Here is a 72,089-nt window from a genome sequence, read left to right on the forward strand (position 1 = left end):
TTGCATGCCATGTTCTGAGGTAAATGTGTCCTACAGTATGAAATCAAGTAACAGTTATTTGGCATTTGACCAACGTTATTATTTTGTTAAGTCCACAGATTTCGGCGACAGCCAAGAAGACTGCACGTGCGCCATTTCACGTTGAGGGAGGCCTTGAACGTGAGCCAGCCTAGCCCTTCGTGAGTTTTTTCAAATGTGTCTTGCTAGCTAATGTTAATGCGGGGAAATACCCTTGAATGATATAAGTAATCTGTACTATGAAATGGTGTGTTATGAGAGTGAGTGCATTAGAATGCATACAATATGGTTGATTGAGTTTAATGGAAGAAACACAGGGAAAATGCAAGGAAGGCCCTGTTACCAAGCTGCTAACATTGGCTTAGTAACAAACATTTGCATGCCATGTTCTGAGGTAAATGTGTCCTACAGTATGAAATCAAGTAACAGTTATTTGGCATTTGACCAACGTTATTATTTTGTTAAGTCCACAGATTTCGGCGACAGCCAAGAAGACTGCACGTGCGCCATTTCACGTTGAGGGAGGCCTTGAACGTGAGCCAGCCTTGCCCTTCGTGAGTTTTTTCAAATGTGTCTTGCTAGCTAATGTTAATGCGGGGAAATACCCTTGAATGATATAAGTAATCTGTACTATGAAATGGTGTGTTATGAGAGTGAGTGCATTAGAATGCATACAATATGGTTGATTGAGTTTAATGGAAGAAACACAGGGAAAATGCAAGGAAAAGCCCTGGGTTATATAGCTCTCCTTTTTTTGTCTGTTTGCATCTGTGGGAAATTAGTGTCAGGCTTGAATATTCAGTGACTTTGTACTTATTATTTACCTTATTGGGGACATTGATCTAAGTAAAACATTTAATAATAACTTAACTTAGATCAATGTCCCCAATAAGGTAAATAATAAGTACAAAGTCACTGAATATTCCAGCCTGACACTAATTTCCCACACTTCCCTGTGTTCAAGTTGCCCACTCGTTGGTAACTCTCTTGCAGGCTTGCTGCAAGCATGCTGTTGAAAGTACAACTGGGAGATGTCCAAAAGTTTGTTCGGATTACAGAAATAAATCTGATCGAGTTTCTGAGTGCAGGTAAGAAATTGGGATCATTGGGAAATTGTCCTCAATGTGATACTCAATGGTTATCCACTGGGTGGATCTGTGGCTTCATCTATTGTATTGCAGACAGCAATTATTCAAGATTAAGTGAATATTTAGTGAGTAGATTTAGAAATCACTGGATACATCCAATGACATTTCTGTTTACAAAAGCTTTTGTGCCCGTTTCTAGCATTTGCAAAGTTTGGTGTCCCAGCTGTAACGGAAGGTGTGAACGTTTTTGACAGTTCGGGGACCGAATTGGATGACGATGTTTTTGAGGAGGTAGCAAGAGATGCATCCACTGGGGTGCTAATCATCAAATATGACACAGGTTTGATTACATTTGTAATATATATTTAATGAATAAGTTATTTGTCATGTGAAGCTTACATTCGATTAGATAAGGGACATCTTTATGAGGAAACTGTGTATAATCTTTTTATTTATTTATCCTGTCTCCACGCTAGCCTAATCTGAGCAGTCTGTCTCCACGCTAGCCTCATCTGAGTGGTCCCAACCATCATCCCTGGATTCGTCAGGGTCCCAGCCATCATCCCTGGATTCGTCAGGATCACAGGATACTGTCATCATTTCAGAGGACCCTTCACGAAAACGCCATAGGCTGGATACAGAGGCCAAGCAAGTAAGAGTTGACACACATGTAATATGTATGCATCACCCTGTGATTCACAACTCAGAAATGCATGTTTTTTACTGTCAATGTTATGCCCCCATCTTTTCCATTGTACTGGTCGCGTGCCTGTAAGAATATTGTAGCTCACTTGAGATTGGATGGATCTCTCAAATTATCATCTCCACGAGTCAGAAGCATGCTAGACAGACCTCAGATAGGGTTAAAACTGATATTAAGGATACTTATCCTTTACCTTAACTTTGAATTGCAGTCTACAGTATATTCCTAACACTGAATTGTTTTTTGTGCATGTGCTTTTGTGCTTCAAGTTGGTGGAATCCATTCTTCGTGAGAAATCTGGTGGAGAACGCATAATAAATTAATACAATCGAACCAAGTCCTTGCACGATGACAACAGAAGGAAAATAGTGAACCTATTGGCAGCTGACTTGACAGAGAAGAATGGGTAATTAGCTCCTTGTTTTTAATTTGTTCTCAATCTAGCTTTCCGATTAATTTGAAATCTAAATGAAATCCAGGGAATATGACTGAGAAATACATTCTTCTTTAATCTTAATCTTCCAGTACTTCACCACCCAGACATCTGAAAGAAAAGTATGCCAGAGGAATCGTGACCTTATTCCCCTACCTCAGTGACCCACACTCTAAGAATGGCTATGTGAGTTGCACACAGTAATGGTTGTGGCAATATTGATAAATTTTTAATCCTACCAGAGCATGCTGTTTTTCACTTTTAAATGTGAAGTGTCTGTTTTTATTCCACCCTCCAAGGAGCATTATTATGATGGCCAGAGTGGCAGTGGATACTTGGCCTGGAGGATTAAAACTATTCAGAGAACCGCTGCTAAAGACAAACGATCATCATTTGGAGGTAACACTAATAATGCATATCTTGAGTACAACGAGTTGATTAACAAAACAAGCGGCATTATTGATTACTGTATACAGGGCCGTAGCCAGGGTTTAGAAATTAGGGACGTCCATTTATTTTTTTGGCCCAGACCGGCCCACTATAATCGGTCGGACACCAGACCGGCCCACTATAATCGGTCGGACACCACCCAGCCAGGGTTTAGAAATTAGTGAGGTCCATTTATTTTTTTGGCCCAGACCGGCCCACTATAATCGGTTGGACACCACCCAGCCAGGGTTTAGAAATTAGGGAGGTACATTTTTTTTTTATACAAACTTTATTATCTAGAGATCAACTTAAGGTCAGTCACTCACAAAGTAATTTACAGGACTTGGGGGCACTTACAGGTGAGTGGCCTAAAGAGTGCACCAAAGCCCTGTGGTCTCTTATGCATTTATAATTTGGTGAATGGGCTAAATGCATACCAAAATGAGTTATACAACCCAACCTATTCATTCAAAATGCATTATCTATAATAAAGTCACCTGTTGTTGGTAAAAAAAAATTTTTTACTGAAGTATTAATATATTTCTCCACTTCTTGGCTCACTGAAAGTACACAAAATAAGGACAGACAAAGACAGAGACACAAAAAGCTGTACAATTTAAACAATACCATACTGGTAATGAGCAAATATGAGCAATTAATGCATGGAGCTGTTCCATCTTATTTCATTTGATACTAACTACTCAGTTCATACAGATTTCAAGTATCCAAATATCCATGATGAATATTGCATAAGGTTTACACAGTAAATAGATCACCTGTTTTATATTCATGCTCAGAGAGGAGTAATAGTTAGATCTTTATGTGTGATTTATATGTCAATTAAATCAATGGTGTGCTTGTTTGGTTGGGGAGTTTGACCTCGGTGGCCTCATAGCTGGCTACGGCCATGACTGTGTACCTGCAGAACTCCATCAATCAGGCCTTTGGTAGATTCTTTTTTTTTGTGTTTTTCCCCATATTCTGTAGAATCCTGTGGAGAACCATCTCGTGGAGGAGGACCAACTGCCAGACGAGATTCCCATGTTGTTGCAGAGACTGCCCTGAGCGAAGAGGAGTGCAAGGAAGCGATCTCACTAATGAAACATTCAGCTGATGAGGACACAGTGAAGAACAAGATGAAACTGACATTTGACTATAGGCACAACAAGGTCCTCGACCCCCAGCAGTCAAGCAACATACTGTCTGACTTTCCACGTTTCCAAGAAGTCAAGGGCTTGGTAATTATCTATAGTTAGTAGAAAAGACTCACGCACATCCCAAGTGTATAGTCACGGGTGCTAGACTCAAAATAGATCTGTAATGTTGTGGAAAAAAAGTCTGCACACCGTCTGTAGTGTTCCCAAGTTTTAATATACTTGAACACAACGTTTCGGCCTGTGGTAATTATCTGCCATTATTTTGACCATTTTGTGACACTTGAATGATAGACGGTAGATGTATTGTACCTCAACTAGCACCCACTAACTTTGGTTGGCTGTGAAATCCTGAAATTGTCCCCCAATCACCCCTCTCCAGGTTGAACAGGATTTCGTTCTGATGTTTGGAGAAGGTGTATCGGGCAAGGTTCTGGAAAAGTGGCCGACCACATACAAGAAAAAGATCATCCAACAATGCAGACGGCTTCCATCCACCAGTGAGCTTCAAGAGCTCCTGCTGATAGCTGATCCTCCTGAGGATGACACTGAAGTGGATGCTGACGTTGGTAAGCTGCTTTTGAGCATACCATTCTTGTTGTTTTTCACTGAACTTCTGTGAAAAATGTACGAGGCATTTTGTATTATCAACCAGTCAAAAGTGTCTTCCCATTCACTTGAATGAGTGCATCCAAGCTTTTTACTGGTACTGTATATTCATATTTTGAGTGGCAGAGCTTCTTGTGATGAACTGCTGTCTTTTATCTTATTTTGTAAAAATACTGCTAACATTGCAGATGGACTGAATTTTGTTTATGGTCTACATAATTCAAGTGTCTTAACATCCAACTTGTATCATTACAGGTTGGGACAGTGACCTCTCATCGATTCTACTGCTGTTGCACTTGATCCCACCCTCTGCTCAGGGGCGGAAAAGACCAGGGAAGGTGTCGGCGTCCAACGCGGAGCAGCATCTTGTGATCTTCAAGAAGGTTGGTATTTTCTCCTAATGTACAAATTTATAATTATAATGCTACAATCATGTAATTATTATTATTATTATTATTTTTTATATCCCCCCCCTCCTTTTTCTCTGTTTTTCTCCCATTCCAATGTTAGTCGTTATGCCAATTCTTAGCCCCTTTCGTGACTGCGATGCAAGCCAGGGGCTCGAATACGCAGTCACTGGCTCCCACGTTACTAGCCATGTTAATGTGCACATCAAGCACTGCTTAAAAGCGAGCGGTGGGTCAAATATATCACGTAGACATTTCAAAGGTACCCAGCGTTCCATTAGGGTTTCACACACAGGGTTTGAAAGCTCGGCGTTGCTAATAAACATTTTAAATATTTTTTATAAACTGGTCAACACTGCTCAAAACGGCTGTATTTCCGTATTTGGCTGCCTGGTGCGCCTGTGCTGTGATCACAGCGCATGCGCATCATGCACCCAACGCCGGAAATAATGCACTGCCAATTGTGTTAGTATGACGGCCGGCCAAGTCGGAAGCAACGCAGAGAGCTGGGCTCGATACCAGTATCTCCTGTGTTGGTGACGAGCGCCTTGCCCGCTGCGCCACCCAGCCGCCATAATCATGTAATTCTAATTGTTTCTCCATGTGTGTTTGTCTTCTCAGACTGGAACAAGCATCCAAGAGCATCTTGATGCCATCACTACCAGCAATCAACCCTATCTCCTGGCTGTTGGAGTGAAGAAGAATGCGATCCACCGGTTCTACATCATTCTTGACAAGAAGGCCATACCTTGCAAGTCAATCTCTTCTCTTGGTGCTTTAGATGAACTCTTTAAGGCACATTATGTGTTTGGCACAGCATACAACACCATGCTGCGCAACATGTACACGTTCCTCCAGACCACTGTGTACAGTATTGATGTTGGGAAAGTCAAGGAGAGTCCTCGTGTTGCTGAAGTTAGGGCGAGGTTGCTTCATTAGTGCATGAGGCTTCTCCTCCGCCATGAAGTGTTTTGATTGTCGGAAGGAGTTAGGTTGTACAAATAGGCTTGTTAGGCATTTGCGAATAGTTCACGGTTACGTTCAAGGAAAAAAGCTTCGCCTTAAATGTGCTCAGACTGGATGTGGCTATAGGTTTGGTACGTTTTCAGGTTTTAGGAAACATTTAGACAACAAACACACTGAGTATATTGACCAAGAGGTTGACACTGATGTTAATGTAAACAGTGTAGGAGAGGCGGTGATCGCTAATGTAGATGAGACCGCCACAACATCTGATGTCGATGCGACGGCCACGTGTGGACTGTTCAGAAACTCTAATAGGAGCACTCTCGATATGTGTGCAACTGCTGTTGCACAACTCAAGGCTGCTGGAACCAGTCAGTCTACTGTAAAAAGTTTTGTCTCAACCATGGAAGAAGTGATTTCTGAGATTCATAGTCACGCTAAAGATGCAGCTCTACAGTGCTTATCTCCACAGGACACAGAAAATAAGAACAGCATAGAACAGTCATTCCAAAAGTTGGAAAACCCATTCACACACTTAAATTCTGAGGCAAAAATAAACAAACACTTCAAAGAGAAATGGGGAAAAGTTGAACCCGTTGAAAAGGTGCTTGGCACAAGATTTGACAGCAGAAGAAACAAAACTACTGGGACATATGACCAGGTCATTGTAACTGATAAGTTTGCATATGTTCCCATTTTGGAAACGCTGAAGAGCATTTTTCAAAACCCAGAACTTGCAGACATGTTAAAGCCCAGGCACATGACTAAGGAAGGTGTGTATGCAGACTTGAGAGATGCCACCTATTTGAAAGAAAGTCCCCTGTTTTCAGTAGAAAAAGATTCCTTTCAAATTCAACTTTTTTATGATGACTTTGAAACTGCAAATCCATTGGGCTCTAAAAAGGGTATACATAAATTAGGTGGTGTATACTTTACATTAAGAAATTTCCCCCCAATCTATAATTCCTCTTTGATTAATATTCATTTGTGTGCTCTTTTCCATGCACAGGACATTAAGCGTTATGATTTCAATTTGATACTTGAGCCACTTGTCAATGATCTGAAAGTACTGGAGACAGAGGGACTTAAAATTCCCATGTTTAGACACGTAATTCGTGGTACCATAGTTCAGGTCACTGGGGATAACCTTGGCTTGCATGGTCTGTTTGGGTTTGTGGAGTCATTTGGGGCTCGGTATTGCTGTCGTTTCTGTCTCCTTGAGAAAGCTCGTTTTCAGACTGTATTCTGTGAAGATGATCCGGCTGTTGTACTAAGAACTGTTGAGATGCACGCACAACACTGTCAAACTATACAGACAGATCCAACGCTACCTCATATATATGGCGTGAAACGCAGTTGTCTGTTGAATTCACTTGAGTATTTCAACACAGCCACAAACTTCTCTGTAGATATCATGCATGATATTTTAGAGGGGGTTGCTCAGTTTGAGGTGAAACTTATTCTCAAGTACATTCTTCAGGAGAAACTTCTAAATGCTGAACAACTGGCTGGCAGAATACATGCTTTTGACTATGGTTACAATCAGCAGCGAAACCGTCCGCCAAGAGTCAAGTTGTTGGATGAAAGTAAGGATTTGGGGTTGAATGCCACACAGTCTTGGTGCTTGTTGCGCAATATGCCTCTGATATTTGGTGATTTAATACAGACTGATGATAAGTACTGGCATCTTCTGCTTTTGCTTCTACAGATTGTTAACATTGTATTTTCACCAATCCTGTCATATGGCATGACCATTTATCTCAAACATGTAATCACTGATCATCATCGGCTCTTCAAGCAGTTATTTCCTAGAAGCAACCTATTGCCAAAGCATCACTTCATGATACATTACCCTCGTAATATAAGGAACATTGGCCCAATTCTGCACATGTGGTGCATGCGTTATGAAGCTAAACATAACTTCTTTAAGAGACAATTAAAAAGCTTTAAAAACATTACAAAGACATTAGCCCAAAAGCACCAAAGTTGTATGGCAATGTATCGGGAGTCCTTTACCAAAGAAAGATTAACCATAGGTCCAGGAAAGATGGTGGCACTTGTTGAGCTCAAAGAAGGTCCAGAGATTGCTTCCTTATTTGGAGATGTAACCAGTGTTTTTTCTGCCAAGTGGATAAAACATCATGGTACAGAGTACCGCTGTGACTTGATTATCTGTACTGAGGTAGCATTTGAGATGCCTGTGTTTTGTAAGATCAAGACTATTGCTGTGAAAGATGACAGTGTATTGCTCTGTGGAAAACTGATGGAAACCATGTGTTTTGATGACCATTACCATGCCTTTAAGGTCAGACTGCATCCAGACGGAGTTGTAAAGGTCTTGGATATAAATCAGCTGTGTTACTTCAAACCATTTGATATTCAAATGAATTATCGAACGACAGATTGCTCAAAGTATATTGTTCCATATTGCCACTTTATGCAGACCTGCTAATGTGATTGTTTTATTACTGCATCCAGACGGAGTTGTAAATAGGGTTGGGTACCGAAAACCGGTTCTAATAGCAACCGGTTCCTAACTTCCGGTTCTGGAACCGGAAGTAACATATTTGCATTTCGATTCTTAATTTTTTTTTTTTTTTTACTTTGTTAATTAATACCATAGTTACAGTACAGCAACCAAATTAAACTGTATCAAGTCAACTGAAAATGTGAATAGTATGAAAAAATGTACACATTTTCAAAAAAAATCTGAACCGGAATCGTTCAAATCCAAACGATGCCCAACCCTATATAGTTGTAAAGGTGTTGTATAAATCAGCTGTGAAGTATTGTTCCATATTGCACTTTATGCAGACCTGCGGGGGGTCAATGTATATTTATGTTTTATTTTTTTTATAAGCCTGCTCTGACCAACAATAAAATTGTTGAAATCATTATTTTGTGGTAACTTGTGATTTTTTTATGTATATTGTATGTAAATGCAATTTCACACTATACAAGAGTAAATTAAGTGTAAAATTAACACCAGTGAGGTTTATTTTCACCAATATAGTGTCCGGTTTCATTGACACTGTGCAGTGTTAATGGGTGTTATTTGCAGAGCTGTTTTTTTCACTACAAGTGAGTAAATTATCAACACAGTACTGTGTAATGTCAACACTTCAGCAGAGTTATTTGACTCCTCAGTGTTAACTTTTAATAACTCAATGCAGTGTTAATGAGCATTGGAATTCAACTCAATCAGAGTTAATTTGTTATCACATAAGAGTAAATTATCAACACTTCTGAGAATAATAATTTACACTCTCAAGTGTTATTAAACCTATAGTGTTAAGTTTAAATAACACCATACAGTGTAAGCGAGTGTTAAATTTGTACTCTATTTAGAGTTAATTTAACTCAAAAAATTTAACACAGGAGCAAGAGTCGATTTAACACTATTCGTAGTTGGAGTCATATACACTCTGGAATAGTGTTAAATTCGACTCTTTAAGTGTTAATTTGACACTGCGAATTTTACTGTGCAGCCATAATACCGGTATGTCTTAAATGGGCCGAAATCTGGCTAAGACGAAATTTTTTGTCGTAAATTCGTTCGGGAATGAGACCCAATGACTTGGAACCCACATGTCAAAAATAACTTTGTTGATATCCAGGGGGATAGAGAGCAAAGGGATTTAGTCATAATGTTCTCAACAACAACAACAACAAGTTCTAACATTTTGGGTAATTCTATGTCAACATACATTCTGTTAATAAAAGATTAAAAAAGTAAAGTGTGTCACAGTAATTGATCAACGTTTCACACATACCATACTTGTATTGATAAATGAGGCTCTCTGATAAATGAGGCTCTCAGATTTGATGTCTCTCTTATCAATAAATTATCATTAAATAAAATCCAGACCCATGTTTATTTTGTTGTAAGTATGTTGTTTATTTAAACCCATGATCATTACAGTATTAAATATAGTATACCATAAATAGATGGTATATTGCATTATATTTACCTTGATCTCGATCCTATATATTAGTTATATTTGGGGTTTTAATGTGACATGTATATAGAATGAATAAATGTTTAATGTGCAGATGTTTCTGTCTTCAGGTGTGATACAAATAAAGCTTATTATTATTATTATTATTATTATTATTATTATTATTATTATTATTATTATTATTATTATTATTATTATTATTATTATTATTATTATTATTATTATTATTATTATTATTATTATTATATATTATTATTATTATTATTATTATTATTATTATAATGCTGGGTCGGTGGCCCCGGGATGCTTGAGGAGGTTCCAGGGGGTCCACAAAAAATGGGGAATATTTTAACTTCACTATTTCATTCACTAGAAGTTAGTCTAATAATAATAATAACTTTATTTATATAGCACTTTTCATACAAGATGCAGCACAAAGTGCTTCACATTACATGATAAAAGAAAGATAAAACAATGAATAATAACAGATTTAAAAAGAAGAAAAAAAGAACATGGAGTAAACCACACAGTCAAAATCACAAGTAAAGAAAATGGATAAAATCGAGTATATAAAGAAAATTAATAAAAATAGTTGCTAATTAAAAGAAATATTAAAAAGGTATGTTTTCAACTGTCGTTTAAAAATGTCCACTGAGCCAGCCTCTCTAATATTTTTTGGGATTGTGTTCCACAGCTGTGGTGCATAGAATTTAAAAGCAGATGCCCCAATTTTCCTATGGGGCACCCCAGGAACAATTAAAAGACCAGCTGTGGAGGACCTTAGGGCTCGTGAGGGGACATAAAAGGACAGGAGATCGGACATGTACGAAGGTGCTAAATTGTTAAGAGCTTTAAAAACAAGTAGAAGGACTTTAAAATCAATTCTAAAAGATACAGGGAGCCAATGCAATGCTGCTAAAACTGGAGTAATATGCTCTCTCTTCCTTGTTTCGTTAGAAGTCTAGCAGCAGAGTTCTGAATTAGCTGTAGCTTGTCTATTGGTTTTTTTGGAAGACCAGAAAAAAGAGCATTGCAATAGTCCAGTCTGCTTGAAATAAAAGCATGAATCAATGAATCAATGAGAGAATATATTGTATAAGAGTGACTAAAGCTAAGAAAGGGATTAAAAGGAGATGTATTTCTATGGTTGGGGTTAACTTGTGGAACAATGATGATATACATTTAAGAATAAGTCATTTGCTTTTGGTTTTCAAGAAAATGGTTTGTGTAGGTTTTTTTGAGGGTTACAAATGTGAATAATCCTTATTTTGTTGTATTTAGTTAATTTCATAAGAATATAGGACAGGCATATCTAAGCATTATGCTTCAGCCTGTACCTTTTTAGTCACTGCCCAAATCAGACTGTTGACATTCTGGAATGATTGTGCATACTATTATTGTTTTGTGTGTGATGGCCGAATAAAAAAATCGACTACTACTATTCTGATAGATTTCAATCTCTCCACTGTTATCTCCCCACTTACAGTGTGTTGTTTAGATGCTATATTACACTCTAGATTTACCTTGATTTATGAGTAACGGTAAAAGATTATGAAAAAAGAAGGGCACTTTGATTGTTGTATTAACACTTTGGTTGCCTAAGGTTAAATTAATGATATACCATAGATTGCCAGCGCTATTTGTCTATGGAGAAAGTCCCCTTCTTTGCAGGCTATAACTTTTTAAATTCTATTGCTACATTGCCATTATTAGGGCCATTCAAAGTCCTATATGTATTGTTCATTGTGTAGCAACGTTAAACTTTTTCATTCACATATTCATAGTAAAGTATGGTCTAATGTAATGTTTTCATCTCTTTCTGCAGCTTTCTCCAGAACGTGATATATAGCCCCAAATGCATTATATTGATGATGAAATACAGTTTGATGGCAATCAGCGCGATATAAAAAATTCCAACTAGACGTACTTCTAGAAGTTACTACACGTCATCTGATGTTGACCGGATGGGCGAGGGGGCGTTTATAATTCCGTGGGCAGCGTTATACCAATCATCTAATGTGGGTCAAATGTTGATAATATCAGTTATTATCGAAGACGGTAACGTTACACGCTGAAACTCACCCCAGTCTCCGCGCGCCGTTGGGCGATCATCGTTGAGTAGAAATTTTATCATTATGGGATTATTATTACCCGGTCCATCTCCAGCTTGTATAATGGTATATACGTCCAAATCATGTTGTTTATCGAGTTATTGGCAATCGATCGCTATGTAGAGTGACGAGCTAGAGTCACGGGACATGTACCGAGTGGCCGGAAGCAATACGGACGTCTAGCAAAACCTCTAGTGCGCTTCCTGTTAAGCGCTTGCGCCGATCGGCCACCAGATGGCGCTCCTGAACCGCCAGAGAGCTCAGTGGGTCCTGCTGGTGGATCTCAGGCCAGCGGAGGGACATTATGAATCCGATCGCAGATTTTTGAAATATTGATATAAAGACGACGTACAGCGTCCCCCGGCAACTTTAGCATGGCCAGCAAAGACGTCTAAAGACGGCTCCCGGCACCCAAAGTGTTAAGAGAGAAGACGAAAGATGTGTTTACATGTATTTTTGAATTGAAGATAGATTGGAGACTCCATACATGGGTCATTGTGATCATCATTTAGGATGTGTCTACTTTCATTTTGAAATCATACTTTATTTACAATGTCTGGTGAATAGGATAAATTGTCAATCAAACCGCTCCTACCCAATTTCCATCAACAAATGCTGCTCACTTGGTCCCTCATTTATAAACATGATTTCTCGCCTCACAAATGTTTTATTGGAATAATATAAACATATATTGGTGGTTTACAAATGGTTCACAAATATTATTATCTTGGTGAGACAGTTACTTAATGATGATGGACATTTGCTTAGCTACTCAGAATCCCTAACTAAGTTCGGTTTACCTGTAACACCAAAGGAAAATGCTGTAGTAGATGAAATCCCTTCTGGGGTTATAATGCTCTTAAAAGATGCAACAAAACAAGGACCTGTGTTACTGGTTCTGAATCCAGTTGATACTCCTGTGGGTCAGATGTGCTTTTTGTCTACCAGAAATAACAACAAAGGTAAAAACATTTAAAGAGATTTCTATTTAAATATCTGCTGCTGTTTATTTCCAAAGGGGCGTGGCGTGGGGTGACGCGTGACACGTGACGTAGCTGATTGGTCCGGCCCTCCCTGACGTCACAGGAATACGGAAATGCCATGCAGTATCTCGTCCTGGCCACCAGGGGCGCCACCCTCCATGGCTTCACCTCGTTGTCTGTGGCTATAACGGGCTGATGCTGCTAATCTATAACTGTGTTAACTCTCTGAACAGATCTAGATGCAGCTGCGGTCGTGTAAAGAAGCTGATCTCTAACTGTGTTAACTCTCTGAACAGATCTAGATGCAGCTGCGGTCGTGTAAAGAAGCTGATCTCTAACTGTGTTAACTCTCTGAACAGATCTAGATGCAGAGGTCGTGTAAAGAAGCTGATCTCTAACTGTGTTAACTCTCTGAACAGATCTAGATGCAGAGGTCGTGTAAAGAAGCTGATCTCTAACTGTGTTAACTCTCTGAACAGATCTAGATGCAGAGGTTGTGTAAAGAAGCTGATCTCTAACTGTGTTAACTCTCTGAACAGATCTAGATGCAGAGGTCGTGTAAAGAAGCTGATCTCTAACTGTGTTAACTCTCTGAACAGATCTAGATGCAGAGTCGTGTAAAGAAGCTGATCTCTAACTGTGTTAACTCTCTGAACAGATCTAGATGCAGAGGTCGTGTAAAGAAGCTGATCTCTAACTGTGTTAACTCTCTGAACAGATCTAGATGCAGAGGTCGTGTAAAGAAGCTGATCTCTAACTGTGTTAACTCTCTGAACAGATCTAGATGCAGAGGTCGTGTAAAGAAGCTGATCTCTTACTGTGTTAACTCTCTGAACAGATCTAGATGCAGAGGTCGTGTAAAGAACGGACTAACTGCAGCTGCTGGAGACACATCTGAACTAAGGAGGAGTCGAGACTGGCCGTAAACTTCAGTGTGTTGTGAAAGTGAGATGAAGAAACACAAAGCAGGGTTGTTTCATCAGAAGGTCCTTTGGACTTTGTTCTTTGATCAATAGGTATATGTTCCCGTTTGTGATTACGGTATTTCACAATTGCCTAACCTTAAATAATGTACCCAACAGTTAGACCAGCGGTGCTGCCATATATAAAACATTAGATGCGACATTATCCATAAATCATGGGATAACCGTCCGTCCATCTTCCCTGGTTATTGTTTAGGCAGCAACTATGTTTGTCGGCTGTGCAGCCTAGTTACTAAGGAGGCTGGCATCACTTTATACTAGGGGTGGAACGGCTCACAAAATCGACGGTTCGGTTCGTATCACGGTTTTGGGCTAACGGTTTTCGGTTCGGTTCGATATACGTAATTTTTTTTTTTTTTTTTTTTATGGAACACTCACAAATCTAAACATGCTTCTCATTTATTATAATTTTTTTCTTTTTCTTTTTTAAAGGTTTACAGTGGTTTGCCTTAAATAATGTTTGGCACACAAACACAGAACTGACTGAAAAATATAGGCTACACTTTTTCAAAGTATTAACTTGCAAGTGCAAACAAACAATATGCTCAGCCAGCACTAGACTTTCCTTTCTTTAATATAAACACAAAAAAACAATCTCAACAATGTTTAAATTCTCTGATTGTCAGAAAGATTCGTTTTCCGCTTGAAATTAAAGTGCAGTATTTGAAATACAATGAAAGGAATATGGCTGGATTTCTTATCAAAGGGAAAAGTGTCTGTTATTTAAAATAAATAAATAAACGAATTAGAAGGCCATCAATATAAATTGCAGCATACATCAAACTAACACACACACACACATTGTGTGTACATGTGCAGTATTGGAGGTGTACATGTAGTTGTGTGTTAGGGCTGTCCCTGACTAAGGATTTGGATTGTCGACTAGGATTGGCAAAAATTTGCCGTTAATCGACTATTGGTTGACTTAAAAATAAAAAATAAATAATTTTTTTAAATATTTTTAAACTTTTTTTAAAATGTTTTTTTTTATTTTTATTTTTTTATCATTCCATTTGGGCTGTGGGGGATGCTTAATGTCTGAAGGAGTCGACTGAAGGCTTCTTGTCCTCTGCAAAAGCATGCAATTGGTCCACTGATGGATACATCTTGATATTTGTCTATTCTAGTGTGTTCATTAGATGGGTGAAATCCTCTTTCAGTGCCTCTGTGCCTGTTTTCATAGGCAGTTAGCATCTGGTATGCGTGCCATTAGCGTTAGCCATGCTTCTAGGCCTCTTTTCTTTTGGAAAGAATGATAAAAAAAATTAAAAAAAATTAAAAAAAATTATTATATTCGACTAAGAGGTTGGCCAGTCGACTACGGCTCCTTTCGACCGATTAGTCGACTAATCGATTAATAGGGGTCAGCCCTATTGTGTGTACATGTACAGTATTGGAGGTGTACATGTAGTTGTATGTACAGTATTGGAGGTGTACATGTAGTTGTGTGTACATGTACAGTATTGGAGGTGTACATGTAGTTGTGTGTACATGTGCAGTATTGGAGGTGTACATGTAGTTGTGTGTACATGTGCAGTATTGGAGGTGTACATGTAGTTGTGTGTACATGTACAGTATTGGAGGTGTACATGTAGTTGTGTGTACATGTGCAGTATTGGAGGTGTACATGTAGTTGTGTGTACATGTACAGTATTGGAGGTGTACATGTAGTTGTGTGTACATGTACAGTATTGGAGGTGTACATGTAGTTGTGTGTACATGTACAGTATTGGAGGTGTACATGTACACTTGTTATTTTATAGCCTTATATAATAAAAAGTCCAAACCTTTGTCCAACATCTCATCAAGCAGAATCAGCAGGAACATTGTCCTTCTTCCTCTCCACCATGCACTGCTGCTGGGATGTTAGTGGAGGAGGATACTTTATGACAACGTGGTAATGGATCAGACCACCTGTAGTCGATACTGATCACATGTAGCTAGTATCAGCCTGATAGTGGTATTGGGTATAGGATCTGTGCATCCCTATATATTGGTTCAGTGTGTTGTTACTTTCCTGTTAAGAGTGTAGTGTGAAATAGTGGCCTGACCCTTTGTTACTTTCAAAAGCAATGGTTACAACAAATTACATTTAAATGATTATTTGCCCTTCTTTCTAGACTCCATGGCCTTACAGCTGTTTATCTGTGAAGAGGAGGTCCCCCCTGAGCAGCAGGAGAGGAGCCCCAGTCTGGTCCAGGAGGAGTCAGAGCCCCTACAGATGAAAGAGGAACAGGAGGAACTCTGGATCAGTCAGGAGGGAGAGCAGCTTCCTGTCTCTGTGAAGAGTGAACATGATGAAGAGAAACCTCAGTCCTCACAGCTCAGCCAAACCCAGGACACAGAGCCCCTCCAGATTAAAGAGGAACAGGAGGAACTCTGGATCAGTCAGGAGGGAGAGCAGCTTCCTGTCTCTGTGAAGAGTGAACATGATGAAGAGAAACCTCAGTCCTCACAGCTCAGCCAAACCCAGGACACAGAGCCCCTCCAGATTAAAGAGGAACAGGAGGAACTCTGGATCAGTCAGGAGGGAGAGCAGCTTCCTGTCTCTGTGAAGAGTGAACATGATGAAGAGAAACCTCAGTCCTCACAGCTCAGTCAAACCCAGGACACAGAGCCCCTCCAGATTAAAGAGGAACAGGAGGAACTGTGTCAAGATCTAGAGGAGGCTGATGGCTCCAAGATGACCTTACAACCTATGAAATGTGAAAATGAAGGTGAGAACACTCTGTCCTCACAACTCAGCCAAAACCGGGACCCAGAGCAGATTAAAGATGAACTAGATCAAGGGCTGGAAGAAGCTGATCTCTCCAAGATCACAGTAGACCCAGTGAAATGTGAAGATGGTCAAGAGAACGCTCTGTCCTTCCAGCCTCTTCAAACCCAAAGGGAGAAAAACAGAGAAGCATACTCTTTACCCAGCACCTCAACTGAACACATGAAAACAGAACCTGATGGAGAGGACTGTGGAGTAGCAGAACTAGCCAGTAACTTAGATCCAGCTGGTGATTTAGAACCAACTAGAGATAGCCAGCCTCTCTCTTCAGACTGTTCTCTAACTGAGACTGATGACAGTGATGATGACCGTTCTGGAGCTGAGACTGATGACAGTGATGATGACTGTTCTGGAACTGAGACTGATGACGGTGATGATGACAGTTCTGGAGCTGAGACTGATGTTAGCGATGAAGGGAAGGAGAGTGGAGGTCCAGGTTTGATGGCAGTAAAACAAAAGAAGACACAGAAAATACAAACGTTGTCTAACAGGCCTGGGTTCAGCAGGAAGAGAGATCTGAAGATACACATAAAAAATCATACCGGAGTGAAACCATTTAGTTGTTCAGTTTGTGGGCAAGTGTTCAGTAGGAAGGAAAATCTGAAGAGACACATGATGACTCATACTGGAGAGAAACTATCTAGTTGTTCAGTTTGTGGGAAAGTGTTCAGTAGGAAGGGAAATCTGAAGACACACATGAGAACTCATACTGAAGAGAAACCATTTCTTTGTTCAGTTTGTGGGAAAGGGTTCAGTACAAAGGGGGTTCTGGAGAGACACATGATAACTCATACTGGAGAGAACCCATTTAGTTGTTCAGTTTGTCAGAAAGGGTTCAGGGATAAAGAAACTATGATGATACACACAAGAGGTCATACTGGAGAGAAACCATTTAGTTGTTCAGTTTGTGGGAAAGGATTCAGTATGAAGGGATATCTGAAGTCACACATGAGAACTCACACTGGAGAGAAACCATTTAGTTGTTCAGTTTGTGGGAAGGGGTTCAGTCGGCAAACACATCTGAAGATACACATGAGAACTCACACTGGAGAGAAACCAGTTAGTTGTTCCGTTTGTGGGAAAGGGTTCAGTACGAAGGGAGATCTGAAGTCACACATGAGAATTCATACTGGAGAGAAACAATTTAGCTGTTCAGTTTGTGGGAAAGGGTTCAATGACCAAAGAAATCTGAAGAGACACATGAGAACACATACTGGAGAGAAACCATTTAGTTGTTCAGTTTGTGGGAAAGGGTTCAATGATAAAGGAAATATGAAGAAACACACTAGAACTCATACAGGAAAGAAACCATTTAGTTGTTCCGTTTAAGCTGAAAGTAGACTTGAATAGAATAAAGAGAACAGTTTGCAGTATATTAAATAGAAACTAGGGATGCTCGATTTTGGCTTTTTTACCGATATACCGATATTGTCCAACTCTTAATTTCCGATACCGATATCAACCGATACCGATATATGCAGGATTCCCCCCCCCCCCCCCCCCCCCCCCCTCCCCAAAACGGAATAATTTCCGGTAATTAACATTACATATCTCTTGTTGTGGAATTAACACAACATTATGCATACTTTTGACAATAAATAAAATCAGAATTTGTTCTTACTTACTTGCCTGGGTAAATAAAGGTTATAGAAATGAAAGAAAAAAATAAAATAAAAATCCTTTTTTTGTTTTTGAAAACCGATACCGATATTTTCCGATGTCACATTTTAATGACAATATCGGCTGATAATATCAGACATCCCTAATAGAAACCCCATGTACTTTTTTAGAAGAAGAACACACACATGCGAGATGAGCGACACACACGAACACTCACACACACATGCACTGATGAAATGTCTCTCTGCACTTTTCCCATCCCGTCATCCTTCCCCCCCAAGGGCAGCCGGGAGCAGACATGGGCTGTGGTGTGGGCCGCGCCCGGGGACCAATCCAAGTGCTCCTGTCCATCTTCGTCAGGGATGCGACAGCGTTGGCCATCTGTTCTGCATGTTTTTCCTTTGGGTTTATCTTATCTGGAGGGGAAGCCCTTGCGAGCACGGGGAGAACATGCAAACTCCACACAGAAAGGCCCGGGAGATACCCCACCTGGGTACCTGGCAACGCGGCAACCTGGTCCCCAAGCGGGAATCGAACCCAGGACCTTCTAGCTGTGAGGCGACAGTGTTAACCACTACACCACCGTGCTGCCCAAAAATTCTGTTCCCATACTAAGTAGTATACTCAACAGGAACCCCATGTAATTATACTAAGTAGTATACTCAATATGAACCCCATGTACTTATACTAAGCAGTATACCCAATAGGAATCCTTTGGACTCATTTTTGTTTTGTGATTGGTTTCTGTTTATCTTCATTCATATCAAACACAAATATTCTGCACCTCCTTTTTTGATTTAATCAATTAAATATATCTCATGCTTGTTTTGACTCTTTCATTATGAGTGTTATAATTTCAAATGCTGTGTAGCTATTAGGACATGATATTTCACTTAAGTTAAAAGTAGAATACTCTACAGAAAATAGTTGCTAAATGAAATAAAAAGCTCTATAGACATTAATGTTGAGTTTTTCAAATGTATTATTTTGGCACAAACCCGGTGCGATTTAGCTCCATTGTATTGGAGTGACAGCGGACATCTCTACTGCAGATATGTCGTGCTCTAGTGGGCTTCGCTCATAAGTAGTTCAAGGTAGCAGTCAGAACAACACGGCCCTGCTCCCAAGTAGCCCACCCCTTTTCCCCCTGACTCTTTTCTTTTAAGCCACAGATCCCGTTGTTTTTGTTAATTTTGCACCTTGCTTCCTTTTTTCTTTTTTTAACTACATACATATGTTTTACCCTTTTTTTATATAGCTTCTCTCTCTTTGTAAAGTGTCCTTGAGTCTGAGAAAGGTGCTTCTCTCTTTAAATCCAATTTATTATTATTATTATTATTATTATTATTATTATTATGAAGTATAACATTTGCATTTGAATATAGCATTGATCAATTGTTTTATTCAATTTCATTCGGAAATAAAACTCCAAATGGCTGTTTTTATCTTTGTCATTGAGAACAACATTGAAAAATAGATTGGATGTTTTTTGTTTTTTTCTATTTATTTTTGGGGTTTCTGTATTATTCACCCATCCCAATTTAGAGTCGCCAGTCGCTTCTTTTCTCCTGATAGCAAGGAGTTTCACTGGGAAGAGGTTCACGCTATTTCACCCAGATCCCCTCCCTGCTGAACAGGCGCCCCGACCGACCAGTAGGTGTCGCAGTTTACAACGACCGTCCAGGACACATACCCCACCGGCTTCCCACCCGCTAACGCTGCCAATTGTGTTAGTAGGGACGACTGACCAAGGCGGAGGTACCGCTGACAGCTGGATTCGATCCCAGAGTCTCTGCGGTGGTAGGTGAGTGTTTAGTCCACTGTGCTACCCAGTCGCTCCCTAGATTTGATGTTTAATACAGTTCTGTTTTTCAATTTGAACTTGGCTAAAGGAAAAAACTGCATTTGGATATTCTGTGTGGTTTTGTTACGAGAGAAGACGAAAGATTTATTTAAATGTGTTTTTGAATTGGAGACTCCATACATGGGTCATTGTGATCATTTAGGATGTGTCTACTTTCATTTTGAAATCATACTTTATTTACATGTCTGGTGAATAGGATACATTGTCAATCAAACCGCTCCTACCCAATTTCCATCAACAAATGCTGCTCACTTGGTCCCTCATTTATAAACATGATTTCTCGCCTCACAAATGTTTTATTGGGAATAATATAAACATATATTGGTTTAGTTTAGTTTATTTGACAATTATTCAAATACATTACATGTTACAACAAGTCATGCATCCTAAAATTATCAAGGATAGCACAAAAAAGTCATACATAAACATGTATTACACATTATCGTCAGCCTACAGTATATTGCTAAAAATATAATTAAAAAGTTAAATACAACATTATTAATAAAATATGTACAAAATGTACAGACACACTAAAACTACACTACATTAAAAACTAGAACCTTCCTTAGTTACTCTGGGACATTTTCTAGGAGCCATTTCCTAACGTTCACCTTGAAAACTATACAGGTTCAAGATCTGTTTGGTGGTCAAAGGCAACTCATCCCACTCCTGTGGTCGTTTGTGAGCAAATGAGCTCTGTCCCATCTGTGTTCTCCACCTTGGAGGATGAGCTCAGTCCCATCTGTGTTCTACACCTTGGAGGATGAGCTCTGTCCCATATTTGTTCTACACCTTGGAGGATGAGCTCTGTCCCATCTGTGTTCTACACCTTGGAGGATGAGCACTGTCCCATCTTTGTTCTCCACCTTGGAGGATGAGCTCTGTCCCATCTTTGTTCTCCACCTTGGAGGATGAGCACTGTCCCATCTTTGTTCTACACCTTGGAGGATGAGCACTGTCCCATCTTTGTTCTACACCTTGGAGGATGAGCTCTGTCCCATCTGTGTTCTACACCTTGGAGGATGAGCTCTGTCCCATCTTTGTTCTACACCTTGGAGGATGAGCACTGTCCCATCTTTGTTCTACACCTTGGAGGATGAGCTCTGTCCCATCTGTGTTCTACACCTTGGAGGATGAGCACTGTCCCATCTTTGTTCTACACCTTGGAGGATGAGCTCTGTCCCATCTTTGTTCTACACCTTGGAGGATGAGCACTGTCCCATCTTTGTTCTCCACCTTGGAGGATGAGCACTGTCCCATCTTTGTTCTCCACCTTGGAGGATGAGCTCTGTCCCATCTTTGTTCTCCACCTTGGAGGATGAGCACTGTCCCATCTTTGTTCTCCACCTTGGAGGATGAGCTCTGTCCCATCTTTGTTCTACACCTTGGAGGATGAGCACTGTCCCATCTTTGTTCTACACCTTGGAGGATGAGCTCTGTCCCATCTTTGTTCTACACCTTGGAGGATGAGCTCTGTCCCATCTGTGTTCTACACCTTGGAGGATGAGCACTGTCCCATCTTTGTTCTACACCTTGGAGGATGAGCTCTGTCCCATCTTTGTTCTCCACCTTGGAGGATGAGCTCTGTCCCATCTGTGTTCTCCACCTTGGAGGATGAGCTCTGTCCCATCTTTGTTCTCCACCTTGGAGGATGAGCACTGTCCCATCTTTGTTTGATTGATTGAAAAGTGTATTAACAGATTGCAGAATGGGTACAGTACAGTACAGCTCAATACATACAATTGTTAAGAGGATGCAGACCTGAGAAAGACTTTCGTCTTGTTTCCATCAGGGTCCCCCATTTTCAATTCATCATATGACACACATGACATACAGATAGACAGTACTGCTACATCTATACATTTATGACATACCAGATTTTCAAATACAGTACTGTTTGTGATACTAAAAAAATCCAGAAGAAGAGTATATACATTTGACATAGAAACTGTGCATTGGGGGAGGTTGGGTAGGTGGGGTGGGGCTGTACATTGGAGGTGGGGGGGGGGGGGGGGGGGTTGGGTAGGGGGGGGGACACTGTACATTGGAATACTGACATACATTTGACATATAAACTGTACATTGGAGGAGGTTGGGTAGGTGGGGTGGGGTGGGGTGGGGTTGGGTGGGGCTGTACATTGGAATACTGACAAAGCCATGCTTGGTCTTTATTGTACAACTGGAGGATGAGCTCTGTCCCATCTTTGTTCTACACCTTGGAGGATGAGCTCTGTCCCATCTTTGTTCTACACCTTGGAGGATGAGCACTGTCCCATCTTTGTTCTACACCTTGGAGGATGAGCTCTGTCCCATCTGTGTTCTACACCTTGGAGGATGCAGGTTTGCTATGCTAGATCTCGTTCTGTGGCTGTGTGATTCACCAACACTAGGAAAATAGTTGGAAAAATATTTGGGGGCCCTGTTATTTATCATTTTGTGTAGCATATTGAGCCTAAGCTGGGCTACTCTGGCCTCAACTGGTAGCCAGTTGAGCTCCTGAAGATGTCTCCTCCCAACATGATCACGAGGTCCTAGGCCCATCACAACCCTGATCAGCTTATTCTGTGACACCTGTAGTTTCTTCTTTAATGAAGCTGACAGTCCCTCAAACCAGGCTACACTAGCATAATCAAAATGACACTGCACCAGGCTGTTGGATTAAGGCTTTCCCTGTCAAGTCGATTGACCTTTCTAGCAAAAAACCTGGTGCGGACATTTACCTTACCCAGCACCCGTAAGGTCATTCCCCCCCCCCCCCAGACTGTCATTCAGCATACAGCCCAGGTACTTCACTGCTGTTCTTGCTGCTATAACCTCTGACCCTAATTCTACCTTGAGTTCAGGAGCCTTTTTTAATCTGGGCTTAGATCCGAACAAAATAGACTCTGTTTTGCCTAAGTGAAGTGAGAGCCTATTGTCAGACAGCCAATTCCTACCTTAGAGAGTTCCTCTCCTAGCATTTTTTGGAGTGTACTCAGATCCTTATGGGAGATGAGCAAAGCTGAATCATCTGCAAATATCATTTATGTACAATAAAAATAGCAATGGTCCTAAAACACTTCCTTGTGGCACCCCACAAACTATTGGCTTGCCTTGATAGAACACTCACTGTGCCGTTCTGTTTTCATAATCCTTAACCATTACTGAAAATGTGGTGCTAATTGGCTTCCAATGTATCTTAAAATGTGTCTTAACATAAACCCATAAAAGTCACCACATTTCACTAACATGGAAAAATAAATGCACCTCAGTAGTGGTGACTTTCATCAGTTTATGTGGAGTTTATTTATGTATGGAAAAATATGTTGTTGATGTGTTGTTGTTTTGGTTTACTGTATGTGTGTGTTGTTTGTTCCCTTGCATTTGCCGCTCCTCTTAATTCTCCCCAACGTTGTACTAATCAGAGACAATGCCCTTCGGCTGGGCGATGAGGTCACCCCCCCTTGATTGGTGCACACGTCTGGTCAGCCCTGAGTAAAACACGGACTGGGAGGTCATGCAGGAGAGAGCCTGAGACATGAGAACACGATGGACGAGTGCAAACCCAGAAAGGAGCTCTTCTTCTTCTTGTCCTGTCCATATACAAAGCTATTCAGCTTATATAACGTCCAGCCAGTGCTTGGTACATGGCTGTCCCTTGGTGTTGTAGAGTGCTAGGTCCTTTGCTGTGCAGGGTCCACCTAACAGATGACATGGAAGGAGGTGCTCCATGGTCTGGGGTTCTGTGCCACAGTTGCATGTGGTTGGGCCACTAAGATAGCCCCATCTGCTTGGGGCTTCCCTGGAACGGCCAACACCTGGAAAGGAGCTAAGCAGCTATGACCCACATGGCGTGTGGCCGGGACTACACACAATATCGGACCTTAACAGGAAACCCAACAGCACCGCTAACATTGCTGCCTCCCTACCGGATCAGCTGAACAGCTTTTACTGACGTTTTGAACGGTACCACCAACCTTCCAGGGGAAGCCCCCACCACTCATTAACCCCTCCCACAAGTCTGTACAATGAACGGTTCATGAGATATGAAAGGGACGGGGCTTATTGCAATGGACAATAATTCATTCATAAATATTTGTAATGCATGTATATCAATGACAATAGGTTCACTATGGCATGTCTATTTAACAGGTGCCAGAGAGCTGATTACCAGCGAACCTGTATAATATCACCCTCTTGTGGTGAAAAGCTGTAACTTCATACTGAATATGCATTTCATTGATGAAAATGAATTAATTAAATTATTTTTCTACCTAGGTTACGTCTCTAAACTATTACTGACATAAATAAATCACTTCCTGTTCCTTATATTACGGGGAGAGGGGGATGGGCTAATAGGTTAAACCCACAACATTAAGAGATTTCTCACAAATTAATAATATAGCCATACCATCGGTCATATGAACTCAAACTAAATCTTTATATCAAATTAGTGTAAATATTTCAATTCAATAATGTAAATGAATATAAATTAATATAAAAACTTCATGAACAGAAAATCACTATTCTGGCTGCTACATTTCCAAGTCTAATTGTTACCGTGGAACAATTATCAATGAATGATAATATTGCAGCCACATTCTACAACAGTGATACATACAACATAATATATACAGTAATAACATTATGGAAGTCCATTTCTGTTTTTAAATGAAAGTCCAGGTCCAATGTGATGTGTCCGTCTTTCAACATTGAACACTGAAGTCTTCCTAGGGATCAGAGCTTCAAGCACGTGACCCACCAGTTCTGTGGTGAAACAGGCTGAGGTTCTGTCAGATGCTCTCTGGCGCCACCAGTTATTGAAGGAATACACTGTTGCTGTCACACCTCAGTCTTCTGACTGCTACCTTGAACTACTTATGAGCGAAGCCCACTAGGGCACGACATATCTGCAGTAGAGATGTCCGCTGTCACTCCAATACAATGGAGCTAAATGGCACCGGGTTTGTGCCAAAATAATACAAACTCAACATTAATGTCTATAGAGCTTTTTATTTCATTTAGCAACTATTTTCTGTCGAGTATTCTACTTTTACCTTAAGTAAAATATCATGTCCTAATGGCTACAGAGCTTTTGAAATTCTAACACTCATAATGAAAGAGTCAAAACAAGCATATGAGATATATTTTATTGACTAAATCAAAAAAGGAGGTGCAGAATCTTTGTGTTTGATATGAATGAAGATAAACAGAAATCAATCACAAAACAAAAATAAGTCCTAAGGATTCCTATTGTGTATACTACTTAGTATAAGTACATGGGGTTCCTATTGGGTATACTACTTAGTATAAGTACATGGGGTTCCTATTGGGTATACTGCTTAGTATAAGTACATGGGGTTCCTATTGAGTATACTACTTAGTATAAGTACATGGGGTTCCTGTTGAGTATACTGCTTAGTATGGGAATGGTGGTGTAGTGGTTAACACTGTCGCCTCACAGCTAGACGGTCCTGGGTTCGATTCCCGCTTGGGGACCAGGTCGCCAGGTACCCAGGTGGGGTATCTCCCGGGCCTTTCTGTGTGGAGTTTACATGTTCTCCCCGTGCTCGCAAGGGTTTCCCCTCCAGATAAGATAAACCCAAAGGAAAAGCATGCAGAACAGATCGCTAACACTTCCCTGACGAAGATGGACAGGAGCACTTGGATTGGTCCCCGGGCGCGGCCCACACCACAGCCCATGTCTGCTCCCGGCTGCCCTTGGGGGGAAGGACGACGGGATGGGAAAAGTGCAGAGAGACATTTCATTTCAGTGCATGTGTGTGTGAGTGTTCCTGTGTCGCCCATCTCGCATGCGTGTGTTCTTCTTCTAAAAAAGTACATGGGGTTTCTATTTAATATACTGCAAACTGTGTTTGGGGACTGGTTCTCTTTATTCTTTTCAAGTCTAGTCTCAGCTTAAACAGAACTAAATGGTTTCTTTCCTGTATGAGTTCTAGTGTGTTTCTTCATATTTCCCTTCGTAATGAACCCTTTCCCACAAACTGAACAGCTAAATGATTTCTCTCCAGTATGTGTTCTCATGTGTGTCTTCAGATGTCCTTGGTGATTGAACCCTTTCCCACAAACTGAACAGCTAAATGGTTTCACTCCGGCATGATTTTCTATGTCATCATCACCAACTGTCATCATCACCGTCATCAGTCTCAGTTCCAGAACAGTCATCATCACTGTCATCAGTCTCAGCTCCAGAACAGTCATCATCACTGTCATCAGTCTCAGCTCCAGAACTGTCATCATCACTGTCATCAGTCTCAGTTAGAGAACAGTCTGAAGAGAGAGGCTGGCTATCTCTAGTTGGTTCTAAATCACCAGCTGGATCTAAGTTACTGGTTAGTTCTGCTACTCCACAGTCCTCTCCTTCAGGTTATGTTTTCATGTGTTCAGTTGAGTTGTGTTTTTAGTTCTTTCTTTACCTCTTTTTATCTAAATATTTGTGTACAATGCAGATGGGTCTGATTGATATTGCTGTTGTTTTTTGTTTTTCTTGCCCAGCAGCATCTATGCTGTGTGTTTGAATATTTTGCGGATGTGTTTTTCAACAACCTCGGTGTGGGGGGGATGGGGTGGGAAGGAGGGAGGGGAAGGGGAAATGAGAGGGAAAAAAAGAAAAAAGATGGAAAATGTACTATATTGGCAATTGTAAATGTTCAACGTTTTTTTTCCTGCAATAAAGAAATAAAAAAAAATACTGTGTCTGTTACTAGGCTTGAGTAAATTGTAATGAACCAAATGAGAATATCAATTAAATTTGTATTATCTTTGACTGTGAATAGCACCATGCTCAAATTGACCAGACCTGAAAAATCTAAGCAAATTAATAGATGGAAGATGATTAAACAGAAGGTTTTGTAGATACAGTACTGAATTCTGCCATCCGGACACATGCAATTTGAAATATGATTATAGAATATAGAATATCAGGCATACAATGGTTATGCGATTAAAATGTGATCCATTAGATTAATTAATTACAAATCCTGTAATTAATTAGATAAATTTTTTTAATCGCCTGACAGCACTAATCTATATATGTAGAGACCTCTCATCATTGTAAATACATCACATATAAATATAGCACTGCCTTCATGGCACAATCTTGATGTAACTAAGACATTCTCTGAAAATAAAAAAATTATTTCATGCATGGATTACTAGATTTCAACAACAATACAATACGTTCTCTTGGGCCTTTCCTGGTTGTTAACCAGGGTGAAAATAGTGGAGCTAAAGCCTGGTCTGGTTCAACAAAGAAATAAATGATGAAATAACAACAGACTGGCTGCTGGTGGTGCAGGGTTGATTGAGTAGGACACCATGACTCAACAAGGCCTTCTGATAGCAGGTGGTCCGGTTAAATGTGTGCTTCTCAGTGTTTTAGCCTGTATGAAACTTATTATTATTATTATTATTATTATTATTATTATTATTATTATTATTATTATTATTATTATTAAGTGGTCATCATTTGTGAAATAGTTCAGCTTTTGCTCAATAATGCTTTGGAACAGGAGATTTCTGAAATATCAAGTCAAGATGATATGTTGACCAGTTTGCTCTGATGTCTGACTGAGGATGAGAAACACTGTTTGCTCGTCATGCAAAACAGTTTATGAGTAATACAGACGTTTTGGATTGATTGTAAACTATTTATATACAGTTTCACGCTGTAAAAACCAGTTCTTTGCACTGTTGGTAGCTTATTTCACTCTATTGAATACCATTGATCCTAATTAATTTAATTTCAAACCTTTATTTTAACTAGAAAAAAGTTAAGATTGCCTTCATTCGCAGCAATGTCAGGTATAACAATAAATATTTTAAATAAATATATAAATGATGATCTTCATACACAGGAGGAGATATCGTCTCTTTCTGCGTCCTGCCCTGCTCTATCTAGGAGCCACCCCTCTAAACCACATGCAGTATTTCCTAATGAGGCCGCTTTCACATATAGTTTTGGTGGACTCAGTGCGGACTCAGTGCGGACTCTGTGCGGTTCGGGGGGTGAAGTTGCAACATTGTTGCATTCTTCATTTGGTTCGTCTGCATTCACACTGCAATTGATCAAGCGCACTAAACTTTCTGAACAATGTCACGCGGTCGAAAAGGGCGCTCGTCTATTGGACACAATAGTGGAAATGTGTGTGTGTGACTGCGAGCCCTAACGTGTGTGCGCGCGCATGCGTGTGTGTGTGTGTGACTGCGAGCCCTGTCTGACTCCAGATCAGCGGAGGCTCACAAATTTCAGTCGGTGATAGGGTGACCAGGTGTCCCGCTTTTGGTTGTACTGTCCCACCATTTCACCGAATGTCCCGCGTCCCGAATATTGAGAGGATGTCGAAGCAAAAAAATAAACATGGGTCTAAAAGCCCCTCCCTACAGTAAACGTAGCATCCCGCCTCTTGTCCACACACATTGCTCTGCTCGTGACGCTACCTCATATCTGATTGGTTAGGTAGTAATTTAGCGCTCTGCTCGTGAGAGTCGTGACTCACTTCCTATATTTGGTCCACGTTTGGTCCGATGAAGCGAACCGAGACCTACGTTTTCAGGCGGACAAGAGTTTGCGTGTTTGGTCCGCACCAGAGTTCGACTGAGCATTCACACCACCCCAAAAAAAGCGGACTATCCGAGAAAACGAACTCTGGTTCGATAGTCCGGACCAAACAGCTCTGGTGTGAAAGCACCCCGAGTCCTGTTGCAAAGCTTACAGATGTCAAAGAATAGTTGGGAGCGACGCAATCTTTCAAAACTTAAAAATGCATTGCTGCACATATTTGATTCAATAGAAAATAAACAAATAATAAAATACTTGATAATTACCACCAGCCAGAAAATGGCATTTTCTTGACTCTGAGGGAAAGGGGCAGGTGCTCAAGCACTCCTTGGGCCTTATGTGTGTCTGGTTAGAGGCAGCCATGTTGGAAGAGAGACAACTAGTGTTGGAAGAGAGGACTAGAGAGCAAGGCCTCTATTCAAACCATGAGACTAGTGTTTGAAGATGAGTGTCAGTTCTTATGATGTAATTGGGCCCTAACATTCTTAGATGTAATTTATTTAGAGATCACCACAGCTCGAGTAATTGGAGTCAAGGAATCTAACATTAGCTTGTGGGCGTCGGCAGCTGAGAGAGTTAAGCCAATGATCTAGCAACAGAGCGAGATGGTTGGTCCTGGGGTGGGTTTAGGGGAAATTGTGTCGTCTTTTAGCATTATTTATATACATTTGATATGTTTTTGTATTTTTATAATTATATAAATAATTATTTTTCCTGTTCTCTTGCTTGTGACCCCAAATGTTAGTTATTGTCTGTGGATCTGTTCATTATTATTGTATATTTTAGTCAAGTCAAGAGTTTTATTTGTCACAGGATACAAGCATAGTGAAATGCGGGAGGTCATGCCCGCAGCGATGTGCAATAACAAGTACATTATTTATTATTGTGTTCTGGTATGTCTTGTTGTATGTTATGTGATTATTTTTTATTATTATAGGTTATTCTGATGCAGATCACATTCGTTTTAAAATGTTACTGAAAATGTTCCTAAAAATACATACCTAATTAAATGGAGAATTGCTCCACTTCTACAAGGACCATTTGCATGTTCTTGGTATCTAGGGACATCTATGGATCTCAGGGAATGTATTCCCAGAAATATTGCGTCTGTTACTAGGCTTGAGTAAATTGTAACGAACCAAAGGAGAATATACATTTCTTTTTATTTTATTTCATATTCAACAGTGAATAACACCATGCTAACATTGACCAGATGTGAAATATTGCTCAATATAAGATCAGGTGTACAAAAAATCTAAGCAAACTAATAAAGGACAGATGATTTACAGGGTTCTTTGTAGATGCAGTACTGAATTTTACGGCTGGGTGGCGCAGCGGTCTAAGCGCTCGTCACCAACGTGTGAGACACCGGTATCGAATCCGGCTGTCAGCGTTGCCTCCGACTTGGGCCGGCCGTCATACTAACTCAATTGGCAGAGTCAGCGGGAGGGGAGTCGATGGGTGGTTATCTGGTCGTTGTAAACAGCGACTCCTACAGGTCGGTCAGGGCGCCTGCACAGCAAGGACAGGAGATGTCGAGGGTAGTGTGAGCCTCCCACATGTTACACCTCGCCAATGAGAGTCCGCACTGGCAGGTGAAAAGAAGTGGCTGGCTGACTCCGCATGTATCGTTGGGGACATGCGATAGATTATTCAACCCTCCCTACAACCGACCAGTGGGGGGCACATGCGAGCAACGATCAAGACAGGGGAGGGGGGAATTGGCACGACTAAATTGGGATGGGAGAAAAACAGAAAAAGTGGATAAAAAAAAAAAAGGTAAAGCAATTAACTACGTTATATTTTATGGCAATAACATTCAGGTTTGTTGGACCCGTGAGATATGATCCCGAAATAACATAAACAAAGAAAAATAAGTCAGATGATTGACAGGGGCTGGCGTGAGCTGGGAAGTGTCGTTTTATTAAATTCGAAAGACTACTCAAGATAGGTTTCCCCATGTCCTCGCGTCTATATACGCCGGTTTACGTCTCAATACGAAGAGATTTCTATACTCATGTGTATTCATATAACACTTAAAATAATTGGTAAACAAAAGTACCAACCCCCACCCATTCCAAATACTGAATCGAGAACCTCATCCTTCACTCTGTCATCTTTCTCTCCCATTACAGAAGCCGAGACCCTGACACTTTGATCTCTGTTCCGACAGGGTTAGGGTCTTTACTCTTGGCTACATTTGAAAAAGAAACGCAACATTAATTAATACGCTCTGTATTCATCCATTTATAGCGTGATATCAATCTCGTACCGGTAGCGGAATGGTGCTGTTGAGTTTTTTTTGCAGATTTCTACACAATTCTAGGGTTTGAAACCTGGAATATACTGGAATGTATTGGTGCTTCTTTTAAGTCTTGAGATTGTCTGAAGCTCTTCACATGCTGGTCACGGAGATAAGGCTTCTCTCCTGTATGAATTCACCGGTGTAAGTTTCTCTCCTGTATGAATGTGCTGGTGTGTCTTTGAATTGAATGATCAAATTAAATGTTTCCCCCAGTCTTGAGCCTGAGCCCTATTTTCTGAAAATCCGCCTAAAATACATACCTAAGTATATGGAAGATTGCTCCACTTCTACAATGCCATCTGCATGTTCATGGTATCTATGGACATATATGGATCTCATGGAATGTATTCCCAGTGTCAGAAATATTGTGTCTATTACTAGGCTTGCATAAATTGTGATGAAAGGAGAATATAAATTATGATTTTTTTGCATCTTTGACAGTGAATAACACCATGCTAAAAATGACCAGACATGAAAAACTGAGTTCTAGATGGCGCCATGATACTACTATCAATTCCTTGTGTGGGGTAGTAACACTTATTCTTTCTACTGTCCCAGACTTGGGCTGGTCTGGGAGTGTAACAGTTTTGTAGATACAATACTGAATTCTGCCATTCGGACCCATGCAATTTGAAATATTATTATAGAATATAGAATATGAGGCCTATAAATTACCTTATTATAGCCAACTCGCACATCTATGGATCGGGCCAAATCTCCTCTTTCAAATGGCAGAGTTCAATTTGGATTTAGTATCACCAGGCCTGCATCGAGAATGAAGAATGAAATCTACTGTATGTACAGTTCGATTCTTAGAATGGATATGGCTCCGCCATTTTGGATCGGATTTCAACACAGATGGTTGCTAAATGTTCACAGAAGGTAGACACACTAACTGCGCTCTATGCCAATAACATTCCGTTTTGTGATAGAGTATCCTGAGAAATAAGAGAAATAATTTTTTTGCTTGCAGGAAGCTAGAATTCACTGGGTAGGGGTGGGACGATATATCGATCTATTATCAATAATCAAATAGGATCGATGCAACGTAAAAAGATCGATTCATATTGCGATACTCTTATTTTGAAAATCCCATGGATTGTCATATCCGCTCGGCTCGGATCAAGAGCACACAGCACAAGCGTCACTAGAGCAAGGCTAGTGTGCCTATTCTGCAACCCAAAACATGTCCCTGCTGTTTTATTCCGCAACGGGTCCAATGCATCTAACCTGCTTTGCAATCCTCGCCATTCCATTATGCCCACATCGCGTTAAAGATCGAAATTAACATTGTTAGCGTAAGCTAACAACAAGCTAACCCAGAGCCATAAGCAGAGAGAGGTGGGGACTGGGAAGGAGGGTGCATTCTCAAGACAGCGCCACTACCAGGATCTGGCCGGTACTGCCAATATGCCTTTTCCAGCCAAAATACAGCTACAGTGAATAGGATATTAATATCAGAAAAAAAGAAAAACGAACCAAAAACAGTGAACAGGAGGTGTAACTGAGGGGTTACAAAACCCTGACTGTATTAAAGATTGTGATATATTAAACCACTGCTAGTTATGTACTTTAATTACTGGCCAAACAGCACATCAAATATTGATGGTGAACACTCACAAGAACACGGCATTGACACAGAAATTCTATTGGAGGGTTATTTATTATTATTAGGCAACGTTAGGTTACAGATTGAGAATTAGGGTCGTGCTTGTATGGCGAAGAATATACGTAAAGTCAGTCAAGAGCATAAGTCAGAATAGTAGGAATACTATGATGGGTCTAAGCTGACGCCACCTGTGGTACAGTAGCAATTATATAGGGCAACACCGGTACCAACTGGAGACAATGGGTAGAGGAAAGTTCGGGTACTCTGTCTGGGTCAACGAGGAATAAAGAGGCTCCAGGTACAGGAGTCGGTGCTTGTACTCCCTTGATCAGCAGACAAAAGCAATAGTTGTAATCCAAGATGCTCGACAGCATTGACGACAGCTAGCCAGCCCCTTCCAAGAGGCAGGCCCAAGTGGTAATCCTCACGAGGTTAAATCCCAAACGACAGTGGAAATCAACGGTGTTCTTCTCCGGTGGTCACGGTCCCAAAGCAATATAATCCAACCAGAAATGGTTCTGCAATCGCCGGTGCCGATTCTCCTGTGTACATGTCCAACGGTTCTCGCCTAGGAATCCTCGGGTGTGGGCACGTATTTAGGCCACACAGCCTGGATAAGTGCACTAGCTAAAGACACGACGAACCGATGGGTAATGCTACATACGGAAGAACTGTGGCCGCACGATATACAATAAATGATCGACTATTACTTCACATTAGATTAAGTCGAACTCAACGTTACTGCATTAAACTCTTGACACTTTAACATTCTATTCGCACGCGGTTCTCAATGCTCTATTTAGATGCAAGGTTGCTCACTTCACTGCACGTTGACTCGTGGTGAAGGGTAAGTAAGGTTTAGGTAAGGTACTGAATGAACTACTGCTGTTTACACCTGCGCCGTATTTATACTTAAGTGAATATCTAGTCCCAACCTCAGTTCTTGTCTCGTATTACTACGCAGACTCTGGGCATGTTCTGACATGCCCGGAGTTGCCTTTGAACTTGCCGTTGGGGGCTTGGTCGTTGGCGCCTGGGGCCGCTGTCCAATAGGAGAGCGAATATTACTCTGGTCTGTACGCAGGTAAAGGGATATTCCGTGTATATATATAAATAATATACAAAGTATATCAAACGATACATATATATATTCAGTTTAATCTGGCCCTTCACAACAGGAGGTCTATTTGTATTAAAAACAATAGATTGTTTTTCATTTAAATGTCTGGAAGAGCTAAAAAATTTAAATGTCAAATGATATTTCCATTGTCTTTTTTTTTGTTGATTTAAATGTTACCGATTGTGTTAAATGGGCATAATATCGTCTCATATCGATCGCAGGCACCTGAATCGAATTGCATCGTATCGAGGCAGACCTTGTGATATCGGAAAATATCGTATCATTGTCCAAAGAATCGATATCGTATCGTGATAAAACTGGTGATTCCCACCCCTATCACTGGGTACTGTAGTTTTTTGAAATTCCAACGCTCATTGAGAGCTCTGGATGCCCTGTGCTCATATGACTACAAATCATCATCATTCGGCGACAGCCGCTAATTGAAAATGGCGGATTTCCGCGAAAATATTTACAAATTTCAATGACGAAAATCTCACTAATAACACTTTAACCTATTGGTAAACAAGCATACTTCTGAAAACAGTTGTGACATGGTTAGGATGTTTACTCTACGATACATTTGAAAAAAACCACAACATTATGTTATACAGTCTAGACAGATTGATTTATGACGAGATGTCCTCTTGGGACCGGTACCAGACCCATCGGGAAAGAGGTTAAGGCTTCTCTCCTGTATGAATGCGCTGGTGTTTCTTTAAGTCTCCAGATGATCTGACGCTCTTCCCACACTACTCACAGTGGTACGGCTTCTCTCCTGTATGAATGCGCTGGTGTTGCTTTAATTCTCCAGAGGTCTTGAAGCTCTTCTCACACTGGTCACAGTGGTAAGGCTTCTCTCCTGTGTGAATGCGCTGGTGTCTCTTTAAGTCTCCAGAGGATCTGAAGCTCTTCTCACACTGGTCACAGTGGTAAGGCTTCTCTCCTGTATGAATGCGCTGGTGACTCTTTAATTCTCCAGAGGTCTTGAAGCTCTTCTCACACTGGTCACAGTGGTAAGGCTTCTCTCCTGTATGAATGCGCTGGTGAATCTTTAAATATCCAGCGGTACTGAAACGTGAGCCACACTGGTCACAGTGGTAAGGCTTCTCTCCTGTATGAATGAGCTGGTGACTCTTCAAGTGTTGAGCCTGACTAAAGCTCTTCTCACACTGGTCACAGTGGTAAGGCTTCTCTCCTGTATGAATGTGCTGGTGACTCTTTAGGTGTCCAGAGGTAATGAAACGTGAGCCACACTGGTCACAGTGGTAAGGCTTCTCTCCTGTATGAATGCGCTGGTGTTTCTTTAATTCTCCAGCGGTCTTTACGCTCTTCCCACACTGGTCACAGTGGTAAGGCTTCTCTCCTGTATGAATGCGCTGGTGTGACATCAAGTTTCCAGCCTGACTGAAGCTCTTCTCACACTGGTCACAGTGGTAAGGCTTCTCTCCTGTATGAATGTGCTGGTGACTCTTTAGGTGTCCAGCCTGACTGAAGCTCTTCTCACACTGGTCACAGTGGTAAGGCTTCTCTCCTGTATGAATGCGCTGGTGTTTCTTTAATTCTCCAGAGGTCTTGACGCTCTTCCCACACTGGTCACAGTGGTAAGGCTTCTCTCCTGTATGAATGCGCTGGTGTGACATCAAGTTTCCAACCTGACTGAAGCTCTTCTCACACTGGTCACAGTGGTAAGGCTTCTCTCCTGTATGAATGCGCTGGTGTTTCTTTAAGTCTCCAGAGGATCTGACGCTCTTCCCACACTGCTCACAGTGGTAGGGCTTCTCTCCTGTATGAATGCGCTGGTGTATTAGAAAAGCTGCCTTGTTGCTGAAGCTCTTTCCACACTGGTCACAGCAGTGGCGCTGGTGGCTCTTTAATTCTCCAGAGCTACTGAATCGCATTCCACACTGGTCACAGTGGTAGGGCTTCTCTCCTGTATGAATGCGCTGGTGTTTTAGAAAAGCTGCCTTTTTTATGAAGCTCTTTCCACAGTGAGGCCTTGACTTGTTCATATCTCTGCTTGTTGTTGGGGAGCAATGCAGCGATTGTACCTGGAGAAGAGAGAAGTACACCAATGAAGAGGTCATATTTAGTGTGTTACACAGACCACCAGTACAGATCATTCTTAAGATTACGATGATCCTTTTGGGGAAATTCGGGATATATGTGTTAAAGGTCCCCTATTGTTCACTATTTGGGCAATTTTACACTATTCCTGTGAGTCTATCGAACACATCTGTAAGGTTATTTTCAATAAAATTCATTGTTTTGTATTTTTAATCAAGTACTTTGGTGCACCACTTTCTGCCCTGCCAGATTCCTGGCAGGGAAACCGCTTCCGCTTTATTTCCACTCGCTCCATTTTGATCATAATTTCAACGTTATACTAACTTCCTCAACTAGTTGATTGTGGGCGGTGGCTACAACCACAGAAGGAGCTGAGGTTACGCAGATCATTATTCGTACACATCACAGATTGATGTAAATTCAGAATGGCTTGGTTTAGTGGGGGAGGATCTTGTCTCAACTGAACTGGAGGAATGCGCCTGAATGAGAATGTCACACCTAGTCACAACCCCACATTGCTAGAAAACAATGCAAATCACTGGAAAAGGCCATTTATAAGATAGTTCCCCTTTAAGTTAGAATCCCAAAAACAGGCTTCAGGGACAGCTGTACAGCGCACACACATACACCACATTATTCTGCGGAGCAGCCCAGCGCACACACATACACACACTAGGGATCGGGATCGAATATTCAAATTTTCAAAGTCGATGCCAGTCTCCACGTTGGATTTTCATGTCAGAAAAAAAAAGATAAAAATATTTTTTTTAAATACTTTTTTTTTATTGAAGCAAACTACTTATTTAATTCCTTTTTATATTTAGAGGCAGCCTAATTTTCTTACCGGCCAAAAAAAATATGCATTTTTGCGTCACATATATAAAAAAAAATTCAGTACATTTCAAGTAGATAAGATATTACGTTGAAGAATACACACTTAAATAAGAGGCCAGAGTAAAATGTGTACTCTCTCTGAAGTCTAAACTTCACAACACAATCTAAAACCCCTCCCTACCTCCCTCTCCCAAACCGTTCCTACAACAATTTTTTTTACAATAATAATAATACATTTTATTTGGAGGTGCCTTTCAAAACACCCAAGGTCACCTTACAGCGCATCAATCTTCAATCAAGATTAAAACAATGATCTTGGCAAAAGTGTCAGTGGAATTAAAAACAAGACAAACAATGTAAACGTATGAAATATAAAACAGTGGCACACAGGGTGCAGTTATAGTGAGTATGCCCAGTAAGCAAGGCAGTTAAAAGACACGGTTAAGAAAAGAATAAGATAAACAACAAGAAGTATAAAAAACAGTGAAGTTAAAAATAACAGACAAACAAACAGCAGGGGGTATTGGGCAGTGATGGAGGTTATAGTGAATATGCGAGTTTGAACAGATGGGTTTTCAATTGTGATCTGAATGATGAGAGTGAGTCTGACTGTCGGATGTGTGGGGGCAGGGAGTTCCAGAGTCTGGGAGCCGAGCAGCTGAACGCTCGGGCACCCATGGTACTGAGGCGTGAGCTGGGGATGGATAAGAGTCCAGTAGAGGATGAGCGGAGGGTGCGGGAGGGGGGGTAATCTTTGAGGAGATCAGTGATGTAGGCGGGGGCTAGATTGTGGAGGGCTTTGAAGGTGAGTAAGAGTTTTTTTTTTTTTAAATCAATCCGGTAGTGCACAGGGAACCAGTGTAGTTGAATGAGGACGGGGGTGATGTGGTGGGATGAGTTTGTGCGGGTGATAATCCTAGCAGCAAGAGTTTTGGATGATTTGGAGTCTGTTGATGAGTTTGGTGTGAAGGCCGGTGAGGAGAGCGTTACAGTAATCGATCCGGGATGTGACAAATGAATGGACCAGGGTTTCTGTATTTGATTGGGACAGGGATGGGCGGAGTCTGGAGATATTACGTGGTGTATTTGATGTGTGGTGTAAAGGAGAGGGAACCGTCCAGAATGAGAGGCTTTTGACTTGGGGGGAGAAGGGTACAGGGAAGCCGTCGATGGTGATGTTTGGAACTGGGGTGTTTTGTGATTTGGTGAGGGTGGATTTGGAGCCGATGAGCAGGGCCTCGGTTTTGCTGCCATTTAATTTCAGGACGTTTCTGCTCATCCAGCTCCTAATGTCGTCAAGGCAGGTGGTGAGGGAGGTGGGGGGAAGGGCAGTGGTGGGTGTGGAGGAGATGTAGACCTGTGTGTCGTCTGCATAGCAGTGGAAGTGGACCCCATGGTGACGGAGGATTGTGCCCAGGGGAAGGAGATAGATGGTGAATAGGAGGGGACCCAATACTGACCCCTGGGGGACACCCAGTGAAACAGTTGAACACCCTGACTTGTGGGTCTTGAGTTGAACAAACTGTTGTCTGTCGGTGAGGTATGATGTAAACCAGGAGTGTGACACCCGTGATCCCAATGCCAGCCAGGCGGTCCAGGAGTATTGGATGGGAGATGGTGTCGAATGCCGCACTGAGGTCGAGGAGGATGAGGATGGTGAGAAGTCCAGAGTCAGCTGTACGGAGGTCGTTGGTGATTTTGACAAGGGCTGTTTCGGTACTGTGTTGTGGGCGGAAACCGGATTGAAAGGGTTCATGGAGATTGTTTGTGTCGAGGTGGGATTGCAGCTGTGCGGCAACCACCCTCTCAAGGGTTTTTGAGATGAAGGGAAGGTTGGAGACGGGACTAGTTCCAAGTCAGTCAGAAGATCCTTAAGAACTTCTACTCATGTACAATAGAGAGCATCCTGACTGGCAACATCACCTCCTGGTTTGGGAATAGCACTGCACAAGACCGAAGCAGACTACAAAGAGTGACACGTTCAGCCGAACGCACAATTGGAGGGGGGCTCCCCACCCTCCAGAACATTTACAACAAGCGGTGCAGGGGCAAGGCTAAGAGAATCATTAAGGACTCCAGCCACCCGAACAACTGCCTCTTTGAACTGCTGCGGTCAGGCAAGCGATACAGGAGTCTCAAGGCGAGCACAGAAAGACTCAGAAGAAGCTTCTATCCCCAGGCCATCAGGCTGCTCAACGAACAATGAACACTACACAACAACCATCAAACGCACATAGCACACACATCCACACGCACACACTCACTTTAAACAAACACACTGTAGCACCCACTCCCCACACTTTATATTTATTGATAAAGGATTTGCACTACAACTCGTACACCTTACTGTAAATTGTACCTAAAATTGTACCTCATCCCATTTCTGCTTTGCACTATATAGTATTGTATATTAGTACACTGCATAGTATTGTATATTATATGGTAACTCAGTTAAGTCTATTCTGCATCGAACATTGTACATATGTCTATACTGAACACTGTGACCTCATTTTCTACTTCTAATTTACATGCTATACTATGTTATTTGATACTTATCTTGTCTAGCACAGTCTCTGGAGCGTAACAGTAAGAAGCATTTTGTATAAAAGTATTCTGTACTTCTGTATGACAACTATTAAAGAAACTTGAAACTTGAAAACTTGAAACTATAATGATTTAAGTCGGCTGGGTCAGCACCAGGTTTTTTGAGGATGGGGGTGATTGCAGCCAGTTTGAGAGTGGGGGGTACGATTCCAGAGGCGAGGGATGAATTTATTATGTCCGTGATCATGGGTGAGAGTGATGGCAGGCAGGCTTTGACGAGGGTGGTGGGAAGAGGATCGAGCTGACAGGTGGTGGTTTTGGCTTTACGGATGAGCTCTGAGATGGTGTATTCTGATGCTGGGGTGAAGTTGGAGAGGGAGCTGATAAAATGATGGCCGGTGGCAGGGGAGGAAACTAACTTTTTGGCTTACCAGCCAACTGGCGAGTATCTGATTTTTTTTACCAGACAAACTGATTTTTTACCAGCCCAAAAAAATCGCTAATTGTGATAATTACTTCTTTGTATGTCTTTGTCTAAATTGATTTTCAATCATAGTAAAAATCACACCGTGTCTCTACTCTTTAAAATATTTATTAGCATAAAACATTAATAACAGTCTCTACTCTTCACAATATTAGCAATGCATACAACATGTATTAATCACACTGTCTCTACTCTTAAAAATATTAGGATATCACATATTAACATGAAAGAGGGAACTATTCTGGACTGGGTTGGGCTGAACTAGGCAGTGAAAGATGCTGGGCTGGACTGGACTAGGTTGGACTGGTCTAGGTTGGACTGAGTTGGGCAGTGAAAGAACCAAGCATTTCACTGTAATGTAATAGCTAAATAAAACAACTTGACTTGTTACATTTGCACTCTGGTTGTATGCCAAATGTATTCTGGTTGTACTGTACTTGTGCTGTAAGATGACAATACATTGGAACCGAATCGACAACGCTAGGGGTTCAGCAGGTGTATTCTGAATGCCAAGTATGACAACATCACCGTTGTGAAGGGCATATGGGCGAGTGGTGATATGGGGGGAAACCCGGTAATAATAAAATGTCACTCGGCTGCATTTAAGCAAAGCCGCTCAGTATAGTCCACTATGTTGAACGCGCGTTATGGTAGCTTGTTACATGCTAGGTAGCTAGCCGGCTAATGCTGGTGCCTGGTTGACTTGTCATTCTCATCCGACTCGAAGGAGACGCGTCGCATGCTATTGTTCGCCCCATGTCAGACCGCACTGATATCCGAAAGCGACGACACTACAGTACATGCAATTATTTTCATCCACTGATGTGTTTTTGTCTAAGTTTGTCTACGTTGTCAAGCCGGTGGCAGGAGTCTGTAGGTCCGCGCGCAGTGATCTGTCCACTTCCCCTAGATGGGCGGCATCTTCTAGAAAATGAGTGTTCATTGGAGGAGCTTAGAGCGCATCTGTACAACGATGATGTTCATTGGTTATGGTTGGATTGAGGCGCAAATGGGAGGAATCAAGGGGGGAGTCAGAGTTCGGCTTGTGCCAGTGAGCGAATCAGCAGATTGCAGAATGATTTTTTTGTTTGTTTTGTAATTACAAGTACTCGCCAGACTGGCGAGTGCTCTTCATGAATTACTCGCCAAACGTAAAAAATACTCGCATTTGGCGAGTAAAGTGGCCTAATTTCCTCCCCTGGCCGGTGGTGATCATCCAGGGTGGATCACATGGGGAGGTGCATGATGAGACCAGCTGTAGGTGAATGGTATTGATTTTGGAATAAAAAAAATTATGAAATGCAGTGCACTGCTCAGTGGAGATTTCTGGAGGGAGGGTTTGAGGGGGGTGGAGTAGGTGGCTGACTGTGGAGAAGAGGACTCTGTTGTTCCCTTTACCAGTGCTGAGCTATGCTATAAGTCTTCACACATGGATGTTTGTCACGGTTCACAAGCTGTTGTTGATGGGCGTATACTAGCTACCTTGGGCTACTTCTGATTGCTGAGCAATGAGAGCACAGCATTTCTGATTGGTAAGCATGACTGGCACGCAAGAAAAAACCTTGAATCAAACTCGCTGTATAACGTATCCCAAATCGCAGGCTTTGCAATTTGCTAAAAGGCGACTGTCATAAGACCAAAACACACCGCAGTTTTAATTATTTTACATGACTATTTCCATCTGGTTACCCACCACGTGGCGGACAGACTGCTCAGTGTCACTCGCCAAACCTAAAATATGCCCGCCATTGGCGGGTGGCAGGCTCTAATTTCGGGCCCTGGGCCAATGCAGATATTATAGGCTACGATGGTGAATGGTGTCATTTTGATTTATTGTCTGTCAGCTGAGCCGATCAACGTTCTGAAGAATTATCTGAACTTCAGATTCTGAATTGCCTATTTATGTGCAATACCCTTTGATTTTAACAATCCATTCTATTAAAAAGAATAACTGAATTTAACTGAAACTGAACATTTTAACTGAATTTAAACTGAAACAGAAAATAACAATATATTTTTAATATAAAAAAAAAGATAAAAAATACATTTATATTCTATCTCAACTCATTGACCGCCGGGGATTAGCCTTATCCTGTGGTAGTATTGCCATGCTGTAAACGATGGGAGTTAGTCACCTTGTTTGTAGAGCTAAATCTATATTATAGCCATGGATACAATACTATAGTCATTTGACATTGAGTTTCTTCCGGTCAAGATGCAAAAAAGAGATAATTTTTTCATCCATATCACAACCCCAAACAAGTCTCCCTCAGTTAATGACCCTACTTGCAGATTTCGGCAAAATATCTGGCTATAAAATTAACATTCAAAAGAGCAAACTGATGCCTGTTGGAACTGAGGCTGGTCGGATATCTCTAAGCTCATTTACGTTTAAGATTAGCCCTAAAATGTTTAAGTATCTCAGGATATGGATCACACACATAGCTGTCAACATTGGCAGGAGACAAAACGTGTACATTTTAGCCCCGCCCCTTCCCCCGGCCCCACCCCTCGGCCCGCCCCCTCCCACCCGGCCCCCTCCCAATGGAGCTGCCTCGTCGCTGCCATCTGCTGGTCAAAACCTGTATGTACCCAGCCATTCGTTGTAGGGTAAACTTTTCCTACGTTAAGTGTAAATGCTATGTAAATGATGGTTTTGTTGAACATTTGTATTTCACAGGAGAGAAACGGTATTCAAAGAAAGCTATTAAAATAGTCTTTGAATTTAAATATACTTTTTGTGTTGATTTTACATCAATTCCATGATTTTACTCAAGTAAATATCTGTTACAAGCTTCGGTTTTATGTAGAAAAATGCTGTTTTTAATCTAGATTAATCTAGATTGATTACAGAAAATTGTGAGATTGATTAGTTAATTTTTTTTTTATCTATTGGCGGCGCTGGTGTATATATTATATATATGTGTCAGATGACAGCGCTATTGACCAGAACTCGGCCGTCGGCAAACTGCCTGAGACAGGCTTGAAACTTTCTTTTCTTTTTTCCCTCTTTTCTTTTTTTTTAGATTGAATGAATTTGAGTTTTTAAGAACATGTTTATTATAAAAGCGAACAGTTTTAGTATCTATAAAGGTAAGATTACTTTGTGTAAAGTCATCCTGTTTTACAGACTTTGTCTCACGGTTCAGTTGTCCTCGCGGGGGAGGAGTTCGATTTACATGTGAATGCACGATCGGCGAAAATAAAGCATTATCACCGATCACCGATCGCATATTTATACTGATTATCGGCCGATAACGATCGGTGGCCGATCGATCGGGGCATCCCTACTATGCAACAACCATCAAATGCACCCACAACACACACACACTCACTTTAAACACAACACACTGCAGCACCCACTCTCCACACTTTAGAACACCTAAACACACTTTATATTTATTGGTAAATGATTTGCACTACAACCCATACCTCAGTACACCTTACTGTAAATTGTACTTAAATTGTACCTCATCCCATTTCTGCTTTGCACTATATAGTATATTGTATATTAGTATTGCATAGAATATTGTATATTGTATGGTAACTCAGTTACCATACTGCATTGAACATTGTACATATGTATATACTGAACACTGTGTCTACGTACGTGACTTCTATTTTTTACTTCTATTTTTACATGCTATACTATTTTATTTCATACTTATCTTTTGACTAGCACAGTCTCTGGAGCGTAACAGAAAGAAGCATTTTGTATAAAAGTATTCTGTACTTCTGTATGACAACTATTAAAGAAACTTGAACTTGAAACTTGAATTTATGTTACTTTTAGAGTTGTTCCGATACCGATACCGGTATCGGAAATGCCGCCGATACTGCCTAAAATGCTAGTATCGGTATCGGCGAGTACACGTAAATTCTAGCCTCCGATCCCATGATGTAATTTATCTCCTGCCGAGTCCTGCGGAGAGTGAGGATTATAAAATGAACATGTTTTAAAGTGTGATGCTGTGTCATTTTAACAGCAGATACACTTTCTTAAATTCCATTGTCCCCGACAGTGCGGTGTGACGGGGAGCTCGGACGGGAATCGGGATGTGTTTGGCTGGTGTTATGATAGCATTAGCTGGAAAGATAGCTAGTTGGAACAACATCCGCTTTTAACGTTACATCAAATCAGATGATCGCCTGTCCTTTCTCCAGGACCTAACACTGTCCGTGACCGTCTATCAACAATAATGCACCCACAGTGAATTGTATTTAAGTTAAGTAGCTACGGACTAGCGTTAGCTGACTATTACTAACGTTATCTTAATGTCGATGCGGGAAGGCGAGCTAGGTCAGTTAGCTTAGCTTGATAACGTTACCGTGTCTAAAGTTGGTGCTATTCACATAATCCAGCAATAATGGCTGCAGACCTGCAAGCAAAGTACAGCAAGTGCCAAAGGATAAGAGTCTGAGGCGGAGTTTCAAAAGAGAAAGTTGAATATTTATTTTGCATCAAAAATCACAACATGAACGTTCTATCTGCCACTAGCTTACAGACTGAATAGGGTATATCTGCATAGCCACTGAGTAGCGAGTGCAACACCGTTTAATGTCCGTGTGGATCATTGGAGTAGGGTATATCTGCAGTGCTGCAGCCCATACTCATTGATTAATGATACTAATACAAATCTATACAATCACCTGTTGTTGAATAAATACCATACGTTCTAGTTATTACTAAAAAACAGTATAACAGTATCTGAAAAAAAAAAAAAAAAAAAAAAAAAAAAAAAAAAGTATAATTTATATAATTTTTTTTTTATGCACTGGTATCGGATAAATATCGGTATCGGCCGATACCCAAAGCTTAGGTATCGGAATGGGATCGGAAAGGGAAAAATGGTATCGGAACATCTCTAGTTACTTTAAAAGGTGATGCGTCTGTTGTGTTCAAAAGAACTTGGATACGACAATAACCTCACCGATGCTGAGGCATTATAGAGCAGTGGTTCTCAACTGATGGGTCGCGTGGCCATTTGAGTGGGTCGCGGATGTGTGCGTGGAGAAGAAATTGAGGGGGAAAGGGTTTTATTTCGCAGTCTACAGAATTTCTGATATGATATGATACATTTATTTATATTGCGCCCCCTCAACCAATAGTTACATCGACCCGGGCGCATCCCGGGAAAGAAAGAGAAACAAAAAAGACAGAAAAAATACATGCAGGCCAACCAAGCCGATAGAGAACGGACAGACATACCGTAATTCCTCTAATAGTAACCGGGTCTCAAATACAAGCCGGGTCTCTATTAATGGCCGGGTGCGCTCTTGAGCTAAGCAATTATAAGCCGGCCTCCTAATACAAGCCGGGTTACTAATATACTGAGCTGCATACTGAGCTAGTTACTTGATTTCACTTTGAAAACGTTGAAATGACCAGTGACCACCTGTAATTGCACTGTTTACTATTTCATACAGTACTTGGTTTCAATAAATGAACCCAGTACATTTTACTGGGTTCAAACTGACACAAAATGTTGATTTATTCATTATGATCCGTTTGAAAATTTGAAATATAGGCCTCCCTCTTATACAGGCCTCCTCCTAATACAAGCCTGGTACCCGCTACAGTTGAAACAAATACAAGCCGGGGTTACTATTAGAGGAATTACGGTAATACACCAGTCATACTACAATACAAAACTAGCTCATGGATTGTTTATGGCGAAAAGGTGGGTTTTGAGCATGGCCTTAAAGGTCCGTAGAGTGCTTGCAGATTTTGCTGCACTTTTATTTTGAAGCACATACGTTTCCCATGACGCAGTGCGCGTGCAGTAGCAGTTTGCTGCCAGCGTTGTCATGACAGTAACACTAATGTCATCACATCAGTTACCGCCCATTGATTCAAGCATTTGTAAACATGGCGAAACGCAAATACGACAGACTACATTAAATATGGGTTTTCTTACATTGAGGACAAAAGAGAGGGACAAAAACCTCAGTATGTTGTGTGCAGTGAAGTGTTAGCACATGAAAGCATGAAGCCATGAAAAATGAAACACCATTTACCGTTAGCTAGATACCGTTAGACAATAGCTCATGTATTAAAATAAAAGTGCATAGTTGACTGGGTAATTTTGTGTAAACAGTAACGTTAGCTAGGTAGCTAACGTTAACTCACAGAGGTCCCATGCACTAGACTAGAGCAGACTGTTGCCGGAGGCAATAGGAGCCTCTGTTGACACGGGTCTGGGAGGGGCAGGGGAGGAGGAGGAGGAGGGGCCGTGCGCTGCAGCTCTGTGTGCCTGAGAGAGAAGTCAGCGAGTGAGAACTCCGCTAAGAATTGGATCATGTTTTTCCATCGGTTTTCACGATCGGCGAAAATAAAGCATTATCGGAATTCACCGATCTCATATTTATACTGAATATCGGCAGATACCGATCGCTGGCCGATCGATCGGGGCATCCCTAATCATTGCCAATCCAGCCAACCGTACAAAATACGGTCTCAGCCAAATCACATAGATTTGTACAGATAGTTAGCTAGCCATTCCATTGCGAATTAATAGGTAGCGCCAGCCAGTATTAACTAGCTAGTAGCTAGGTAGCTAACGTTAGCCAACTAAGAACGATAGCTAGCTAGCCAACAGCTAGCCAACAGCTGCAAGCCTGCAACATATCAGCTGTTGATATAATGAGCCATCCGTAGATAGCCAGCTAGATAACAAGACAACGCCTCATGTATTAAACTAAATTCAATCGTTTACTGGGCCATTTTTGTTTAATGATTCAGTGATGTTGAAAGGAGAGCTGTCGAGGCTCTGCACTTGGGAGCGGGTGAGAGGATTTTGTGTTGACAAGACAGGTCCGGGAGGGGAGGGGGGCAATGCCCCAGCAGCGTGTGTGCGCGTTTGTCAACAAGGAGAGAAGCTGTAGGAGAGAAGACTGTGATGTACGTGTGTAACGGATGGTACCGCGAAGCCCAGTCACGAAGAACTTCGGACGTCGTGAAGTGACTGTGGCACGGTAGCGGTACCAGGAAGTAAAACTCACTCCCCTGAGGCATCCAGACTGAGTGCTTAGAAGTGAATTCACGACTTCCGGTATGGCGGACATGGCTTGAGACGTGCTTTTCCTCTCTCCCTCATGTTTTTTTTATTTCCGTATTTTAAGACTCCAAACCTTCTCAGTTATTTTTATATACCATTAGCGATACAGCTAACTAACCAAAAGGCTTCACAAAGATGACATCCCAAGACTCCAAAGCCAAAAAGGGGCGATGTTCTCAGAGAAGAGGAAGCGGACAACGTTGTTAGCAAGGCCTGGCTAGCTACCCTGCTTGAAGACCACAAATTGGCTATCACCACAGAGTTCAGAAAATCCATTACCACTCTGGAAAATAAACTTGACAAGATTCAGTCGGATGTGGCCGACAACAGACAGAGGGTCAAGTCAATGGAGGAGAATGCAGAACTTGTAAGCGAGATTGGTGTTGCTGGAAGCTACATGCGCCGAACTGAGCGCTAGCCATGCTAGGCTAAAAGCTAAAGCAGAGGACCTAGAGGCCCGGGGGCGTCGGAACAATCTCCGGATCATTGGACTACCAGAGGAAATTGAGGGCCCAAGACCAACACCCTTTTTCGCTACCCTTTTATCCCAGGTTTTGGGAGCAGATACCCTCCCTACCCCTCCGGAGTTGGACCGCGCACACAGGTCGCTAGCAGCTAAGCCGAAGCGGGGTGAAAGGCCTAGGCCCGTTATCGTCAGGTTCCACAACCACCAAACCAAAGAACGGGTGATCCGGGAGGCCAGAAAGAGAAGGGCAGAGATGCTGTACAACGGTCAACAAATTGATTTCTATGAGGATTATACCCCGGCTGTGTTGGAACAGCGAGCACCGTACCGCGAGGTGATGGCGCAACTTTACAAACGAGGGCTGAGGCCTAGTCTTCAATACCCAGCCAAACTGATTACGGAGGAGAACGGGGACAGATTACGCTTGATGACTGTTGGCGATGCTGAAAGGTACCTCAAGGCTAAGCTAGCCTAGCGTGGACGGCTATCTGACGAATACCTAGGGGTAAGCTAACCTGGCGCCGGCAGCAATGGACAAGGAATGTAGAATGCAAGACTGAAATTATAGACATTGGTTGGGCTAAACTGGTCAGTCACAGTAGACCTGACACTTACACTTCGTGGGGAGATGCTATTGACATTAATCAGACTTTTGAAACAGAACTTTATGCTTCCCAAATAGCCGACGCCGATTCTATTTACGCTTATTTTATTTTTTAGTAGCTCTTCTTTTACATGTGTCTCTCTCTCATTCAAGTTGTAGACGTTCCCTTGTTGAGAGGCCGCAAGATAAATAGACTGGGCCAGTTTGACTAGACAATGAAGGTTCTATGTGCATGTTTCAGTAGTACTCAATGCGCTGGTTGATATATACAGAGACTGGGTTTAAATTTATTAGACCATTTACCTAGGTCTAACAAACACCTCGGGGCCAAGTGAAACCAACACCAATAGCAATATACATAATTACGACATATTAAATGTGCGGCTGAACTTGTAGACTTTGGTTGGATTACATTGCCTAGTCATAATAGAGTGGCCACATATACCTCAGAAGGGTAATAATATTATTAATGTCAATCAGAGTGATTCTTTTAAAGGGAACCTCATGTCACTCAGGTTGCTATAGCCATGACCCTGTGACTAATAGTATGCCGTTGTCTTCTGACTTTAATTTTTTACATGATGAGCGTGGAACAGAATTTTTTCTATTATGGGATGGAGAAATGCCCGATCCATTTCCAGGTTGTATAATAGTATATGCGTCCAAATCATGTTGTTTTTTCGAGTTATTTGCACCGATCGATCTTCACTGTGTCAAGACGGAGTCTCTCTAACGATAGCGAGTGCCCGGACCACATATGGATGAGCACTTCCGGTTCAAAGGGTCATTTCCGGTTGGCGATCTGCCGATCGGCCACCAGATGGCGCTCTTGAACCGCTAGAGAGTTGAGTGGAGCTTTGCAGTGTGTCTCAGGGCTCCGGAGGGGAAATATGATTTCGATTACAGATTTTTGAAATATTGACATCAAAGGCGAGTTACGCCGTCTTCGGCAGAATTAGCATGGCTAGGAATGACGTCTTAACTCGTCATCGGCGATCATAGTGTTAAGCGATGATAGCTAGCCTAGCCACAATGCTATGGTCGCTGCCATTAACGTTAGCATGTAACGACAACAACAATGGCGTCAACTTTTTGACAAAGCCTGAACAGGATATCACAGGTTCACCCTTCTCATTGGTTGAAAATGGCCTTCATGTTTGTACATCGCCATCTGTTGCTTTGGCATTGTACTACATGTATAGTATATTACATCAGTGTTAAACCACTGTGAGCGGATTGGAGGAGAAGCGGTAGATGCAGTGTATTTTGTTAGCCGCCAGGTGGCGGTCAGACCTTAAATTCTAATCGCCAAAGAATAAATCTACAAGCCAGTGGCGCTGGGCGTGTAACTATTTTGTACCCTGGTTGCACCAGTGTGCCTAACTTTTTCATTTAGGTGCACCAGCTCATAATTTAGGTGCACCCAAAAATGTCCACTGCGCCTTTTGCCGCTGCAATAATACATTTTAAGCGTTACCTTTACCATTACCTTTGTCAGTTTCCATACACATTAGTAATTTCTTAAGATGTTATGTAAATTATTGTAAAAAATAACATTGTATTACGGTTAGCTCGCAAAGTCCAATCCTTCACATTTGTATGTCTATTTTAACACATTCAGCTCAGCTCCAGTTAGAGCTGTCCCCAAGCCTGTTTTTGGGATTCGAACATTCGCAAGGGTTTTTCTAACGGATGTTCGAACCACCGTTTTTAATCATGCAAACAATTTGCTCCTAAATAGGGAGGTGTAGTCTGATGTCACTTTGGACCGCCTGCGAGGTCCACCCATATAGGGATTTATCTTTGGGAAAATGGATTATCGGCTATTGTAACAATTCTACCTCATGAACATTTGGAATGCTTTCCATTTTTGCACAAAATGAGTTCCCTTCTATCACTAACTATTTGTTAAGCATTTTTGGTTGAAATAAAATTCAGCGATTTTTTATTTTTTTTTTACAATTAATTGCGAATATTTTCATGTTGAGCTATAGATTGTGGAAGAATACGCACAGAAAGGTACACCATGCCAATGTTGATGCTTTATTTGTTTTAAACAAGACGATTTAGAAATGGGCAATGGGCAAATACATTGCGTTTTCAAGATGGTGGGCCGGCCGGAAACAGCAATCATGTAACCACTACACCTCCCTATACCAATAGTCTTTCGGGTATTTTATTTTGAAAAATAGCCACTTCCGTCCGTGCCTCAACCCAGCGTACTGTCGAGTCTTGACTAGCAAAGTTTAGGCACATAACGCACATTGCTGCGGTTGAGTAGTAGACGTACGGACTTACTGGTAACGGGAGGCTTGAATAACGTTTGAATGATAATCCATTTTGTGAATACATTTGTTGAAACAGCTTTGTTGACCGATGGCTCCTGCTATCTTAACGTTAGCTAAAGCTAAAGGGCTACACTCCAACGCTACATAGCTTAATTAACGTGTATGTATAACATACCTGTGTAACGTTAAGCAGCTTGTGTTCCGCTGGGAAAGCATCACTGCATACACTTTGTTTAATCCAAACGTCCATTCGGAAACGTTGTATTATGAAATGAGACGCTGTGCTTTTTTTATCGTTTAAATTCGGAAAGTTGCTGCTCACATGGCTTTTTTGTTTATCCCGTCATTCAGCGAACAATAATGGCAGGGTGATGATCAGAGCCAATCGGTGCATTCAAACTTTTTTTTTTTTTTTTGTGCGTGCGTGCGGTAATAACCGCGGCGGTAGGAAATATTTTGCTAATTTGTGCGGTAAGGAAAACATCAATACCGCGGCAGCTCTACCCGCGATGCGGGTCTTGATTGATTGAAAATTGTATTAACAGATTGCAGAATGGGTACAATACAGTACAGCTCAATACAAACAATTGTTAAGGGGATGGAGACCAGAGAAAGACTTTCGTCTTGTTTACATCAGGGTCCCCCATTTTAAATTCATCATAACATATATGACATACATGACATACAGATAGACAGTACTGCTACATCTATACATTTATGACATACCAGATCTACAAATACAGTACTGTTTGTGATACAAAAAGAGTTAAAAAAAAAGGCGGTGGGGGTAACTGTACATTGGATTATCAAGGCGGGTGGGGGTAACACTAACTGTACATTGGATTATCGACGAAACCTACTTGGTCCAAGAAGAGGGTCTCGTCTCTCGTGTATTACTGGGTTCAAGTCAGTTGTTTATTTATGTTTTACTGTTTGCATACGAGGTGGTCCGCAAATGTTCTTGATAACAATCTAGTGGTCCGCATAAAACAGAAGTTTGGGAACCACTGATATAGACAATCTCTAAATATGCGTTCTATGCTACGTATACAGTACTGCATATCTGTATGTCATGATATACAGTACAGGGCTGTACGTTAACTTTTTTTGCACATAGCACTGGTGCTACAGAGGTTGATAGTTTTGTAGCACAGGCCAAAATCTTGTAGCACAAGTATAAAACGTGTTATATTTGTAACAGTCACAAATGTGCCTATTGTATTTGTGTTATTTAGTTGCAGTGCCATGTTTGGCTGTCATTTAGTATATCGCCATGTGTTATTATTACTATAATAGTAATACTCTCATATGCTATTTTCAATTAATATCATAAACAACATAAGGAATATTAGCATAATTTTGAGTGGACTGAAGGAATGAGTCAGCGTTAATAGTTTTAAATGCAAATAATTTATTGAAACATAGAAGTGGGGTCGGTTGGGACACACACACACAATGGGGGACCCTGATGTAAACAAGACAAACGTCTTTCTCTGGTCTGCATCCCCTTAACAATTGTGTGTATTGAGCCGTACTGTACTGTACCCATTCTGCAATCTGTTAAATAAAGTTTACATTCATTCATTCACACACACTGTTTCAACTCACCACCCCCGCATCATATTGTAGTCTAGTCTTCAAACTTCCACTCCTCTCGAAATTTTTTATATTTGAATATCAACATTATCTGTCCATCCTCAGTTTACTATAATATACTCCTGTCCTGAGTCCTGACTAGTGACTTCATCGTCTTTCCAAACGCACGCACGCACACACACACACAGGGAAGGGGAGAGAGTGCCCCCCATTTCCCTTTCCACACTGTGTCTGCTGGCTCTGCCTGATCAGGATTAGCTTGTTAGCTTGCTAACGTTGTAGTGATTGTAATGGTACATAAACGTTAATTTCGGGCGATGTGCGCATAAAGGAATGGCGACGGTGCAAAGCATGTAGATGCATTTGACCCGTTGCGAGAAAAAAAAAACACACCGGACTTATTTCGGGACGTGTAGGCGCACTGCTGTGTGCGCACCAACACGCTGCTCTGCTTGCAAGCACGGATAGGGCGGATATGACTCGTCGAGTTGTCACGGAGTTTTTTCAAAATAAGAGTATCATATGCACCTGAATGTTGCTAGCTGTCGATCCTAGTTATTATAGCTGGAGCTGCGCGTGGGCAGAAATGAGACCCGCTACAGGATTTTCAAAATAAGAGTATCTATATGAACCGAATCCCTATCGCACCAGTGCTAGTGAAGTAAATCCATCCATCGCACAGACAGCTGTTGCTGTAGCACGTGCGAGATATATGTCGCACTGTACACCCCTGCAGTATATGTATATCTGTATGTTGTGTATGTCGTCCCTGTCTCCTCCTTCTCTGCCCCTCTCTTCATCCTTTCTACACTCTTAACTTTCCCATTACGTTCGTCACTCCTCAAATCTCCTAACAGCTGATCCATACTAACCTTAATTGGGATTCCACTAATCACCCCCTTGCAACCCCCATCCCTTTTCTCCCCTACTATCGCTACTCTACAGATAACCACTTTGCCAATGCTCTTCATTTCCCTTGCCATCTCTACCTGCACTACACTTACACACCCTATAAACAAGTTCCCATCCCCCAACACCTTTCCGTACCTTACCTCTCCTAACTGCGCTTTAATGTGTTTAGACAGCTGGCTCGGCTCTATATCCCCAACTCCGTTCTCTCCCTCAAAACGCACCACTACATTCAACTCTACAAAACCCTTTCCTCTACCCTCATCCTCTGACTCACTCGAGCTATCTCCCCCCTCTTTCTTCCTCTTACTCCCCTTCCCCTCACTCTTCTTCTCCACCTTTGTCCACTTTTCTCCCCCACTCTCCTCCCCACTACACTCCACACCGTCACCACCCGACCCCTTGCCCTTGCTATTCTCACCCCCATCACTGTCGTTCCTCTCCTCCTCGATATATCTCTTCGTGAGCAATTCCCACTCCTCGCAACTCCATTTGTGTATCAAGTCCTCACTGAACTTGTTCAAATCTTCATCCACCCAAAACCCCGGATAATCTTCCATGGGCCGGGGCCAACCACGAAAACTACACGTCTCAAACTGACCTGTGCGCCTCCCACCACTGATCACTCCCCTTCGAGCCATCAATCAAACTTCTAAATGACTCTGCCTCTGTCTCCACTAAAGACTTCTTCTTCTTCTTAGGCATCTTGCTACGAGTCTCCATCAACGACCAAACTCAATGTTCCTCTCCAAACAAATCTCAATTGATTTCGCAGCAACAACAACAACTGTGGCCGCGCCGCCAGCTTTCTCCGTCACTCCAACACAAACATCACATATACAATTTAACTTGTATATACATTACATACAGACTCATACAACATGCAAGGGTGCCTTAAGCTAAGTGACTAGGTCAAGTATAGTCCCTAGAAAGCTAGCTAGTAATAGCCAACAGCTAGTAGCAACATACAGGAGCTATGTAAGCTAGCAAGGAGCTAGCAAACAGGCGGTCTCGTTAGCATTAGCCTACTTTCTCCGAGACTAAACTAATACAAAGGTGGGTTAGTGATCTTGGATCCGAACAGAATGTACACAGGATGAGTGGAATATTTTACGGAACATGTAGCAACAAGTAGATAACGTTTAAAACACGAATTACAACTTTTTTAAGCGTTTATCTGGCGGAGAGTAACACAACGCAGTTCACCTGGCTCGTAGGAGTCCGGAAGTGCAGTAGCCGCGCGCATAGATATCTATGGCCGCGCGCGCGTGATTCTTTTCCGTAGCCGCATTTCTCGGAGACGCTCTCTGATTGGCACTGACTGACGCTCTCTGATTGGCCACTGACGCGTTTGCCCAATCGCGTGACGAGCTGTGTCTTTGTCCATTTCCACGTCAAACAGCCTGCAAACTACCTGGCGTTCTATCGCCATGCTCTAAGACAAACTCTAACCTCAACAAACTTCGAAAGAGTGCGTGTAGAAACAGGCGTCGGCCAATCAGAGAGCGTCTCCGAGAAATGCGGCTACGGAAAGAAATCACGCGCCGCGCTCAAACGCACGTAATGACGTCACGGCGGGAGTGTTCAGCCCAATAGGGGATATCTGCAGAGCCGCAAGTCCAACGTCTGGGCGAGGCTTCGGGGCTTGTACTCGGTTTGAGGCGGATTTTGGGGCTTGTACTCGGTTTTACTGTGCGGGGCGTCGGGACTTGTACCTAGTTTTGCACTACTGCGCATCAGTGGCGTCGTTAGCCCTGGGCTTCCGGGGCTTTAGCCCCGGATGTTTTTCTCCTAGCCCCGGATCTAAAAAAAAAAAAAAAAAAAAAAATTGTTTAACTTTTTTTTTTTTTTTTTTTTTTACTTTTTAACTTTTTTTTTGTGTCAGCATCCCCATTGTCTGTGCTGAATGTTTGTTAGTGTTTGGTATTTTTTGTTGGTTTTTAGTACTTTTAAAAAAAAATTGTAAGTCGTTTTCATTTGATCCTATAATTTTTTCATTCACCGATTTGTGGACTTTTTTTTAGTGTCCTGAAAGGCGCCTTATAAATCAAATGCATTATTATTATTATTATTATTATTATTATTATTATTATTATTATTATTATTATTATTATTATTATTATTATTATTATTATTATTATTGTTATTATTATTATTATTATTATTATTATTATTATTATTATTATTATTATTATTATTATTATTATTATTATCATCCAGGAGGGAAAATACACTTTGGATAGTAGGGACTGCATCTCTGCCTGTCCTGACAAGGAAAAACTGTAAAGACTAGAGATGAACTGTTTATTTATTTTGTACATAGGCTGTGCATAATTATGTTTGTTTGTTTGTTTGTTTATTTGCTTATGTGTATGATTCTTAACTGTATTTTTATTTTGTTATTGGTGTATGTATATGTGTATGTATGTACAGTATATGTATATATATTATATATATATATATATATATATATATATATACCCCCCCCTCCACCCCCCCGGGCTGAAGCCCCCAATGTTTTATAACCCTAAAAACGCCCCTGCTGCGCATGCGGATGAGGGGGGGGGGGCCCGGGGGGGGGGGGGCTCTCTCGCTCTCTCTATCTCTCCCTACGTGTTACTAGTGCAACAGACACGCGTTAGCTGATTGATTGATTTGACATTTTATTAACAGATTGCAGAATGGGTACAATACAGTACAGCTCAATACACACAATTGTTAAGGGGATGCAGACCAAAATACTTCCCAAAGGTCAGTGAATACCACGATCACAACACCAGAGGGAGCTCCACAAATCATGTTAAACCCAGATTCGGCTCAAACAAGGGACTAAACACGTTTCGCAATTATGCCACATCAATGTGGAACGCCCTACCCAAAGCTGTAAAGGAATGTGAATCACTACCCACTTTCAAAAACACTCTCAAAAAACACCTACGGGAGACTGCAATTCGAAACTGGCCCCTGTAAATGTCCTAACACAACCACCTCCAATGTACAGTAAATTACCAAGTATGGTCTTGTCAATATCCCAATGTACAGTTTTGCTTGTACAATGTCCCCCACCCACCCCTCCTACCCCCCTACATTGGAAGAGGTGGGGTAGGTGGGGAAAACTGTACATTGGAGGTGATTGGGTGGGGGGGACTGTGCATTGGAGGGGGTTGGGTTTGGACATTTAAGTTTGTGACATAAAATGGTAAAAAAAATATATATATATTATTCAAGGAGTTGTGGAGCCACTATCTCATATATTCAATTTGTCGTTGAAAATGGGAGCATTCCCTCAAAAAATGAAAATTGCAAAGGTTATACCATTATTTAAAGCTGGAGACAAGCATTTGTTTACCAATTATAGACCGGTATCCCTGCTATCACAGTTCTCAAAGATACTCGAAAAACTATATGTTGCAAGATTAGACACTTTCATTGAAAAACATAATCTCCTAATGGACAGCCAGACATGGTTTTAGAACAGCTAGATCTACCTCCATGGCATTAATGGAGCTTGTAGAGGAAATAACGGACGGTATAGAGAGAAAGAAATATGTATTAGGAATATTCATTGACCTAAAAAAAGCTTTTGATACAATAGATCATGAGATTTTACTGAAAAAGATGGACAGGTTTGGTGTCAGAGGGGTTGCTCTAGACTGGCTGAAAAGCTATATTAGTAACAGGCAGCAATTTGTTCTGATGGGTCAGCACAAGTCACAATGCTTAAACATTACCTGTGGTGTTCCACAGGGGTCAGTATTGGGACCCAAATTGTTCATTTTATACATAAATGATTATGTAAAGTATCTGACATACTGAAACTTGTTGTCTTTGTGGATGACACAAACATTTTATGTTCGGGGGATGACCTTCAGCAGCTTTTAGAAGTGGCAAACATAGAAATGGACAAATTAAAAGGTTGGTTCAACACAAATAAGTTATCACTCAATTTGAAAAAAACCAACTTCATGATATTTGGAAATTGTAAAATAATCACTGATCCTCAACTGAAAATTGATAATGTAAAAATTGAGAGAGTATATACAAACAAGTTTCTAGGGGTCTTAATAGACCACAAACTCTGCTGGAAACCCCATATAAAATATTTGTGTTCAAAGTTAGCGAGAAGTATTGGTATACTGGGCAAGACTAGATATATCCTGAATCAGAAAACTCTATATGTTGCACACTCATTGTACCATATCTATCATATTGTGTTGAAATCTGGGGAAATACTTATAAAAGCAACTTACAAAAGATATGCAAACTGCAAAAAAGAGCCATACGGATAGTACATCATGGTAGATATTTAGATCACACAAATAGTCTGTTTGTAAGGAGTCAAACATTAAAATTCATGGACTTAATCAAATTCAAATCTGCACAAATTATGTTTCTGGCAATAAAAACCAAATTACCAAGCAACATTAAAAAGAATTTCACGGCTAGAGAGAGTGTTTATAATTTTAGAGGGACATTAGCTTTAAAGCAACCTACGGTACGTACAACTCTTAAAAGTATGTGCATTGCAGTTTGTGGGGTATCACTCTGGAATGGTCGGGATGCGAATATACAATTAAGCAAAAGTATCAATAAATTTAAAGGTAGCTATAAACAAGCACTTATGGACACATATAAGAGAGAGGAGCTTGAGCTGTAATGTGACTGCCTATTATTTTTTTCTTATTTGGATATTTGGATATATAAAAAAAACTGTACTTTGCAGTTTGTGGGGTATCACTCTGGAATGGTCGGGATGCGAATATAAAATTAAGCAAAAATATCAATACATTTAAAGGTAGCTATAAACAAGCACTTATGGACACATAAGAGAGAGGAGCTTGAGCTGTAATGTGACTGCCTATTTTTTTTTCTCATTTGGATATTTGGATATATAAAAAAACTGTACTTTTATTTTATTTTTTATTTGTTATATTATTTTTATTTTTATTAAATTATAATGTCAAATATTGTAAGGAAGGGGCAGGGCTTGATACGTTGATTTACTTCCCCCTGTTCCTTCTCGAACACTTATTGTATGGAAATAGTCTTTGACTATTTACCTTTTGGTTTTTTAAACTTGTTTTATGTTTCTATGTTCGAGACAAATAAAAATCAAATCAAATCAAACATACAAGATATGCAAATATGGTTAGAGTTACATAGATGGAGAGACTGTTAACTGGTTAGAGTTACATCAGAATAAGTGGTGGTCCACCCGTCACCTCTCACTTTACCATGACTGCACATAAACCTGGCACACAACATACTTGTTCACATATATCATTTTTCTTTCACTAAGGAAATATGTCTCACACAGTGGCGGCTCTACCACTAGGGGCGCTAGGGCGCCGACCCACCTGCTGGCCAGCTGCTGTTAAATCAGAGAAGAAGATAATAAAACTTTTTCGTTTTTGTGTTTTATAGCCATATAAATAATATAAACATGTTTAAAATTAATAATATTTACTCATTTTAAGTATGTTTGTATTTCCAATGCACAATATAACGTTATTATCTAAATTAAAAAAACATCGTTTTCCAGAGCAGGAAGTGACATCACGTTTTTTTTTTTTTTTTTTCTCGGCCCGGGCTATACGCGATAGCGCTCTGAGTACGCGTCACAGTTTGATCGCTGTCTCCGTCACAGCCAATCAGTGCATACGGCGTTGTGCGTTGAAATATGACTATTATGTTGGAATCCGAGCGCGATTTGAAGCGGTCTAGGCACTTCCGTGAAGAATTTCCATAGCCGCATTTCGCGGAGACGCTCTCTGATTGGCCGACGCCAGTATTTTTTTCCATGGCAGAATTTCACAGAGACGATCTCTGATTGGCCGAATCGAATTTCTAATGTTCCAATTCTAGCTTCTAGCTTGGTCTAGGACTGTTGTTTGTCTTAGAGCGTGCCGTGCCGTGACTGCAAGTTCTTTAGACTGTTAAGCTTAGGCACTCTTTCAAAGTTGGTTAAGGTTAGAGTTTGTCTTAGAGCATGGCGATAGAACGCCAGGTAGTTTGCAGTCTGTTCGAGCGGAAATGGACAAAGGAATGTACTTGTTGAGTGTTGTGCTAACGAGCTCAGCTGAGCTAACACTTGGCTAACAACAAGCTATATGGCGGATTATACTTGCTCTCCTGCCCTGGACGTTTCAACTAAACAGTGAGTCTCTCTCTCTCTCTCTCTCTCTCTCTCTCTCTCTCTCTGTGTGCTTAACGTTAACGTTTGTAAATAGTTTTTTTTAGGAGCAGTACTGTTAGGCTACTGCTGTGCTGGCCATTCATGAAGCGAGACATTGCTGATTGTTTATTTATTTTATAACACAAGACTATGACTACCAACTGCCTAGCCAGCCGTGTATCAATCTTGGATGCAATAATAACGTTACTTACCACACTGTCGATGGCTCATTGATTTAACTACTGCAGCTCTCTCGGATTGAAAATACGTGGATTATGGCTTGTTCAATATCGTCTATGTTTGAATGAATGAATGAATGAGAACTTTATTAACAGATTGCAGAATGGGTACAATACAGTACGGCTCAATACACACAATTGTTAAGGGGATGCAGACCAGAGAAAGACGTTTGTCTTGTTTACATCAGGATCCCAGATTTTCGATTCATATCGATAGTTTAATAGCTAGCCTTGGCTCGTTTAACAATATGCAAAATATGTGTACAGCCCTGTACTCATACTGAAGTTATTCTTGGTATATAATAGGTCTGATTGTGTAACGAATCGATTCCACGTCGCGCTGTGTGTGAGAGAGAGAAGGAGAGAGGGAGAGATCTGCCTGTGTTTGGAGACTGAATTGATTGATTGAAAACTTTATTAACAGATTGCAGAATGGGTACAATACAGTACAGCTCAATACACACAATTGTTAAGGGGATGCAGACCAGAGAAAGACTTTCGTCTTGTTTACATCAGGGTCCCCCATTTTCAATTCATCAGACGGGCGAGTTTTGTTTCTAACTTTTCTATTTATATTGTGTTTCAAGTTGTGAATTAGAGTCTAGACTATACTTTATTTGACTGGTTGTGTGTTGTTGTAGTAACAGCTGAGCGACTCGTTCATAAGAGCCGATTCATTGCCGTGAGCGTGAGTCGAATCGCTCACGTCTTGCCATGAGTCTTGCGTGGTACAGTACTGTACTGTACAAAATATTTGGTATAGCGCCCCTAGTGGCGAAGTACCCAGCGGCCGCTACTGGTCTCACATACAGTAGATTCCCCAGTACTTTGTGGAGACGAAGATGCGAGGCCCGTCTGTGGACCTGCTGATGAGTACCAGTCTTCTCCTAACATATAAAATCAGTTTTTCACATTAGGATCTAACATCCCAACAGGCCACCTTGTTTATGGTTTGATTCAGTTTTAGTAGAATGTGAAAGACATGAATGATGTGACATACTATAAAATCAGTTTATTTACAGTGCAATGAAATAGTTCTGGATTACTGTACAGTTCAAAGTAATGTTTACCTTCTGTTGATAAGCGATTGTTTTGATAATCAACCATGTGAGAAATGACTGTATATCAAGTGCAATGCTGCATATTTCCATCTCTAGATTCCACATACTATAAATACTGCCAACAATGTAGAATGCATTACAGTTACCAGGAATGGAAAGATTGTCTACATAACATCAACGACATTGATCTACCCATGTGCCTTTACTTTAGGAATGTTACAGGTTAAAAACTGGCTGACAACTTATTAAATGTACATGGAAATTTGAGGCTCTTACAGATTGAAACTTTATTAACAGATGCAGAATACAATACAGTTTCTCGGAGACGCTCTCTGATTGGCACTGACTGACGCTCTCTGATTGGCCACTGACGCGTTTGCCCAATCCGTGACGAGCTGTGTCTTTGCCCATTTCCTTGTCAAACAGCCTGCAAACTACCTGGCGTTCTATCGCCATGCTCTAAGACAAACTCTAACCTTAACCAACTTCGAAAGAGTGCCTAAGCTTAACCGTCGAAAGAACTTGCCGTCACGCTCTAAGACAAACTCTAACCTTAACCAACTTTGAAGAGTGCCTAAACTTAACCAGTGTAGAAACAGGCGTCGGCCAATCAGAGAGCGTCTCCGAGAAATGCGGCGTGCATATGTAATCACGCGGTGGAGACTGGATGCTGATATAAAATTAAACAAATAACCAATAAATATGAAGTTATATTTGAACCTCTGTTGTCAAGCCTTGTCAATATAACCCACCCCCTTTTCTCACGAATGGATGGTGTTGTAGAGTTAGCTTTTGAGCGTTTCTCAGGGCTAACGCTAAGCTAACGGCTAACGCTAGTTAGCTTAGCCTAGTACTAGTACTAGTCTAGTATAGACCTCATCCTTCACTCTGTCATCTTTCTCTCCCATTACAGAAGCCGAGACCCTGACACTGGTAAAGTCGAACCGTCCGACAACATGCCAGCTGGACCAGCTACCCTCCCCACTCCTCCAGACCATAGCACCGGACATCCTCCCATTCCTAACTGCAACCATCAACTCCTCACTCAACTCGGGGGTGGTCCCCACCTCCCTAAAACAAGCCAGAGTCACGCCCCTCATAAAAAAACCAACCCTGAACCCCACCGTCATAGCCAACTATCGTCCTGTCTCTCTTCTCTCCTTCCTTTCTAAAACACTTGAACGTGCTGTATCCAACCAACTTACTGCTTATCTCTTACAGAATGACCTCCTAGACCCCAATCAGTCTGGCTTCCGGACTGGCCACTCCACAGAAACGGCCCTCATTGCGGTCACAGAGGCACTTCACTTAGCAAAAGCGAAAGGCCTCTCCTCTGTCCTGATTCTCCTAGATCTATCTGCAGCCTTCGACACAGTCAACCATCAGATCCTCCTCGCGGCCCTCGCAGGAATGGGAGTGGCTGGATCTGCGCTGACATGGCTGACATCATACCTCAATGACCGCTCCTACCAAGTGTCATGGAGAGGGACTCTGTCGGCCACCCGCCCCCTCCGGACGGGTGTCCCCCAGGGCTCGGTCCTAGGACCCCTTCTCTTCTCCCTCTACACTAAATCACTGGGTAACATTATCACGTCTCATGGCTTCTCATATCATTGTTATGCCGATGATACTCAACCCTCAGATATCCACGTCTCTGAGCGGATCTCGGCCTGTCTGTCCGACATCTCCGCCTGGATGACGACCAACCACCTCAAACTGAACCTAAGCAAAACAGAATTGCTCCACCTGCCGGCCAAATCCTCCCCCCTGACCGACCTCTCCATCACAGTCGAGAATGCAGCTGTGACCGCGTCGCCGACCGCCAAGAACCTTGGTGTTGTCCTCGACGACCAGCTGAACTTCTCTGCTCACATCGCAGCGACAACCAGAACCTGCAGATTCCTCCTGAGCAACGTCAGAAGGATACGCCCCTTCCTGACAAAAGAAGCCACCCAACTCCTCGTCCAATCAACAGTCATCTCCCGCCTCGACTACTGCAACGCACTGCTAGCTGGCCTCCCGGCCACTGCCACCAAGCCTCTTCAACTCATTCAAAACGCAGCGGCCCGCCTGATCTCAAACCTACCGAAGTCGGCCCATGTCACCCCACTTCTTAGGGACCTGCACTGGCTCCCCATTGCTGCACGTATCCGCTTCAAGGCCCTCGACCTAGCATACCGTGCGGCAAAGGGAACCGCTCCCGCCTACCTCCGGTCAATGGTCTCTAACTACACACCCTCAAGACCCCTACGCTCTGCATCTTCTGGCCGCCTCAGATCTACTCCTATCCAAGCTCCCGGAGGGTCATCAAAGAGAAGCCGCCTATTCTCAGTCCTTGCCCCACAATGGTGGAATGAACTACCCATCCCAGTTAGGACAGCCGAATCCCGTCCAATCTTTCGCCGTCGACTAAAGACTCACTTCTTCAACCATTATCTGAAATGATAAAAAAAAAAAAAAAAAAAAAAAATCTAACCCCGACTAACCTTAATGTCATGCACTTGTCCTAATAAACTAACCTACACTGTAACACGCAACACTTTGATGAACATTGTTACTCAGCTGATAGAGTTATACCCTTCTTGCTGTCTTGTCGCACAGAACTTGTAAGTCGCTTTGGATAAAAGCGTCAGCTAAATGACTAAATGTAAATGTAAATGTAAATAGACACTGTAGCACTTATTTTTCAGCAAAGAACGTGCAATAAACAAAACGGATACATTCACTGTGTGTTCTGCCTCTCATTTGTTGATGAAACAAAACTAACATCAACACAATTGAACTCCAAAAGCGGAGTTTTGTCTCATAGGCGCTGATTTTGTTAGCTTACATGCTAACGTGAAAGGAATATGCCAGTATAATAGTGTAATAAATACGTGAGTTATACCAGTAGCAGGAGAAACTGCTACTTAGCAGGGAAACTGCTATTTATCCAGATGCCTGAAATAACCAACATCACAACCGGGTTTACAAGGGATACCAACTTTATTTATTTAAGTCCTATGCTAAACAATGATCTGAGCTATTAATTAAAACCTATGAGCCATGAAGCCAATACATCTTTCCCTTCTGTGACATGCAGGGTTTAACAGGACCAGAGAATGCAGCAGGTATAGACAGACGTCCCCTAGGTAAATTTATATCACCTCTAAGTTAATCACTCTATACATTACAGCACTACAGCACTATCACATCTATAGGTAAACCCTTCACCTCTAGGTGGAGCACATCTCACAGCACACTTTAGATATGGGCAACAACCCTTAGTTTGAACGAGGTACGGTACATGCACTGTACAACAATAGTCACACACACTTTATCCGACCAGCTCTGGTCCATGTGAATATCTAGGGCCTCGCCTACCGCTATCAGCCACCCTCTCGCTGTACCCTCCGCCACCTCTCTCACTTGGTACGGCCTCACGTCTAATAAGACACTTTATTACAACACCTAATTCATACAGGTACTAGGGGTCTCTAATTGGGGGGACTAATCGGACCACGTAAAGGTCGTCTGCAACCGTAACTCAGTCACCCTCTGATATGAGGCACGCAATTATGAACATGCATAGATACATCCTATTACAGTAACCCACGTCAAAACACCCTCTTTAAGAGGCACGGCACGTTTATACAAAGGGGAAGCCTAATCACACACACGGCCCGCTAATCACACTCCCAAATAGGCACCGGTAGAAAATGGATCAATTGAACACACTAATTATAGCAGACTCCCCCAGGTCCGAATTACCCCTCCCGCTTGCTTCCCCTGTTCCCCTTCAATGGGTCACACAATATCTATACAATATATACCAGCCTGGGCTATATAATAAATAGGGCATATAAAAGGACTAGTCGAATATGCAGGTTAATTAAGGGCACGATATCATACAGATAAGGTAAATAGAAATTACACAATATCCCATATACAATATATATATATACAGTAGGCCTACACAGTTATAAAAATAGACTGTAATACAAAATCCTATATTAAGTGCAAGTGTGGGTAACAGTGGACTTAACTCGCCGCACGGCGCGACCCCCCCCGAGGGTCGAAGCGTTGGACCCCGTCCACTCTCCGGACGAATGTTCCGGCACACGGTGGTCCTCCAGGATACAGTTGGATTAGTAACCTGGTAACGTACTCGGTGTCCGCGAGGACGAGCCGAGTATAAAGTCTTTTGGGAGCGATGTAACTCAGACCCTCTATGTCCCGTCCCTAACTATCTCCAGGAGGTTAAGCCTCCCCTCCTCTTGCTACCGGGAACTATGGACGGCTATCTAGCTTGTCTTCATCGCCGGCGGATAACTCTCCACGATCGACCCCACCCCCCGGGCCCTAACAGAGTCTGGTTACTGCGTGCGTGCTCCAACCTCGATCTCTGAGACCCCCCGGCTTATCAAACAGTCTCAGCGTCTCATCCAGCACACAATCAAAAAACACCTGCGTTCAATAATGAGCCACTTGAGTCCCTGCTCGTGACGTCATCACTTCGGCCCATTCACATCACACTTTCCCCCCCCTTAAAGAAAGGACTCGTCCTCGAGTCCTATGCCGACATGTCGTAGTCTACAGACCAACGGGGTACCCTCCGCTGGCGTACTGGACGTCCCTCCTCGACAGACCCTGCAGGCCGACCTTCCTGCAGCCCCGGACTGGACACCACCACCTCCGACTGGGGCGCAGCTTCAGTCGCCGCAGGAGCCCCCTGTGTCCCCTCTGCTTCCTCCGGCCCCCGATCACTGGCGGTCTGGTCTCCTGGGGCCTCCTGTGCTCCTTCTGCGTCCTCCGGTCCACCCTCGCCGCCGATCCGGTCCACTGGCTCCTCCTGTGCTCCGTCTGCGTCCTCCGGCCCCCGATCAACGCCTGTCTGGTCCTCCGGTGGTGGCCTCCCCCCCGCAGAGCCATCCCGGCTGGACGATCGATGGCCGACCCAACTGGCACCAAACGGGAACCCCGAGGACTGACGCCGGCTGGCCAGGTTTGGCCCACTCCTCGGATTAGATCTCCTGGATGCTGGTACTGGATTTAACGGGGCTGTCAAAGAAGAGGTGAAAGGTTTGAGTCGGTTGAAGTGAACCACACTCTCCGGCCCTCCCTCCACTAGCACTAGCCTATAAAGCACATCGGTCACCCTCTCCACCACTCTAAAGGGACCTTTGTACCGCCTCTGGAGCTTGGGACACACCCCACGCTTCCTGGCCTTATTCTGAACCCAAACCAATTCCCCCTCGGAATAATATTGAAAATTGGCCCTAAAGTCATAGGACTTTTTCTGCTGTTCCGAGGCCCTGGCCTGGTGCCTTTTAACTGCTTCCACCACCGTGGACAATGTATCCCGCAACCTAGACACATAATTGTCCACTGAGTCACAGGACTCCTGATTGCCCACCTTCAGCATAATATCTACTGGCAGAACAATTTCCTGTCCAAACAGTACTTTATATGGGGTGAAGGAGGTGCTAGCATGCACACTACTACGATAGGCCAACATAACATAAGGCAACAGTGTGTCCCAGTTTAACTGATTGTCCTCCACAAAGAGAGCCAACATGGACAAAAGGGTTCGATTAAAGCGCTCCACCAGGCCATCTGACTGGGGGTGGTAGGGGGATGTCCTTGTTTTCTGCATGTGCAGAAGCCTACATAACTCCCTGAATAGGTTTGACTCGAAGTTACGACCTTGGTCGGAGTGGATACTCCTTGGCGCCCCAAAACGACACACCCACTCCTCGGTCAAGACTTTGGCAATTGTCCGTGCTTCCTGATTAGGCAATGGAAAAGACTCTGTCCATTTGGAAAAATAGTCCCCCACAACCAAAATATACTTATTTTTCCCAGGGGTCTCGGGGAGGGGGCCAAGAATGTCGAGTGCCACCCGTTCAAAAGGCCTAGATACCCTGGAGGTCTGTAAGGGTGCACATGGCCGCTTCCCCTGACTCTTCCTTGAACCACAATCGACACATTCTCTAACCCATCTCTTGACATCGCCAAACCAGCCTGGCCAATAGAACCGGTCTTTAACTTTCCCTTGCAGCTTCTGCACCCCCAAGTGCCCCCCGGTGGAGACATTGTGCAGCTGCTCTAAAACCCCAGGCACCATTGACTGCGGGAGCACCACCTGTACCCGAGAGGCTGCATCGGAATTTGCAGGAGGAATCCGCACCAGCCTATCCCCCTGCACCTGGAGCTGACTCCACACAGTAGCATAATTCTGCAGGCCAGCGTCTACCGGTATTGCACCAGAACCAACCTGATTTTTAAAATGAATTATTTGTCTTAACTCACTATCGGCCATCTGTGCATCGGTTAACTCATCAGTCTCTTTTTCCCCACTGGACACTACAGAAGGCAGAGCTTCCTGTACTGCGCACATCCTTACAGCAGCCCTGTCTGTTATTGCCTGAGAGGCCTTCTGGTCAGATTTTTCTTTTTCCAAAAAAGCCGGCAGCCTAGAAAGGGCATCAGCATTGCTGTGTAGCTTGCCTGGACGATGCACAATTTTATACTGGAAATTGGCCAATTGTTCAAGCCAACGAGCCAACTGCCCCTCCAAGTCCTGAAAGTTATGAAGCCAACGGAGAGAATTGTGGTCAGTTCGCAACACAAATTCCCTACCCAACAAATAGTGCTTGAAGTATTTGGTAAACGCTACCATACTCAGAAGTTCTTTCTTAGTGGTGGCATATTTACGTTCCTGTTTTGTAAGAGCCCTGCTAGCATATGCTATTACTCTCTCGAGTCCTCCCTCCTCTTGAGACAATACTGCCCCAATCCCCACGTCACTTGCATCCGTATCCAGGATAAATGGTTTACTGGGGTCGGGATAAGCCAACACAGGGGTGGTAATCAAACTACACTTGAGCTGCTCAAAGGCTCCCTGACAGTCCTCACTCCAGCGAAAGTGCCTCCCCTTTTCTGTCAACTGGTGCAGAGGCCGGGCAATGTCAGCAAACCCTTTCACAAAGCGCCTATAATAGGAGGCTAATCCCAAAAAACTCTTAACCTCAGTCTGGCTGGTAGGAACAGGCCACTCTCTGACTGCCTCCACTTTAGCAGCATCTGGCTCCACTCCCTCACTAGAGATTACATGTCCGAGGTACTGGACTCTCGTTGAAAACAAGTCACACTTGGATGGTTTAACCTTAAGGTTGGCCTGCTGAAGTTTTTCCAGCACACCACTCAGACGTGTTAGATGTTCATGGAAAGTGCGCCCAAACACAATTATATCATCCAAATACACTAAGCAGGTAGTCCACTGCAGATCAGCCAGAATTAGGTCCATCAACCTCTGAAAAGTGCTGGGTGCATTGCAAAGGCCAAAACTCATCACATTGAACTCAAATAGCCCCTGACGGGTGGTGAATGCAGTTTTATGGCGGTCTTTCGGGTCTACTTCCACCTGCCAATAGCCGCTCGCTAAATCCAGGGTGGAAAACCAACAAGCATGACAAAGGCTGTCCAGGGCATCATCAATCCTAGGGAGGGGGTATGCGTCCTTTCTAGTAACCTCATTGAGTTTCCTATAATCAACACAGAACCGGAGCCCACCCCCTTTCTTTTTTACCAGTACAATGGGAGACGCCCAGGGGCTACAAGATGGCCGAACTATCCCACTATCGAGCATTTGCTTCAAGTGGCTCGTCACCTCTTGCTGTAAATGGAGGGGAACCCTTCTGGGGTGCATTTTTATTGGCTTTGCATCCCCTGTATCAATCTCATGCGGGGTCAGAGGAGTCCTGCCTAAGTCAGTCTCCCCCTGACTAAACACAGTGAGGTTCTTGTGCAGTATCTCTCTGACTGCCTTTAACTCGTCAGAGGCAAGACCCCTCTCCTCCACGCCAAACTGACGCATGAGTGTATCAACTGTCCAAGGCTGCAAGGTTTTTTCCCCCTCCCTCTCGTCATGCAGCTCCGCCCCCCCTTCCTCTATTTCAATATCAGTGAATAGGGTGCCTATTTTCATGCCACGTTTTAGCATAATCTCCTCATTAGTGACATTAATAACCCTCACTGGTAATGTGCCCTGCTGGACTCTGCATACCACCCGAGCTACCAAAACATCACACTGTTTGGAAATGGAAGTGGAGGGTTCCAGCATTGCTGCTGCATAATCTCCCCATCTGCTCTGGACTTGACCCAAAATAATTATTTCACTGCGTGGGGGCACCAGGGTGTCAGACAACACTGTCACAGCCTGAGGCTCTAATGAGGGGTTAGGGTCAACCAGGGGAAATTTCCTGCCCATTATCTGACATTGTTTCTTTCCCAAATCAACCACCGCACCATATGTTGAAAGAAAATCAAATCCAAGCAAAATCTCATCAGAGGGAATATCAGCAACCAAAAATGTTGCTACCAGCGCGAGTGACTCCAGTTGACATACCGTCTGCCAGCATCCCAGAATGCTCATCCCCCCCCCATTAGCTGCTGTAGCCTGGCCAACATAATCTAACAGATCACATCCCCCTTTTGTAGCAGAGAGCCACAGTTGTTTAGGAATGACAGAGCTAGAAGCTCCAGTATCTACAAGTACATGACAGTCTAACCCACCTATCTTAGCTTGGAGATATCCCGAACCACCCTTCAAGCTGTCAGGGGCCACAGTAGACTCAGAAATGGGGGCGGGCATTGGACCCTCTGTGCACACCCCCTCTAGTTTCCCTTTAAATAAGGACAGTCGCGTCTGAAGTGACGATTACACCCACATTCCCAGCAACCCCTCTCTCTTTCTCCCTCACATCTAGTCTGGGGAGTGGGGGCACTAACAGAGTATGGAAGGGGAGCAGACACGGGAGGTGTAGGTTTAGGAACAGATTGGCTTGGATTGGCTATAGTCTGTACAGTGATTTTCAGAGACTTAACTTCCTGCCGCAGGCCCTCTACGACCCCCAGCAGCGTATCCATTTGTTTGTCACGCCCAGATTGCTCAGTGACTCCACGCACCTGTGCATCAGAGGCCAATTTACTGCCCTCCAACTCCCTAATCAGCTCCAATTCTGCAGCAAGATTAATGGCATCCTCTAAGGTTGTAGGTTTGGCACTGCGAAGGCTAACTCGCAATTCCCCATTCCCAACATTAGAAATAAAATGATCCTTAGCCAATAAATCTTGGGTGTGGGCGTCCGCTGAGGGGTACGCTTTAACAACCAGCCTCCGAAGCGCAATACCAAATTCTCGGATATTCTCCTTATGTAACCTTTTACGAGAAGAGAAGGTGGCCCTGCTCCAATCATCACTATCACATGGTTCTAAGCATCTACCCATGGCTTCTTTGAGTAAGGCATAATTAGCTTTAGCGGCGGCCGATAACCCACCATATACCTCTCGGGCTCGACCTGACAAGAGAAGACTCATAAATTTTAGTCTCAATGTTTCGCTCCAATTATTAACCCCCGCGGCCATTTCAAACTGTTCAGCCCAATCAGACCATTCCCGGCCGGCACCAGTGAAAGTCTCAGGCATAAAAATGGGTCGGGACATAGCCAGATTACTACTAGGGGAAGGAGACGAGTCTGATCGACTTGAGCCGGCCTCAGCCGGCGGTTGGTTATCTCCAGGCATATTTTTCTATATCCCACCGCTGTCACCAATGTAATAAATACGTGAGTTATACCAGTAGCAGGAGAAACTGCTACTTAGCAGGGAAACTGCTATTTATCCAGATGCCTGAAATAACCAACATCACAACCGGGTTTACAAGGGATACCAACTTTATTTATTTAAGTCCTATGCTAAACAATGATCTGAGCTATTAATTAAAACCTATGAGCCATGAAGCCAATACATCTTTCCCTTCTGTGACATGCAGGGTTTAACAGGACCAGAGAATGCAGCAGGTATAGACAGACGTCCCCTAGGTAAATTTATATCACCTCTAAGTTAATCACTCTATACATTACAGCACTACAGCACTATCACATCTATAGGTAAACCCTTCACCTCTAGGTGGAGCACATCTCACAGCACACTTTAGATATGGGCAACAACCCTTAGTTTGAACGAGGTACGGTACATGCACTGTACAACAATAGTCACACACACTTTATCCGACCAGCTCTGGTCCATGTGAATATCTAGGGCCTCGCCTACCGCTATCAGCCACCCTCTCGCTGTACCCTCCGCCACCTCTCTCACTTGGTACGGCCTCACGTCTAATAAGACACTTTATTACAACACCTAATTCATACAGGTACTAGGGGTCTCTAATTGGGGGGACTAATCGGACCACGTAAAGGTCGTCTGCAACCGTAACTCAGTCACCCTCTGATATGAGGCACGCAATTATGAACATGCATAGATACATCCTATTACAGTAACCCACGTCAAAACACCCTCTTTAAGAGGCACGGCACGTTTATACAAAGGGGAAGCCTAATCACACACACGGCCCGCTAATCACACTCCCAAATAGGCACCGGTAGAAAATGGATCAATTGAACACACTAATTATAGCAGACTCCCCCAGGTCCGAATTACCCCTCCCGCTTGCTTCCCCTGTTCCCCTTCAATGGGTCACACAATATCTATACAATATATACCAGCCTGGGCTATATAATAAATAGGGCATATAAAAGGACTAGTCGAATATGCAGGTTAATTAAGGGCACGATATCATACAGATAAGGTAAATAGAAATTACACAATATCCCATATACAATATATATATATACAGTAGGCCTACACAGTTATAAAAATAGACTGTAATACAAAATCCTATATTAAGTGCAAGTGTGGGTAACAGTGGACTTAACTCGCCGCACGGCGCGACCCCCCCCGAGGGTCGAAGCGTTGGACCCCGTCCACTCTCCGGACGAATGTTCCGGCACACGGTGGTCCTCCAGGATACAGTTGGATTAGTAACCTGGTAACGTACTCGGTGTCCGCGAGGACGAGCCGAGTATAAAGTCTTTTGGGAGCGATGTAACTCAGACCCTCTATGTCCCGTCCCTAACTATCTCCAGGAGGTTAAGCCTCCCCTCCTCTTGCTACCGGGAACTATGGACGGCTATCTAGCTTGTCTTCATCGCCGGCGGATAACTCTCCACGATCGACCCCACCCCCCGGGCCCTAACAGAGTCTGGTTACTGCGTGCGTGCTCCAACCTCGATCTCTGAGACCCCCCGGCTTATCAAACAGTCTCAGCGTCTCATCCAGCACACAATCAAAAAACACCTGCGTTCAATAATGAGCCACTTGAGTCCCTGCTCGTGACGTCATCACTTCGGCCCATTCACATCACAATAGTATAGCATTGTGGCAAACGCTAAGCTAACACCAGAATGCGAGCCAGAAGTGCTGTGCTTTGTAACGTGGCTTCATGTTTTCATCCACTGAGCTGTGAGGCTCCACACGCTTGTTTTTGGTTGAGGTCTGAACTCTCAAATTGCCCATAAATATCGTTTTTGTGGGTATTGTCCAGTTGTTGCTGTGTGGTTTTATCTGCCCAAAATTCAAGCAAGCATGAAAAGCATTACAGTAACGACGTTGTGTGTGTCACGGCCCCCGCTCCCACTGGCCCGCACCCGAGACCACCTATTTCAAGCGTCCCAGGTTCAGCGGGGGGTAATACGAATCAACGCCGCTTCGCACCCAAAAGGGGCGTGTCCGTCTGAGTAAGAACACTCCCCCCCGTCCCCGGGGCGCTGATTCGACCCCGATTGGTGAGTGAGAAAGGCCCCTTATAGGGTTCCTCAAATTTGTTCTGAGCTAGGGAAGTCAGCCTTTTCCTTTGATGCCTCTAACTCATGGAATGTCCTTCAACTCACGCTGAAATTGGAGGTTCTCCCTTCCCTTGGAATGTTTAAACGTATGATTTCAGACCATTGTGTGACTATACCTGTAACTGTTTTAGTTGATATTTTTAAATTATTTTGAAACGTTTTAAAATATTTTTCTTTTGCTCTGGTGTTTAAATTTCTGTGAATATTGTTTTTATTATGTACTGTACAATCGTCGTTTCTGTAAATGAGGGAAACCTCAGATGCTTACGATTTTAAATAAAGGTTGAAATGAAAAAATAAATGAAATGTGTCTGAGCGTCGTCCTCTGCTTCCTGAGGCACAGG

Source organism: Notolepis coatsorum (assembly GCF_963971535.1).
Source record: "Notolepis coatsorum genome assembly, chromosome: 8".
In the NCBI taxonomy this organism is placed as follows: domain Eukaryota; kingdom Metazoa; phylum Chordata; class Actinopteri; order Aulopiformes; family Paralepididae; genus Notolepis; species Notolepis coatsorum.